The 72,089-nt window shown below is 37.2% G+C and overlaps 3 protein-coding genes and 1 long non-coding RNA gene across 4 annotated transcripts; 3 read left to right on the top strand and 1 right to left on the bottom strand.

The window, feature by feature from the left end:
* Positions 1-27,175: 27,175 nt before the first annotated feature.
* LOC145804241 (uncharacterized) lies at positions 27,176-29,901 on the bottom strand. Its single transcript, XM_082897957.1, has 2 exons — positions 28,353-29,901; positions 27,176-28,243 (listed from the first exon to the last, which is right to left on the bottom strand). Exons 1-2 carry the CDS (start codon positions 28,822-28,824, stop codon positions 27,270-27,272), a joined length of 1,446 nt encoding a protein of 481 aa, XP_082754083.1. The 5' UTR covers positions 28,825-29,901; the 3' UTR covers positions 27,176-27,269.
* A 5,141-nt stretch (positions 29,902-35,042) lies between these two features.
* LOC114290552 (small ubiquitin-related modifier 1-like) lies at positions 35,043-41,388 on the top strand. Its single transcript, XM_082897956.1, has 3 exons — positions 35,043-35,194; positions 40,903-41,052; positions 41,234-41,388. The coding sequence occupies exons 1-3, from the start codon at positions 35,090-35,092 to the stop codon at positions 41,306-41,308; spliced, it is 330 nt and encodes a 109-aa protein (XP_082754082.1). The 5' UTR covers positions 35,043-35,089; the 3' UTR covers positions 41,309-41,388.
* A 12,531-nt stretch (positions 41,389-53,919) lies between these two features.
* LOC114306474 (uncharacterized) lies at positions 53,920-61,796 on the top strand. Its single transcript, XM_028251710.2, has 3 exons — positions 53,920-54,239; positions 59,726-59,875; positions 61,516-61,796. Exons 1-3 carry the CDS (start codon positions 53,922-53,924, stop codon positions 61,576-61,578), a joined length of 531 nt encoding a protein of 176 aa, XP_028107511.2. The 5' UTR covers positions 53,920-53,921; the 3' UTR covers positions 61,579-61,796.
* Positions 61,797-64,622: 2,826 nt separating this feature from the next.
* LOC114306473 (uncharacterized) lies at positions 64,623-66,869 on the top strand. The gene is made up of 3 exons (XR_014347012.1): positions 64,623-64,849; positions 65,372-65,717; positions 66,198-66,869. It is a non-coding gene; the product is annotated as an uncharacterized LOC114306473 (long non-coding RNA).
* The last annotated feature ends 5,220 nt before the right edge of the window (positions 66,870-72,089 follow it).

Below are 72,089 nucleotides of genomic sequence, written 5' to 3'. Positions count from 1 at the left end.
TAATCGTAAGGTTGAAGTTAACATCAGCAATGGAAGTTGATGAGGTGGTAGTCTTCTGTGACTCTCAACTCATTGTGAATTAGGCAACAGACGAGTATGTAGCCTGAGATGAGAGAATGATAGCCTATGTCAAAAAAGTTGTTAGACTACTAGCATTGTTCCAAGATTGCCGACTACAATAGGTTAGCTGAGATGATAACAATCATGCCGATGCCTTGGCTAACCTGGCTAGTGCAATAAATCAGGGGAGGCAAGGACAATAATGGTTGATTATTTGTCAGGCCCAAGTGTGGAACCACTGATCATAGAGTACGAAGCAATGTGTATGGAGATCGGTCCAAGTTGGATGGATGCAATAGTGATGTTCCTTAGGGATGACAAACTACTAGACGACCGAAAAGAGGCATATAAGACCAGGTTAAAGTCAGCTAGGTTCAGCCTAACAGTAGATGGCCACCTCTATAGGAGATCCTTCACTGGTCCCCTTTTGAAGCGTGTGCATCCTTCCCAGGTTGAAGACTTCTTGTATGAAATACATAAAGACGTATGTGGAAGCCATGCTGGGGGCAGATCACTTGCTCATAGGACCATTACTCAAGGGTACTAGTGGCCCTATATATAGAAGGATGTAGAAGCCTACGTCAGAAAGTGCGAGAAGTGTCAAAGGTTTGTACCTTTGATACATCAACCAGTAGCAGATTTGAACCCAGTATTTAGCCCTTGGCTATTTGCCCAATGGGACATGGATCTTGTTGGACAACTGCCCTAAGCAGCTGGGCAAAATAAGTTTCTACTGATAGCAACTGATTACTTCACAAAGTGGGTAGAAGCTGAACCCCTTGCGAAGATTCGAGATATTGATGTGAAAAACTTCACATGAAAAAACATCATCACCACGTTTGGGATCCCAAGGGCAATAATAGCAAAAAATGGTACACAATTTGATAGTAAGCTAATCAAAAGCTTCTGTGCAAAGTACAAAATCAAGAACTACTACTCTATTCCAAGTTTCCTCAGAGCAATGGTCAGGCAGAAGCATCCAATAAGACTATCTTGGATGGGATCGAAAAGAGGCTAGAAACAGTAAAGGGAAAATAGGTAGAAGAGTTGCCCAATGTGCTCTGTGCATATCAAACTACGCTGAGAAGATCAACTGGGAAGTCTCCATTTGCCATGGCTTATGGCACTGAAGAGAATGAGACTAATGACACATTCCTGGCCTAAGATCTGGACTTGTTAGAAGAGAAAAGAAAGAGAGCAGCAATTCGGCTGGAAGCATACCAGTAATAACTTGTTAGGGCTTACAACAAGAAAGTCAACCCAAGAGAGTGTAAGGTTGGGGACCTCGTCCTAAAAAAGGTTGTCAGCAACAATAAGGATCCTAGGGAGGGAAAACTTGGCCCAAACTGGGAGGGCCTTATAGGATCATCTCGGTTGCCGGTAATGGGGCATATTGGCTTGAAGACACTGAGGGCAAAGAGTTACCAAGACCCTAGAACACTTGTAATTTGAAGTTTTTTTATCATTAGTTTTTTTGTTTTTACAAAGTTTATGTCATAATTTTATTAGCCGAAGTAATAATAAAATGTTAGTTTGATTTTTGAATTTGAAATTTGTGCGATAGGACTAACTAATCCTATGACGATGTTTCCAAATGAAATATGACGAATAACTTAGACTTAGGCCTCGTTTGACAAGTGATTTTTTTAGCCAAAAAGTCAAAAAGTTACTAAAAAAATAAAAAAGCCAACAACCTATACCAAAAAATCAAAGATTCCATTTTCTCTCTACTTTTTGCACATCTTTTCATAAAAAACCAAAAAGTCATCCAAAACATACTAGTTTTTCTTACATCATGTTTTAGCAAAAAAGCCAAAAAGTTATTAAAAAAACATGTTCCCAAACGAGGCCTTATTATACGGTAGAGTTGAATTATACTTGCATAGAGTTGAACTAAGTTGGCAATGTTTCCGAATCAAACAAGACGAATAACTTAGACTTATTACATGACAGAGTTGAATTATACTTGCATATAATAGAGTTGAACTAAGTTGGCAATGTTTCCGAATCAAACAAGACGAATAACTTAGACTTATTACATGACAGAGTTGAATTATACTTGCATATAATAGAGTTGAACTAAGTTGGCAATGTTTCCGAATCAAACAAGACAAATAACTTAGACTTATTACATGACAGAGTTGAATTATACTTGCATATAATAGAGTTGAACTAAGTTGAATTAACCGAGACTTGCCTTGTCGACAGAGTTAAACTCGGAATGGAACCAAGTTCATTTCAGACAAACCAAGGGTTAACACCTTTGTTAGTCTTTGTTTGAATCTAACTTCGGCAACAGACCATAAACGCATAATGTGAGCTTAAGTGGAACTTAGGGCAGGAAGCAGGAATGATAAATAAACTTAAGAGCTTGGGACTTGTTGAAATTTTTTAGAAAAATTTACAAGTTAAAATGGGCTTAACACTAGTTGAAATTTCAGAGAAATTTACAAGTTGGAGTTGGCCGAGGTAATCATAAAAGATGTATTTGAGATACCTATTACCCTAGGTGACCAACCAGGTTGTCAAGGTTGGAAGGATGAAGTCTTGATAGAAGACAATAAGTGGAAATGAAGGAGCAATAATTAACCAAATAAGTTTAGAGAAACAACACTTGTAAAAAATATTTATTCGAAATATTTTTTAAGTGTTAGTCGAGGTGTTTTCAAGTGTTGGCCGAGACAAATAGTCCATATTCATATCCGAGGTACTTCATCTCGAAGTGATTACATAAGTTAAGGTGTACTTTGGAGAAATACAAAAAAATATTCTAAGTATGAAAGCATGAAAGGCATAGAAGGAAAGCAGTGAAGCATATATGAAGCAAATCATTCAACACTTAGGGAAAAAGAAGGCAAACATACATTCGGGAAAAACTTATTCAAAAACAAAAAGGCACTTCGGCCTGGCAAAAGAGATTACTTGTCCAAAAGTTGCAGAAAATTACAAACTATCCAAAAGTAAAGTTCAAAGTCAAAACTCCTAAGCATTGGCATTGTGGGCATTGGTCTCAGATTGCTCAACCTCGGCTATTGGCATTGTGTCAGCCTCGGTTGGCAAGGTAGCTTCTTTCTCTGCCGCTATCTTAGTGTCAATTTCCAAAAGTGTTTGTGTGATGCCCCTGTTCCGTAGTATGCTAATTGGTTCTTAATTTGAGTATGATTATGTGTTTAATATGATTTCATGTGCCATTGTGTGAAAATATGTGGTTTTGAATTTCTACCTGTTCACCGTAGGAATATCTGTTTGATTATTTGCTTTGAAAATTAAATTGAGGGCCTTATCAGTCACAGAACCCAAAATTGATTGTGCCATTGTGATTAGCGTAATCTTTAGAGCCTACGGTGAAATTTAATTGAAAATTTATTCGGGTCGGATTAAATTGATTAAATTGATGATTTAGTGCCCAATTATTTAATGTTATTATATAATAGTTAGTGGGGTCTTATGTGTGAGGCCATATACACTCTCATTGCCTTTTTTGAACTCAAAAATCTGATTTTGGTGCCTTGAGAGAGAGAGGGAGCCGGCCATAGAGATAGAAGGGAGAGACTTGTGCAATTTTGACTCAAGCTTGTATATTTGAAGTCTAGTTCAAGAATTAACCATAGATTGGGCTTCTAGGTAAGCAATTGATTCTTGAATTCATGAGTTTAATGTGTAATCTTGTGTGTTCAAGGTTTGTTTGTAACCAAGAGCATGAGTTGAGTTGGTTTTGTTAGAATGAAAGCTTGATATGTGCATGCATGTAAAGAATACCTATGGAATCACAAAATCTAGCATATAAATTGTAAATTATGAAAGATTGGAAGTGTAATCCCACATGCAAGCATGTTTTTGTTGAGTTTCATAGGAATGAGCACCAATTGCATCATTAGAAGTGAAAATGAAAGTCAAAATGGGCATGCGTGTTGTTTATTAAAAATGGAAACCTTGAATGCATGTGTTTGAGTTAATTTAGGGCATGCATGTGATCAATTCGCGAAATTGAACTCTATTGTGTTGTAATTTGGTGTTGGTACCATGTTAGTACAAGCATATGTAAGATTTGAGCCATCATATGCAATAAATGTGGTTGAAATGTCGAATTTGAGCTCAAGAACACATTCTAGAAAACCCAGAAATTTGACGTCCGCTCGAGCGGGGAAACCGCCGCTCGAGCATGAATTTCGTGCTCCCAGTATTTTCTGCAGACCATGATGTCCGCTCGAGCAGAAAAGTCCATGCTCGAGCGGGGAGCTATGTAGGATGGACTTCCGCTCGAGCGTCCAAGTTCCACGCTCGAGCGTCCAAGTTCCACGCTCGAGCGTAAAAATGACATAACCAGTACTTTTGCAGACCTCATGGGTCCGCTCGAGTGGGGAAGTCCACGCTCGAGCGGGGACCCTGCTTTTTGAAATTTTGAAAGTGTATTCTGTGTTTCGTTTTCCATTCTCTTTCACTTGCAAACACTCTTAGGCATGTATTAAGCATTGTAATTGAGTTAAAGAGATAAGAATGGAGCCTAAAGAGGAATATGTGAATTAAAGAACGGATTGAATCGGTTGTGACCCTTATTTGCTATATGATGTGTAGGATCAAGCTCCAGGGCAAATCCACAAGCCAATCACTGTGAGTAATATCGATATTTGAAACTCGTCATTTGTCCAATTGCTTATTTCTTATAAGCCTTATAAGTTATTGGTTTGAATTATGGACAAATGTTTTATATGACATGAATGGATGAGCCGAAGGCTGTTTTGACATGAATGGATGGGCCGAAGGCCGTTTTGACATGAATGGATGGGCCAGAGGCCATTTTGACATGAATGGATGGGCCAAAGGCTGTTTTGACATGAATGGATAGGCCAGAGGCCGTTTGGACATAAATGAGTGGGCCAGAGGCCGTTTTGACATGAATGAAAGATAAATGGGCCAAAGGCCAGTATGTTTGAAACCACAGTCACTTGACTTAAATTGTGTATATAAATGTTAAATACATATGTGAATTGGGTCCAAGGCCGTTCGGAGTATGTTGTTCTACATATCGTTGTATCTTCTTATTTGATATTATTCACTGGCTATCGCTCACGCTCATTCATGTATTTGTAGGTAAGCCAAGAGAGGTCCAGACCCAGCCCCAGTGAAGTCTGTGTGGAATAACCGAGGTTTGGAGAGTTAGCCCTAGTGTCTCACGCACGAGACTCGTCTTCGCCTTTCTGCTATGCTATGTTATTTTTGTCATGTTGGTGAGGACTTTGCATATGTCTGTATATAGTTTTCATGGGTTGACTTAGTTTTTGGATGATCCTATTTGTACAGAACTTATGCTACTGCATTTCTGTTGTGAGTTATTAATGTATATGTGTTTGGTTGTTTGGATGTGCCATGTAAGCACAACTCTATGGACAAAGTTTTGAACTGCTTCCGTTTGGTCCCCATTAACTCTGTTAAAATATGTTCGGTTTGGTTTGAGGCCGTAGGTAATCTCATGATTACTGGCCGGTTATGTCCTTAACCCACAGGGGCGGGTTCGGGTCATGACAGTTTGGTATAAGCTTTTTTCGACTAGACTGACCTGGGCTTCAGAAGTTGTTTGCTTAGGAGAGGCAGCCTTGGAAACCAAGTCTTCTTCATCATGAGTCAAGTCCAGGACTTGATCATTCAATGTTGGAGACTTGGCCCCAACAGCGACCCCCTCATTTTCTTCGACATCCTCTGCGTCGGTTTCCTCCTCGTCGGCTTCCCCGTCTGACTCTTTGGAAGTCGAAGGGAAAGGCACCTAGAGTTTGCTAATATCTCGGAGGTTGGAGTTCATAGGAACAGATAATTTGTTAAGAGCCGCATTCCAACGGAGGTAGAAGCCTCGATTACAAGCTTGGTTGATTTGATCTTTGTACACATCACGGACTGCAACTTGTCCCTTTGAGAAAGCTTTCTCATCAGTCACCTTGATCTCGGCTTCCTTCATAGCCAGTACTTTTTGGAACTTTGCCTTGACCTCGGTAGTTTTGGCCTTGGCATCCTTGATCTTAGACTTTAGTACTTTAGCTACAGCCTCGGCCGCTTCAGCTTTTTCCTCGGCTTGGTCTTGGGCTCATCTGGCTGCCTTGGCCTGATCCAATAGAACTTTGATCTTGGCCTTCGCGTTATTTAAAGAGGTGAAGAAGCCAGTAGCCTCTTTGGTCTTGTGGACCAATTTTTTCTTCAAATCCTCGGCTTTCATTGCAAATGAATGAGCATGCTAGATCGCCTAGAAGAAAATGAATGAGCAAGTTAGTAAAATTTTGAAGTATGAGAACTTGAAGTAAAGAGCCAGAAAAGATAAGAGTTGAAGACTTACCAGGACAGAGTGCTGCATCATTAAAGCAAAATTTTCATACCTCATGATCTTGGCCATAAAATTTAGATCAGTTGGGAGAAAAATGGCTATGGAAAGAGCGACGCTAACCTCAATATTGTCAATGGCATTGTCGCCGGCCTTGATTGGTTGGTCCCCAATAGTGATGGCAGGAGTCCAGGGTTCATCGACTTTAAATGCACTCGAGGTTGCCGCAACTTCGGACCTCGGCTTCTTTGACTGAGCAGTATCAGTTGGATTGGCCTAAGCAGGCCTTTTTTTGATAGTGGAGGCTATTTTCTTGATTTCGACGAGTTTAGAGATTGGTATTGTATCTTTAGATTCAATTTGGGTGGCAGAGGCTTTTGCCTTAACCCTCTTTACCCTTTTTGGTTTTTGTTTAGGTTAAGATTGAGATGGTGAAGAACAGGTGACAGTGACCACTCCTGGCAAGTCGGTCAAGAGGTCCTCAACAACAGTTTTACGGCCCATGTCTTCGATAGTAGCAGTGAGGGTAACTTTGGTACCGAAATGAATTGCTGGCAAGGCTGTTGGTGGGTTCGCTGGATCGTAGGCCAATGCCTCAGAATCTTGCGGCTACGAGTTTTGCCTACTGGTACGTTTGTTGGGGCATGACGACGGCATCGGCGTTGGGATATTGGGATAAGTTGGGGGACAGAGGTTGACAGCAACTCAACTGGATCAAAAGAAGAAGCCTGATCATCTCTTGGTAAAGAAGTTCCTGGAGGGGTTGAGGCAGACGGTGGAGTTTGACTTCTCCGAGGGACGTCGGGCAAAGCCGATTTGTATGTTGGTATATAATTCAACAGAAAAGGGGATTTTCGTTTCTGCACAGGAAGATCCAAGAGTTTCTTTAGATCTTGGTTGGGAACGTATGATTGCCAAAATCCCTTGACTGGTTGATAAAAAGCTACAAAAAACAAAGAGCAAACATTAGAAGAGATGAATGAGTTGGCAAACTGTGAGGCCCCTGAAAATTTTAATTTCTTAAAAGTCCCTTACTTTTAAATTATTTCCTTGAAGTCCCTTAGTTTCTTAATTAATTGTAACCCTAGGATCAAAATACATGCGCCAACTGAAAACTCGCAAACCCTAATCGATTTCGATAACTTGGAAATCATTTCTAATACCCTAATACTGATTAATTGACTCCATAAACATAGAATTACCACTTGAAAACCCTAGGTTTTTCTGGTTTTTATCACGCTCGTCGGTTGATAGCCTTTTTATTCGAAATAAGAAATTCAAACCGAATTAGATTCTCTAACCCTAACTTAGTTAAATTCTACTCTAAAATAAATGTTCCAATTCATAAATTAAGGCTTTAGCCCTCATATTTTACTTAAATCACAAATTGACCTCGAGTTAATACCATTGTATATATATATATATATATATTTGTACCTCTTATTCATCAAATCTTTTTGTACACAATATCTATGGAATTTGTACCCAAAATAAATAATTTTATATACAAATATCTTCACATCTATATATAAAATAAAAAAAAAACCCCCAAATCTTGAGCACATGGCTAGCCATTATACCTCCTAGGCTATAATCATTGTACTTTAGAGACAAATCTCTTGAATCATGGAAATAATTATGATCTTGGTACCAATTCTATATATATACATGTATATATCTAATGTACTTGTAACTAGAATGGATTAAATTAGACTTAAGCCTAACTAGATCATAATTAAATACATAATTAAGGTCCTAATTATCCACTATTCCATTTCATTTGAACTAAATACAACTCAATTCCATTACATTTCAACCAAAGGACATTTTAGACAATTCACACCATTTTTCCTATAAATACACCACTATCCTCCATCTATTTGAACATCAAACACCACACTTACACACCCACACGCCCACATGTCATAGAGAGAGGGAGAGGAGTGGAGAGTAAGCTTGTGAGAGGGAGAAAGAAGAGAAAGAGAGCAAGTCTTGCAAAACTAGTTCCATAAGCATTTAAGTAAGCCACAACACAACTCTTTCTTTCATTTTCCTTTTTTAAATACATGTTATTAGAAGTTTAAAATGGTATTTTCAGATGTGTTCTAATGGTATTCTTGTGTTAAAAATGAAAGGAGTTGAGCCTTAATTTTACCCTTCTTCTATTTTTCTTAATCGGTATAAGACTACCTTTTTCCATATCAATCTCTCAAAATTTCCAAAGGCACACCTGCACCTTAATTTCCGAGTTTAATACATATTATTTATCATGTTTTCACCACAAGAGAAGTGGAAAATTTCCCCTAGCCAACCTCTTTTCTCACCAACTTTCTATTTTCAATAATTGTGCCAGAAAAATCTGTTTTACAGCCACCTTGCGAAAATTTTAGAAAAATGTATAAAATTCTTCCATTTTATTTCAAAATCTTCCTTAAGGAGTTATCGTTCAAGGAAAATTAGTTTAATTGAAAACGAGTGAGCGGTTTGAAAGAACATTCGATTTTCGTAACGGTCGACGAATCTGGATAGCGCTGGAGTGTTTCTTAAATAACTAAAAATCTAGAAAAGCTATTCCATTCCCGAAACATTTTCTGAAAACTAGATTAAATTCTCTACGAACCATAGGAAGGTCAGGTTTAGGAAAAATCTGAAAATGCCTTTTTGTTTACAATTTCTATGATAATGAAATCTGGAAATTTAGTTTTGCATGGGTGTTTTATGCTCTTGTGTTCATGAATATGCTTATTAGTTTATGGTCATGTCTTGGTATGATATTGAATGTGTTATGGTTATGTTCCTTATGTTCTTCATTCTAATGATGCTCATGCTTATGTGGATATTATTATCTTATTAAGTTTGTTCTAACTTGACTCAAAACATTTAACTCAATGGGAAACTTAATTGGGGTGGTATTGGGTTTTCGATCACTTGGATATTGAAGAGATGATAATTTGTTGTGTATGGATTGATGAGATGTGCTCCATAATTAAAGGTTAACTCTTGCGCAAGCGGCTGTTGCGTAAACCCTAGAATGAAACGGATATATTCGGACTCTTTGCAATGGTTTGATTGGTGAGATAAGGTTGGGTCCGGATGGGACATTCAGGAGGATAAAACTTTTTTGGAAGGATAAGGTTGGATTCTGGGTGATAAAACCTTTTTCTTTTCGCTATCCCTTTTGAGGCCCTGTGGTTGGCGCTACGCGGTATATAACCGTTAGTAGGTATCTGAGGTTAGTTCTGCAACAAAGCAGCAAAATAGGGAGTTTCGAATAGCCCGATGTCCAATTCTTGTGGTTGGGAGGATAAAATCTCTTTGGGGGATTTCTAGAATACTAACCACTAACATTATAACCTTTGTTATCTATTTGAAAGACATATTACTTTCCTCTATTATTGAAATTGTTGTTATTGACTTGAATATCATGCTTTATTACTTGCTTGCTATAAATATGATGTATTGGATTGGGAAAAATAGATGGGGTGTGTGTGCGTTTACTGGACATTCAAAGCTCATGGCGTTTCATGCTAGGTATTGAAGACTATTAAACCGGTCGAAGGCAAAGCTGAAGTATTTGAAAACGTATGGCTATCCTATGAGAGTTAGGAATTAGTTATGTTAAACGTGTTTTGAGAATTCCCATGTTGTATTTAAGACATGATTTTGTAATTTGTATATATATAACATTTGTAACCTATTCTTATACTCCATCAACTCATGTAGGCCTTGTGTTAATACCTTGTCAAGATCTGTCAAAAATGTAGCTTTGCTATTTAAGGTGGTTGGACTTAGAATGGAGCCTATTTTAACTTCTCCGACCTTCCTGAGATTTTGCTCGGTTATTAACTAAAGGACTTATTAGTGATGTTTCTTACTCTTGTAACCTTAGATAAACTCTGTATTTAATGGTTAATATATTATCTGATGTTTTCGATTTTTTGGGCGTCACACAAACCTTAACCAAAATGGAATTACAGTAGGATGACTAAGTCTTACCATCGCCCTCTTTAAAAACTGCTCGGCACAGAGGATAAAGTGAAGATCACCATTAGGAGCAAACTCCCAGTTGCCCGAGACAATGAAGTAATCATCTCCAGCACCCTTGTTGGAGTCTGAGAGGTCGGCTATTAGTTTGAAGGCGGTAGATTTGGGCTTAAAGTAGTATATGTAGCCTTTTTCAGACTTAGGGACACACATTGTGTAGCAGAATTAGATGTCGGCCAATGTAATCCTAGCTTTTTCTCAGTGTGCTAGTTCGATTATATCGTTGATAACCCTATATGAGTTTATGACAAGCTGCATGGGATTAAGTTTGTGATAATGAAGGATTTCTCGAAAGAGAGTGTCTAGTGGAAACCGAAGTTCGCATTCAATAAATGCAACAACATAAAAGGGCACGGAGTCTCTATCAGGCATGATAGAGTCCTCCTCTCCAGCTAACCTCAAATGGACGTCGGCTGGGATCGAGAACTCCTGCCTAAAATGCTCTAGCTTTTCTGGGGTATCTACCCTCCACCTAAACATATCCATTATCTCAGCAAGAAGGGGTTGGACAACAAAATGATTGATGCAGGTTTAAAGACCACTGCTAAAACCTACATGGGCACTGGTTTTAGGATTTTTGAAAATCTAAGAAGAATTCGTTTCGATTTTCCTAGAGAACGAGGTTCTAGAGCAAATCCCAAACCTAGAAACTATAGAAACAGGAATCGAAGGCAAAAATCTGGAAATACAACAAGACAAACAAAAAAAAGAGCATGATTCAGAAATCAAGAACGCAACCAAGATTCAAGAATTAAGAAAATCATAAATTCACAAAACAATAAGTGAGTGTGTGTAAGGCAGTGTGCTAGAGTCAGAAGCAATACGCACATTGTTGAATTCAGGAACAGATTGTGTTACATTAAACAGATTCAAGAAACAAGAATTGATAGCCAAGGCGTGAAGATAGCAACAGAGAATAATTACAAATGCATATATAGATTCCACAAAAAATAGGTATGAGGGGAAGCGCATAGCAAAACTCAAAAGGAAGTCATATGAGCATGACTAAGAGTAGTAAACAGCAGTGGAGAATTAAAATAAAAAGGAATCAGAAGACTTACCGATTGAAGCCGGAATAAGATACGCCGGAATTAGACAAGCTAAACGATTAAGGTCAAAATGATGAGTAGTGTGCTGGCGCTAAACGAAGAATGCAGTTGCAGATAGCTCGTGAACGCAACAATGGAAGATTTGAAAATGTTAGAGAGAGAAAGTCTAAGAGACAAGGGAAAATTTGTGAATTGCAAAAGTGAAAAGACAGAGAGAGAACGAAAAGTTTTGTCAAAAACACGAAAAGGCGACAAACCATAATGAAATGCTTTGGACGACGAGTTTGTCAGGCGGCGTGTGCAGAAGCAACGCATCTTGATAGCGCGTGTCATGTATGGACCAATGAGGAACGGACGCATGGAGGACACGGTTGAGAAAACCATGCGTGGCAGCTCATGCGCAGATAAAACGCTTGGAGTTCTCAATTTAATGATGCGAAAACCTCGGCTAGTGGAACGATCTTGGGTTAAAGAACTTGAAGAACTTGGTTCTTGGTTCTTAGTCATTGATAGAGATGGACAGTTGAGTTCTGAGTACTTGAAACTGACGAGTCATGATCTCGGTCGAAGAAAAGAGTGAATTTCATCCGACGTTCTTTAGAAAGAAACGATGTAGGTTCTCGAGGTAATAGAACCTAGGAGGCTGTTTTGGGGACATATTTTGTGAATGATAACACATGGCCAAGGTGACGCCGAAGTGTTAGCCGAGGTGCCACGTGGCTTGGTCATGACACCGAAGTGACCGTGGCTAGGCTGAGGTTATTTGTGGAGATATCGAAATCTGAGATAATCAGATGAGGGGCAGGAGTCTTAGAACAGGAGAGGATCTCAGTTTGGATAAAGATAAAACTCTTAGGGAGTTTATCCCTATCTGGCTGAGGGTCCAGGATAGGCATTGAGCTTGAGTTCACTGAAGTGAGGCTTCTACAGGGAACATGTTAGTGTTAGCTATAAAAGCAAGGCACCCTCGTGGGTCTCAGGTATGTGTAATATACTGTGAGCAATAAGTTATTTCTTGTGAGTTAAGCACAGTTTGCTATCTTTGAGAGATATTTGATTACTGACTTGATCATCGGAGTGCCCCGGGTGGACGAACCACTGCTAGATTCTTATCTTTCTGTGTCAGGTTGTTTGGGCTTAATCTATTCTGTCGGTGCTCTTCAACTGAGTTCCCCGTTTGGTTGTGTGGTCAAAAATCAACATCCATCACACTTTTTTTTTTTTTTTTGTAAAAAGTTAAAAAAAATCATTCAAAACATACTAATTTTTTGACTTCATATTTTAGTCAAAAAGTCATTAAAATAACTTATTTCCAAACCAACCTTTAATTTGTCCCTCCCTAACTCTATCAAGGTGATTTCATTTAGAAAAAAATTACCATTAGATGGGAAGTGTGATAAAATTTTATTAATAAAATTCAGGAGAGCATGTTTAGTTGTCATTAGGAGTGTAAAAATGGCCCGCGACTTGTGGGCGGCTCGAAATCCGCCCATGGCTGGGGTGGGCTGATCCGTTTGGGCCCGGGCCTGAGCCTCTGGGACTTGGTATTCATTTTGAAGCTTAGCCCACCCCATGGGCCAATCCATCGGTCCACTTACGGCCCGCTTAAAGCCTGGCCCGCTCAAGACCCAGTGTCTTTTTTAGTATAAATTAATAAAATTTTTGTAGAAAAAATTAAAAAAAACAAAAATGGTCAGGCTCACCCAAGGTCGAGAACAGGCCCAACCCACCGGTCCGCCCAAGCCCCGAATACCCCTAGGCCTAGGGATAGGCTTGGGCCTAATTTTTTTGGCCAGTGAGCCGGCCCAACCTGAATTTTGACGGGAGCTTACAAGACTCGACATCGGCTGGACTGGACCCAAATGGGCCGGACTGAGCCAAGCCGGACCAAATTTACACCCCTATTGTCATACAAAAATAGTCAATTAAGGGTTTACTCAACAAAAATAATGAGTATGTAAAGGTCGGCATTGGACGTAGGCCAAGTCAGGCGGATTGTTTTTTCTATCGTGCCGCCCAACAAACTTGGTCCAAGTAGGAATGGGTCGGTCTGCGAGTTAAGAATAATGTGCTAATAATTATAGTGTATTTTGAGTTTTTTCCTTTCCAAAAAGTTGATTACGAGATGATTTTTTGATTTTTTTTAAATATATAAAAAAAATAAAGAGGTAATATGATTTAAGAAAATAAAAAATAAAAAATAAAAATGATAGAGATCTCAAAAATTCTATCAAAAATTTTATTACATACTTATATAAGATATTTAATAAAAAAATTAATAATTTTTTTAAGATTACTAACATTACCTGGTTTGGGGTACACTATATAATTCATCTTTTTATCTTTTTTTCATCACATCACTTTTCTACTTTTCTGCACATCTTTTCGTAAAAAGACAAAAAGTATACTTTTTTATGACACCCCAATCCATTAACTTTTAATTAACTTATTAAAATAGGCCTTTATGCCGGATCAACGGACCGTCTCTCACGAGTTAACAAGGCAGACTTCAATACCTTACTCAAGATGCGTATGGTATAACCATAGCCCTATGCAACCCTTTGTTCAAATGATACCCTTGGGACATGTTGGATATGTAGGTTATTGTGTTACAAACATAATTGAATAAGAGATGATTCTCTGTTGAATCATTTATTCATTTTTCTAAAATTAATCACATTGAAACCTTTTCAATTATGGACAAATATATTTTGAAATAATTTAAATAGGTATATTTTTTAATTTTTTATAAAAAGATGTAAAAAATAATAGAGAAGTGATGTGATCTAAAAAAGATAAAAAAACGAAAAGTATACTTATATAGTGTTACCCAAACCATAATAATTTTTTCTATAATAATTTTTTTTAAAAAAAAATCCATGTTAGTATGTATTTTCTTAATTACATATATCGTTAAACACAAATCTAAACTTAATTTAAATTATACAACTTTACCTATTTTATATGAACTTTATTTGATAAATATTTTTTTTGGGAAAATTATTTATAAGTTCTGTTAGGGAGACTTATGCTACATATGGTCCTACGAAAAAACTTATGTTCCCATAAGTCTTGTGTGAAGTTTGTTAACACATTTACCCTCAATATTAGTTGTTAATATCATAAATAATGGTAAAACCATATATAGGAAATTGAATGTTACCATAGATTAAGTTTGCGAAACGTAACGTGACACCTACTTAAATGTAACGTAACGTGTCACGTTCCGTTTCGCAAACTTACTAGGTTTTTGATTTTTTAAATTGAATGTGAAATGTTATGTGTGTGTTTGGTAACGTTTACGTTTTTAGTTTATATTTATAAAAATTTTATAAACTGATTTTTGTTTATTTTTGATTTATTTTTAGAAAAACATAAACTACAAACGCGTTTGGTAATTGACAAAATGTTTAAAAAAATTTAAAAATATAAAAAAAAGTGAGAAATGGCAAGTGGTGGCGGAAGACGGTGGTGGAAAGTGGTGATGGTGGGTGGTGGGTAGCTAGTGGTGGTGGGTGGGTGGGTGCGTGACGATGGTGGGTGGTGGGTGATAGCGAGTGGGTGGTGGTGTTGGTGGCGGGTGGTGTGGTGGTGGCAGATGGGTGGCGGATGGCGGGTGTTGATGGGTGGTGACGGGTGGGTGGTAATGGTAAGTGGGTGGGTGACGGTGGCGGTGGCGGGTGGTGGGTGGTAGCAAGTGGGTGGTAGTGGCAGGTGGGTGGCGGATGACAGGTGGTAGTGGATGGTGGCTGGTGGTAATGGGTGGTGATGGTGGATGGGTGGGTGACGGTGGCAGGTTGTGGGTGGTAGTGAGTGAGTGGTGGTGGTGGTGGTGGGTAGTAGTGGCAAGTAGGTGGCGGATGGCGGGTGGTGGCGGGTAGGTGGTGGTGGTGGGTGGGTGGGTGATGGTGGCGGGTGGTAGGTGGTAGCGAGTGGGTGGTGGTGGTGGTGGTGGTGGGTAGTGAGTGGCAGGTGGGTGGCGGGTGTGTGGTGGGTGATGGTAGTGGTGGGGGATGGTGGTGAGGGGTGGTAGCTAGTGGTGACTGGTGGGTGGCAAGTGGCTGGTGGTGGTGGGTGGCTAGTGGTAGCAGGTGGGTGGTAAGTAATGGTGGCAAGTAGGTGGCGGGTGATGGTAGCGGGCGGTGGATGGTAGTGGCGGGTGGTGATGGGTGGATGGCAGGTGGATGGTGGTGGTGGTGGTGGCGAGGGGTGGGTGGTGGTGGCGAGTGGGTGGCATGTGGGTAGTGGGTGGTGGGTGGGTGGTGGTGGCGAGTGGTGGTGGCAGGTGGGTGTTGAGAGGTGGTGGCAGGTGGTGGTGGGGAGTGGGTGGTGGTGGCGGAAGATGGTGGTAGAAAATGGTGGCGGGTGGGGGCTAGTGTTTGGTGGTAAAAAAAAAAAAACTCAAAACTCAAAACGGAAACACTTTTTTTGTGTTTTTAGTTTTTGGCCAAATTTATAAACTGAGATTACTGATTTATAAATCAAAAATTTTACCAAACAAGTTTTTATTTGAGTTTTTTAAATTTTTGTAAATATAAACAGAAAACTGAAAATGTTGTTACCAAACGGCACCTATTTGTTCGTGTATTTTGAAATTCACATTCACATAGATTAAGTTTGCGAAACGTAACGTGACACCTACATAAATGTAACATATGTAACATTCAATTTCCTATATAGGAAACTGAATGTTATCATAGATTAAGTTTACGAAACGTAACGTGACACCTACATAAATGTAACGTAACGTGACCATATCAGATGAAATATTACATAAACGTAACGTAACGTGACACCTACATAAACGTAACGTAACGTGTCACGTTACGTTTCGCAAACAGGATTTTGTGAAATACATTCTTATCTAAATAGGACTTGAGACTCTATAAGAAATTACACAGGACTTAACATAGCATAAATGTCCGAAATAGGACTTATGAATAAGTCTCCCTATTTTTTTTTCATATATTTTTCATGATAAATTGAGATAATCGATAAATCTAATACCAATTTTACATTTCACATTTTTCTTCTTAATTTTTTCAAGGGTATTAGATTTTTTTTAATGCTGAATTGTCTTTTTTTTCCTTATTATTTTCCCATGCATTATTCTATACCCAATACAAATTTTATATTATTCTACATTATGGATTTATCGTTTAAATTTTATAATGATTCTATGTATGAAATTATACTTTTTTTCTTACATTATTTTATATAATCACAAGTCATAGGAGGAAAAACTTGCACGAATCTTTAAAATTTAAATTTACTGTTTGAATTTCTTTGTCAATTGTTGAACATTAAGTTTTTTTATATAATTGATATTTTAATTTAATTAAGAGTATATATTTTACAATCTTATAATTTAATATATATACATATATAATATAACGTCATTATAGAATAATCCAACCACAACATATTTATATTTAATTGTTTAAACAAATTTTATATAATTTCTATTTTTACATATCTTATTTTCCAAATGAATATAAAAGAAAATTAAATAGTTAGAATTACTTTTAATTTTATGTTACTAATTATTTTTTTAGTTTAACTATTATTTGTAATATTAAAATGAGTATTTATTTTACTATATTATAATTTAATATATATCATACAAATTTATTATATGATAATTACACTTTTATAATATAATAGAGCTAAAATTATCAAAATACATAGATAATTTAACTAAAATTAATATATATATATATATATATATATATATATATAAGATTTAAGTAATAATTTTATAAAACGATAATATCAATATTATCAAAATAAATAATTAAAATTATATTTTAATTTTAATTTTAAATTAAAATTAAAATTAAAAGTATTCTTTTATAACACATCATATTATTAAATATTTTTTAAAAAATAATAATATGTATATCATACGGTCAACTGCTACATTTAAAAGTCATACAAAATGTACCAATTTATAAAAGTCAAACTAGTTGATTTCAGTGTAATTAATTATTGGGGATGCACCAATAAATCTTAAATTAATAATTTATACACTGTTTAGTTTTTTATAGACTGAAAGGTCTCAGTACAATGTTTCAAACATCAGATTAATGTTTCAAACATTAGATTTCAAACATCTAATATTCATCAAATTTCAATAATGTTTGAAATTATGGGATGAATGTTTCAAACATTAGATTTCAAACATCTAATGTTCATCAGATTTCAATAAATTTTGAAATTATAGAATGAAACATCAGATTCATTTACATCATGAACATCATGATGATGTATAAATAGGACTAAATAGAGGATAAGAAAACTTTTAAAACTAAATGATTCAACTTTTGAGAAACTAAGATTTATGGATAAATTTGCCTTAATTATTTACTTTTATTTTGATATTATACACGTGGTGTTATAAACGGTTACTTCTTGATGATTACTTTTGTAAACCGATTATAGAATAGCCTCACCCTTCTAGAAATCCTTTTGCGTTACGTCATGGTTACACGTATATAATACTGACAGCGGCGGCTTCTTCTGCAGAATAGCCTTTTGGTTTCACTGCTGTCCATCTTGTGTTTTTAGAGTGTAAGAGGAGCTAATTTAAGCCCACTAAATTATTTAGGCCCAATAGCCCAAGATTAGTGGGCCCGAATTTATCGCAAGTCCAAGATCGGTGGGCCCAGATTTATCGCCATCAAACGGGCTGAATCGCTCTAAGCCTCGAAGGGGTTCGGATCCACGAACTTAGAGACTTAGAGACTTACTCGGGCCCGGACTCGAAAGGGTGTTGAACAAGCTTAGAGATCCGGGCACTCGAACTCGAAAGGATTCGGACCTACGAATCTAGAGATCCGAAGCACTTGGCTTCGAACGGATTCAGATGCAATCTAGAAGCCGCTCCGTTAATGAGTCCCAGAACACTTGCGGGCTCGGAGCTTTCCGGGATCTACGCACCAGAACCATGGGTGTAATGGAGTTCGAACAAAGGACCCGATCCCGAGGACGGTGAGTGGAGATAAATTCACTCTTCGGTTAAACTAGCCTATACCCGGGTCGAGGTGGCACGACCCCGGGGGGGTCCATGAGACTCAGCAATATTTTTGCGGCAGGACGTCCTCTGGGACTACCCCTGACCCTTTGGGATGATTGGGGATCATTGGTTAGGTGTGGCTAAGAAGAAGGGTTCGCCGAGGGATTGATCTCCTCTTCGGGGTTTTCTCATCCTCGGAGAAGTCACCTCCTCGGAGAGGTCACCTCCTCGGACAAGGTGGTTAGAGAGAATATCCCCCATGTGCCTTGCACATGGGCTCCATCCTACATCATGAGGTGCCTATAAATAGCATCCACCCATAGCTTTACAAGGGATGGATTTTGGAGATTTTTAACTCTTGGGAAAGAACTAATTTCCCTTCTCCATTATCAACCTTTGAGAGTGAAAGTGGGAGATCCATGGGAGAGCCTTGCCATTATTCTATTCTCTAGCCATTTTGCCTTCTTCTTCACCCAATCTCTTATCTCCATCATCTCCTTTGTTGTTGTGTTCCTAAGTTGAGATTATTGAAGAATCTAAGCCTCTCATCATATTCTAGAGAATTCGAAGTTGTTCTTCAAGGATCTTTGAAGATCTTCGAATTTTCCAACTCCTTTCTTGAACCCTCTCCTACATTTTGGCGACTCCGCTGGGGAGGCGGATTGATTAATGGTCTCAACGAGATCTGGAATCCACACAACTCCAACAAGGATGGTGGGAGAAGATGAAGTTCACCGACAAGGATCCTCTAATGGTGGTGATGATAGAACCATGGCTCCAGATCAACCACTTTTGCTTGAAGCCATTCAAGGACTTCAAAATACTCAGCAAGAGATTCTTACAACTCTTCAGAATCTCACTCACACCATGTTGGTGATGAGTTCTAACTTTGCACCGGTGCCAAACGGAAATCAAACTGGTGGTGGAGTTATTCCCGCCGGAGCGCAAAATCAAATCCAAGGAGAAGTAGGCCCCAATCAGCCTATGGCTCATGGCAACACGGCCACAGTAACACATGCTCAAACCACAGTAGGCGGCAGCAGTTTGCCCACGCCCGGGCTCCATGGCGTGCCGAGCCAAGATCCAATGGTGACTAGGGGAGTTTCTGGTGTAATGAATGGCGCTCCGACGACTGTTGGTGTCCAGGAAAACATAAGGAGCATGATGGCGCAAAAGGGAGCTCTGCCCGTACCTAATCTTGTTACGCCATCAATAAATGTTACCCAAGCACCAAGCGGGCCTCCTTTGGTGCCGACAACAAATCTGCAAGCACAACCCGATATAGCGGCGCCGTGCGGTGGACTCTATGGGCCTCAATTCAATATCCCATCACCAACTGGCTTGTCTATAGGCGCTGATGGCCAGTATCGTCAAATGTCCTCACCAATGATGAATTCGCAGCACCAGAATGGCCAAGATGCCCCTAGCTCAATCTTCGGGTACATAAGCCAAGTCCCGGGAATACCACCATCAAACTCTCTCCCTCAACAGTTTCTCACTCTCGCCGATGTGCAGGCCATGTTCGATCTCGAACGGGGCAAGAGGACCTTACCCTCTTTGCCTGATCCAGACGTCAAGCCGCCTTACCCCATTGAGATGCTGAGCTATCCATACCCTGAGGGGTATACAGTGCCGAAGTTCATCAAGTTCGACGGCAAACAAGGAAATGCCCGAGAACATGTTGTGCGATTCATCGAGACTCTAGGTATTCATGGTTCAAACCACGTCCTCCGACTGAGAGAATTCTCTAAGTCCCTCACCGACCGAGGATATAGTTGGTATGTTAATTTGGCCCCAAACTCTGTCCGAAGTTGGGAGGAAATGGTTAACAAATTCCACTCCAAGTTCTTTCAAGTGGCGGAGAAGGTGACCACACTTACATTGTGTAAAGAGAAGCAACAAGAAAGTGAAGACATCCTTAACTACGTCAAAAGGTTTCAGGACAAGGCCGTGGATTGTCATGAAGCAGTTGAGGAGAGTTATCTGGTTCAAATTTGTCTAGAAGGGGCATTGAGCAGGTACAAAATGTTTCTAGTTAACCACAAGCTACCCACCTTCTCGGCATTAATAGAAGCAGCTCGGAACATTAGCATTCCTCAGGCTCAGGAGTCCGGATTTAAAGCCAGTTACAAGACTAGTTTCAAGTCATCTCGTGGACCTACCGTTGCTGCTGCCTCTGCCCCGGATACCCGAAATTCACAAGGAGGAGGTCATAGAGGCCAGAAAAGAAAGCAATATAATGGTGAAAAGGGGAATGTTTCTTATCCATGTGGAATCGAGGAAGTGAAAGCTCTAGTTAAGGAATGGGTGGCTGACGGAGAGCTAAAATTGCCTTATGTTGAAGAAATGCCATCAAAAAAGGACCGTGAGAGCCCTGAATTTTGTGTCTACCATCGTACATTGAAACATCCGACAGAGAAGTGTTGGACTCTCAAGAAAATCTTCAGAGATAAAGTCGAGGCAGACGAATTGAGGTTCAAAAAGCGAGGGACTCAAGACATCCGAGAACAACCGTATCCTCAACACCGAGACAAGGGCAAGAATGTTGCTATGATAGCTTATGAAGGCCCAATGATCGAGGCTATCGCTAATCTTGATGACGATGACTGTTATCTGGACGACATCCTCGAGCCAGAGGATGAGCAAGTTTACTATAGAAGTGCTCTCGATCCAGAGGGCAGAACATTTATGACTCATGGCGAAGATCCCTTTGATCCAGAAGGAGGAGAAGAATACTATGGAAGAGGAGGACACCATGTTTATGTGGCATCTTATTTTGAGGAGACCGAGGAGATGGTTAACTACAAGCCTCCAAGAGTGGAAAAAGATCCGGATCACTATGCCAAAACCCTGCAAGACTGTGTAAAGTTCAAACAGTTCTTTGACCAGCTTGGACTTTCCAGGGAGGCAAGAACGGAAATCACCAAGTCTATCATTAATATAGCCGAGGCACACCATGAGGAATGCATGTCGACTGAGGGGTCTATTCCGAGGAAGGCAAAAGAGCAATCTAGTGCCATTACTTTCTCCGAGGCTGATCGAAAGTATCCTTTTTCTCACAATCGCCCGCTTTATGTGACTGTTTTTATTAACGGGGTTGAGTTCAAAAGGGCCTTTCTAGATAGTGGAGCCTCTATCAACATTATGACTCGCGCTACTCTAGAAAAAGCCGGAATCTCTGAAGAACGCATTGTGAAGCAGCCGATAGTCATCACTGGCTTCGGTGGAGAAAGGAGAGTTACTATCGGATGTGTAACAGTTGATTTAGCCGTTGGAGAGATTCGCTCGGCCACCAAGTTCCATATTATCGATTCTGAAGCAAATTATCACATCATTCTAGGGAGGACCTGGATGCATAGATATGGGGCTGTACCATCAAGTTATCATCAGTGTGTTAAGGCTAAATGGGGAAAGAAGACGGTGACAATTCAGGCTACAGAAAGGCCGTTCGAGATCCATGAAGCTCATTATTCTGATGCCATCTACTTCACCGAACTGGCTGTCGAAGAAGTTCCCACCACCTCTAAGCCTCGAGGGGTCAAAATTCCTCGTTGGGAGGATATCAAAGATGACAAGGAGCCGATGACAGAATCAAGTAAGCGGGCGATGTCTAGACCAGAAAGTCCGCCTATTCCTCGGAAGGTGATGAAAGTTCGAGAAGGAGGCAAGATGGTGTATTATTTATGAAGGTGCGGGGAGTCGGTTTCTTCAGTCACCGACTCCGAGTCAAAAGAAGAGCCTCCTGACAATGATATAGTAATAAAGCCTGAAGTGGCTCCAGAATGTATGCAAGATGGGCCGAAGCCTCAGCCTGAACAACTTATCGAAATAGATCTGAGTGATGGACAAGATGCACCGAGGCCGGTATTCGTAAGTTCGAGCCTTAGCCCAGAAAAGCGGGAACAGTTGTTAAAGTTGATAATCCGATACTCAGATGTGTTTGCTTGGTCATATAAGGAAATGCCCGGACTAGATCCTGACCTAGTCTCCCACTATCTTGATGTGTTCCCAAACTCCAAGCCAATTAAGCAAGCTGCTCGAAAATATCATCCAGATCTCGAAGAGAAGATTAAGGAGGAGATTGAAAAACTTCAACAGGCTGGTTTCATCCGGCCAATACAGTACCCCACGTGGTTAGCAAACATCGTGCCAGTAAAGAAGAAGAATGACCAAATCAGAGTATGTGTAGACTTTCGAGATTTGAACAAGTCTTGCCCGAAGGATGAATTCCCTCTTCCTCACATCGACACCCTCGTGGACACTACCTCGGGACACCAGATGTTCTCATTCATGGATGGATTCAGTGGATACAATCAGATTAAGATGGCTGAAGAGGACGCAGAAAAGACTGCTTTTAGAACACCTCTCGGAAACTTCTTCTATACAGTCATGCCTTTCGGACTCAAGAATGCCGGTGCAACTTACCAAAGGGCTATGACTGCAATCTTTCATGACATGATCCATCATGAGATGGAAGATTATGTTGATGATCTAGTGGTGAAATCCAAGAAAGAAGAAGACCATCTCCGAGACCTTGAGAAGGTATTCAAGAGGTGCCAGAAATTCAAAATGAGGATGAACCCTCTCAAATGTGCTTTCGGGGTGACGGCCGGGAAGTTCCTCGGGTTTCTTGTACATAGGCATGGTATCGAGGCAGATGAAGACAAGATCAAATCTATCAGAGCAATGCCTCCCCCGCATTCTCAGAAGGAGTTAAAGAAGTTCCTCGGGAAGGTGTCTTATATTCGGAGGTTTATCCCAGCATTGGCAGAGATCTCTGCGCCTTTCGGCTCTTTGTTAAAAGGAGATGCCAAGTTCGAGTGGAACCAAGAGCACCAAAAGGCCTTTGAGAGAATCAAGGCGGCCTTGACCTCGCCTCAGACCATGATAGCCCCGCAGCCCGGGGTGCCTCTAATGTTGTACCTAACTTCAACCCCCAAGTCCATAGGGGCATTATTGGTCCAAGATGTAGATGGAGTAGAACGCCCGGTGTATTACATCAGTTGGAAGATTCGAGGAGCAGAAGTCCGATATACTCCAGTAGAGAGACATTGTTTAGCTTTGGTATTCACTGCCCAAAAGCTCAGACATTACTTCCTAGCACATCAGATTCAGATTGTTACTAGAAGTGATCCAATCCGATACCTCCTCAGCAAGCCTGCTCTAACCGGGAAGGTGGCAAGATGGTTGTTAGCACTGGGTGAATTCGAGATCACATGTGTAGCCCCCAAGGCGATCAAAAGCCAAGCCTTAGCTGATCTCCTTGCCCAATTTCCAAGTGGTGACTATGAACCAGTGAATGAAGAATTAAGAGGAGAGGTGCACGCAGCTATGGCTTCCGAGGAAAGCTTCTGGACATTGAGCTTTGACGGAGCAGCAGCCGGAGGGAAGGGAGGAACCGGGATAGTCCTTACAAGCAAAAGTGGGGAAAAGTTATATTTGTCTTATAAACTGGATTTCCATTGTTCGAATAACGAAGCCGAGTATGAGGCTCTTATTTTAGGCTTGATAGCAGCTGAGAAGCACAGTATCAAGAAGATTCGGATCTGGGGGGACTCAAAGCTGATAGTGAAGCAAGTTTCAGGACAGTTCGTCTTAAAGGAGCCTGCCTTGGCCACATATCGAACAACAGTCCAAAGGCTTCTTGACAAATTTCAGAAGGTCGAAATAGAGCATGTGCCTCGCTCCGACAACAAGTTTTCAGATGCCCTCGCAACATTAGGGGCAAGAGTTGACATTCCAGAGGAAGAGGCAACAATTGTTATCAAGAAGAGAACAGAACCTTCAATAATACCCGAAGACAAAGGCCTTCCAGAGGACTGGAGAGGAGAAGTCCTCGAGCAACTCAGAAGCAAAGTTGGAAAACTGACTATGGCCAAGCTTGCCTAATTCACAATTATTCAAGGTGAACTTTACTTCCGAGGAGGTACTGGATTCCTAGCCCGGTGTATTGGCCAACAAGAAGCAAGCTTCCGAATACAACAGATCCGTGAAAAGTCTTGCGGGGATGGGGATATCAGTCTGTATAGAAGAATCCAAAGACAAGGTTATTATTGGCCCGAGATGGAGAAGGACTCAAATCAATTACAGAAGGAATGCCCCAAGTGTCAGTCATACATCCGGGAGGATGAGAGTTGCTTTGAAATTGATACCCCTGACTGGAGGCAAGTCTACGTTGACTATCTCAAAGAGGGAACACTACCTGAGAGCCCGAGGGACATTGCACACCTCAAGAGGAGAGCGAGGCGGTACTTTCTTGATCAGGACAAGCTGTATAGAAGAAGTATTGAGGGCACTCCCCTGAGATGTCTCTCCAAGGAGGAGTCAGATCTAGTCCTCGGAAGAGCCCACGAGATTGAACATCAAGGAGGGGCTCGGCTGTTCGAGCAACTTATACACCTTGGGTATTACTGGCCGACCATGGAGTCAGATGCATCCCATCACGTGAAGAGGTGCCAGACTTGTCAGAAACACGGAAATTTGATCCACGCTCCAGCTGTAGACCTGCATAGTATCCGAACGCCATGGCCGTTCCATACCTGGGCTTTTGATCTGATAGGGCCCATCTCCACATCTTCTAAGGGGTACAAGTGGATTCTCGCAGCCACAGAATTGAGTACAAAGTGGGTCGAAGCAATTCCTCTAAAGAACGCTACGGGGCCTGCAGTCGCGAACTTCATCAAGGAGAATATCATTTGCCGATTTGGGGTACCAAACACCATCCTCTCGGATAACGGCACTCCCTTCATAAACAAATATGTGAAGAGCCTCCTAGAGACTTACCAAGTGAAGCATCACAAATCCACACCCTACTATCCAAAAGGGAACGGGCAGGCGGAAGCCACAAACAAGACACTGATAAGGATTCTGAGCAAGATGATGGATGAGTTTGGGGGGACTTGGTCCGAACAGTTGATAGTAGCCCTATGGGCGTATCGCACTTCGAAGAGAAAGCCAACTCAAGCAACTCCTTACTCCCTTGTGTATGGGTCCAAGGCAGTGTTACCTATAGAGTTGGAAACGCCATCTGCTCGAATGGCTCTCGCCTCGGGGATGGTATTGGAGCCTCGAACCACCAGATTGGAAGCATTAGAGGAAAAGCATGACAGAGCTGCAAAAGTCATGGAAAGGTATCATGAGTCCATCGCCCGAGCCTATAACCAGACTGTGATACCAAGTGTAAGAGGGGCTAATTTTAGCCCACTAAATTATTTAGGCCCAATAGCCCAAGATTAGTGGGCCCGAATTTATCGCAAGTCCAAGAATCGGTGGGCCTAGATTTATCGCCATCAAACGGATTGAATCGCTCTAAGCCTCGAAAGGGTTCGGATCCACGAATCTAGAGACTTACTCGGGCCCGGACTCGAAAGGGTATTAAGCAAGCCTAGAGATCCGAGGCACTCGGACTCGAAAGGATTCGGATCCACGAATCTAGAGATCCGAAGTACTTGGCTTCGAACGGATTCAGACGCAATCTAGAAGTCGCTCCGTTAATGAGTCCCAGAACACTTGCGGGCTCGGAGCTTTCCGGGGTCTACGTACCAGAACCATGGGCGTAATGGAGTCCGAACAAAGGACCCGATCCCGAGGACGGTGAGTGGAGATAAATTCACTCTTCGGTTAAACTAGCCTATACCCGAGTCGAGGTGGCACGACCCCGGGGGGTCCATGAGACTCGGCAATATTTTGCGGCAGGACGTCCTCTGGGACTACCCTTGACCCTTTGGGATGATTGGGGATCATTGGTTAGGTGTGGCTAAGAAGAAGGGTTCGCCGAGGGATTGATCTCCTCTTCGGGGTTTTCTCATCCTCGGAGAAGTCACCTCCTCGGAGAGGTCACCTCCTCGGACAAGGTGGTTAGAGAGAATATCCCCCATGTGCCTTGCACATGGGCTCCATTCTACATCATGAGGTGCCTATAAATAGCACCCACCCATAGCTTTACAAGGGATGGATTTTGGAGATTTTTTAACTCTTGGGAAAGAACTAATTTCCCTTCTCCATTATCAACCTTGAGAGTGAAAGTGGGAGATCCATGGGAGAGCCTTGCCATTATTCTATTCTCTAGCCATTTTGCCTTCTTCTTCACCCAATCTCTTATCTCCATCATCTCCTTTGTTGTTGTGTTCCTAAGTTGAGATTATTGAAGAATCTAAGCCTCTCATCATATTCTAGAGAATTCGATCTTCGAATTTTCCAACTCCTTTCTTGAACCCTCTCCTACACCAAGGAAGTTTGAAGAAGGTGATCTAGTATGGAAGATTGTAGACCCAATCATGCGAGGACAGCCTTTGCCCAAGTTTTCTCCAAAATGGGAAGGGCCCTACAAGGTGGTTCAGGCAAGCTCAAGCGGGTACTACAAACTTGTAAGGGTTGAAGACGGCTTCCGAACTGGCCCGCTCAATGCAAAGTTTATCAAGCATTACTACCCATAGTTGGACTCATCTATGATGAAATTCATTTTCACTTTCTTACTTTGTCTAAAAGTTGTATTTCCCTTACGTTATGAAGAAGCTGGTTTTCTCTATGGTGCATGTTTTATCCCATCACTTACAGTGAATCTATTATACTTTTGTCAAGAAAGTTGAAGAACTAATGAGAATATTTCAGCTTTTATAAACATGTGCATATGATTGTTCTTTCCATTGTATCATTCGAAATAAATATTTTATCAAGTAGAATGAGAAAACAATTTGAAAATATCCAAACAACAAAAATTTTGTCATTTCATTGCATTGTCCTAGATAAAACATTTTTATCGAAAGGGGCAAGAAAGTAATGATAAAAAAAAAACTCAATCTTTCCTAAAGACACCCTCGAAGAAGCTGCCCGTCATATCTACATCTGGAGGACAAACAGTAGAGTGTGCCTCTAAAGTCTCCAAGGCCCGAGCATAACCCGACTCAAGTTCACGAAGAGTTGCCTTTATCTCATCTATAGAGGTGCGATAAGAGGCAAGCACAGACATAAGTTCCAGCTGATGACTGGCGTTCGAAGCTATATCCAGGCGCTTCCGAAGCCATGATAAGTCCACTTGGTGACGCTCCATGTCAGAGATCCCCTGATACGCCGTCTCGACTACTTTCCCATTAAGGTCACACAACCGTTGCCTGTCCAAGCTATATAAGATAGTGGCAAAAGACTCGAGAAGAGCAGTCTGAATGAGTGGACACTGGCAAGCAAATGAAGCAAAGGTCTCCGGGTAACTTGAATGCACAAGCTGTAGAACTGAAGCAAACTCAGGAGCTACCCAATAATGGAGAAATGATACTTTGCCAGAAGCTGAAGGAGGAATTGGGGCCGGAAAGCTGCTAGTCTCAGGAATCTCCCCAATGTCTATCGGGTTAGATGAACCACCCGGAGGGGTAACTCCCGGCAGAGGTCCCGAGCCTGAGAATGCCGAACGATAAGGGGAAAGACCAAAAGCATCACTATCAATGTGGAAATCACTAAGATTCAGATCCAAAATATTCGAAGGCACTGGCGATGAAGAACCTCTGGCAGTCGTCTCAAAGGCAGGTGTCCCCCCTTGAGAAGGAGAACCGTGAGGAGTTACAAAGAGAGTCGGAGTAGAGCCTGAGGCAGGTGAAGGCAGGACCCCGGTAGCAGCTAACACTGGAGCAGAGTCCGAGGCAGGTGAAGGCAGGACCCCGGTAGCAGCTAACACTGGAGCAGAGTCCGAGGCAGGTGAAGGCAGGACCCCGGTAGCAGCTAACACTGGAGCAGAGTCTGAGGTAGGTGAAGGCAAGACCCCGTTAGCAGCTAACACTGAAGAAAAGATAAGAAGGCCTTATTAGAGGTAGGGGACAGGAAAGTCATTTAAGTAAAGATTTCTTACAGATATAAGTAAATGACAAACTTCAGAAAGAAAGATTACCAGAGGGAGAATCAATATGCAAAGCAGGGGCAACTGAAGGACTCCTAGCATCAACAAAGTCACTTGGTCGTGTAGAGACCACTTGATCGATCTCAATGTCTGATGAAGCCTGAACAGTAGCAGTCATCCCTGAAGAAGGAAGGAGGGCCGGAGGATGAGAATCACCATAAGTGCCAGAGCGAGTCTCAGAGATTTCTAGCACATCCACCTCCACACCATTCCCAGAGGCGCACCTCGCCTCTACATTGCTTCTAGAAGCATGGCCTACGGCATCAATTTCTGAGGCATCAGTCCCTCCAGTAATCTCAACATCAGAACGGTGAGCCCCAATAACCTCGTCACCAAGATAGCGCTCCTCCTCAGCTACGGTAGGGCGGTGACGACGCATACGTGGAATAAGGTCACAAAAATGGTCGGAGGACTCAGCCTCATCATCGTCATCATCTATAACTGCTATACGAGAGGTGCGCATCTGCACAAGTCTTGCAGACAAAGGGAGGGTGTCGTCCAAGTCTGAGTCCGGCCTGGGGGAGGCAGCATGGCCAGGAGCCACGGTACTGAGAACGTCAACAACCGCAGGATCCTACACAACATGGGCAAATAAAAGTTTTCATTTTTAGAAGGTATAGTCGCAAAAAGGAAAGTAGCTTCAAATCAAAAATTTCGGGTACCTCATGAAGCCTTTTGGAAAGGCGAGGAGCGGAAGGACTGGCATCAGAAGTCCTCTTGTGAGCCATCTTTTTAAGGCGGGTCGTCCGAGGACCAGAGGCCTTATTCAAAGGGACTGGCTCCGGAGAAGTAATTGCCAAGCTAGAAGCAGATGCCCGAGCAGAAGGGTCAGTTGGAGCAGATGAGGTGAAGAAACTCTCGTACATGTGGTCAGATTTTCGGCTCTCGGGTAGCCGAAGAGAAGAATCCTTCTTATAAATCGGCGGAGGCAAACATACGGTCGGTCTGCTCTGGACAAATGCAATAAACGCATCGATATTCTTCTGCCAATACCGCCTGAAGATGGGGTGAAACCCCCTACTCGGCTCAAGCCTGGCATCGTCAAAGAGCCGGATATGGGAAGCACGGTGTGTACAAGCCCGCGACTGAAGCGCCCGTAGCTCGCTGAAAATGATAATAAAGGAGGTGCTGGCCCCGGGGTACATTGATCAAACCCGAATTGACATGCTACGCGGTCAGGCCTATAAACGGCACTATCAACGCCTTCCTCATGCCACACCGGTAATGAACTCGGACGAATCATAATCAGCATATCAACAAAAGGTGCAGGGATGTTCTTCGGCAAAGGAAAGGACACCGAGCGGGAGGAACCATGATAGATAAGCGGTGTGGCCACACCCACAGGTGGGCATACATACGGCTGTGCCACAAAGCGTTGGGGATCATCCACCAGAGTATTCAAGGATAAGGTGGAAATGGTATGTGACCACCGTGTAATCAACGGCTGGCAAGACTTCGCTTTGTCAAATGTCCGAGATCCATCAGTATCGAGCACGGGGATGCCATCTTTATCCACTATCTCCCGAAGAACTTCCGCCTCAAATACAGTCGGAGCAGGGGCAAATTTTGGGAACCTCTCGAAGAAGAAACATAGTAGGAACTGGCTGTGAATAAAGGAGACAGGCTCATATCGACCCACGGAGCGAACCATATCTCGATGTAGTAGATCCAGCCGATAGTAGAGATTCCCAAGAAATAGTGGAGCCAAAGGGATCCGATCTCCTCTGAAGAGCCTGACTGCCAAGGGGAAGACGAAAGGATTGAGGGAATCCGGAGGCGTGCTCGGAAGAATGAAGAATGAAAGGAAGCAAGCCAGAAATCCCAAGAAATAGAGCCTGGAGTCATACATCGGACCGACCTCATACTCCCGAGAGTTAGGGTCAGCATCTCTGGCCATGGGCTGAAGATCTTTGAAGAAGTGGCGGATCCATGCAGTATAGGAGGCACGGTCCGTCCTTACTCGACTAGTCCTCCTCGCTGAACCATCAAAAACGGAACTCCACCGACCACAAGTTTGAAGATTTAGCTTCAGAGATTGGATCAAAGAATCATCTTCGGGGGGTGTCTGCTCAGGGTCGAAGGCATCAGGGCCGGTTACTTCCAGACGCAGCAACATGAACACATCCTCAAGGGTGGGCCCCATCTCTGCTGGCCAAGTATAAAGGTGTGTGTCTCGGTGCTCCACCGAAGAGCCATGGCTTCCAGGCTAGCATTGTTGCGACGGATGGATAGGGATCGAGATATTTTCACTGGGATCAATAGTCGGGCCTCTTGAAGCCGCTGACAGAAGCTTTTGTCCGAGAGGACATCATCGACCCACTCCCGCCAACCAAAAGGAGGGTTTGAGAAGGCCTTGAACTGAGGATAACAATACGGAAAGTCCCCCCGCTCAATCCGAAAGCGTAGCACCGAGGAAGGAGAAATGAGGGCCTCATGTCCAGAGTCAGTGTCCTCAGTGAGACATAATGGAGCCGCCTTCGGAGATAGAAGAGAAGTGGTGGAGGTAGCCGCCCGCCAGAAGGGATCCTTCCGACCAAAATAAGGAGATTTCCTCCACTCAGATGCCGGAGGTACATCCCTTTCTTTCATGAGAGCCGGTTCCGATGACCCCGAGACAACGGGTTTCTTTTGAAAAGACATATGGCTGAAATAACCAGTATAAATATTAAAGAGTTGACCGTATTAAAATTCAGAATATTGTTACATGCAACATGATGGGTTTATCAACAAATTCAACTTCGGACGTCATCAACAATTCATTTTCTCGGATATTCTTCAAGCTCAACAAATTTTAATACCAATGGGTGCATCATTAACATATAGATTTTTGTCTTCTATCATCAATAAGAGGTGCAATGTCATGGGTCGCTTCATGATGAAGTTCAAACGGGTCAATTTCTTAAAGTCACTATGTTCCATATTAAAGGTCCAATTTATACGGGGCTCAAATTTGGACAGAGTGAAGTTCAATAATAAATTTCAGGCCCGAAATCCGAAGTATATTACATTGCTTATCAGTAGCAAGATTCAATGGATCATTATGCAAATTACAAGAATGTCCTTTCCAAAGTCCATATTCATAAGTCCAGGGTTTTCTCTCTCCATGTCAAAAATGGAGCTCAAATACTAGTCAACAAGTTATATTCGGCCTTTCCTCGGTGATAAAGTTCAACAAATTATGTTCAAGCCAAACACCTCAATAAGGTTTCAAGTGCTAGTGCATGTTTCCATATGGCCAAAATCACGGTGTTTGAGCTAAAAAAATATCATTGGGATTGCCACAAAAAATTGAGTCCATATTCAGATTCAGTTTTTATTTATTTATTTTATTTCTATTTTCATCAGATTGCTCGAGCCCTCTACATTGCCACAAAAATATATTTATATATATTTAAATATATTTATATTCGAAAGAGGGGGTCGAATGTCATACTTACAAATTTGGGCAGTTAGAGAGGTGAAGTCCGAAGCCGATACTGGAAATTTAAGCTGAAATCAGAGAGGCTTTACAGACTGTAATCAACAAGACTGGGCTAGGCTTGGGCAAGACCACAAACGTTGCGTTGAGAGGGCGAACGTGCGTGGTCAACGTCGGATAAGCTGAAGCCGGAAGCGGCGATGTGGAGCTAGGTTGGGCAAGACCACACACGTTGCGTTGAGAGGGCGAACGTGCGTGGTCGACGTCGGATAAGCTGAAGCCGGAAGCAGCGATTGATTGTGCACAAGCCAAGGCTAATGTGGGTAATCCGAGCTCTAAACAAAAAAAAATATATATATGATAATCAATATATATATATATATATATTTGCCCAAAGTTTGTCAAGCAGCAAAAAAAAAAAAAAGAAAAAAAAGAAAAAAAAACGAAGCACCAGCAGATTCGAAGCAAAAAAATAAAATAAAATAAAATAACATATATATATAATAAAATAAAATATTATATATATATATATATACATCATAAGCCATCTATATATATATATATATATATTCGAAATGCACCTCATGGTGGTTTAGACCACCCCTTCTGACCTTTGACACTAGAATGTCTCTGATGACTGCAAATTGGAACTTGAAGGTTTAACCTTCATCTATTTCTGCATGACTCCACCATGGCACCCCACACCTGACTAGTATTGATTCTCTTTCCCTCAAAAGCGTCTAGCACAATGGTATTTCCACATCCCTCATAAAATAGTAGTCGCAAGAGCTAAGCACCAATTTGTGTCTGTCACACCCTTCCAGTGGCCTGTCTCATCATGGTCTACCGCTCTTAAAAGGAATCTGAATGATAACCAGATGTATCTAGCCGCAGAGGAAACAAATATCACACCTGAAACACGAAAGAACACTGAATAAGCTGAAGCAAACTGGTTTCATGGTGACTAGAGCATTAGGAACACACTGGATGGACATCAATTCACCTTTTAAAATTGAAATTTTGACTGGCACCATGTTCCATGCACACTTACGTTGTACTTTCAAGTGCTATAGTAAACTTTACCTCTGATATTTGGATGAAGATTAGTGTGCAAATGGCAGAGCCTTCTTGAAGAAGAAGAACAGCTGGGTTGATCTCTGTGTAAAGGGGGGGAGCCGAAGTGGCTGTGCAACAAAGAAAAAGGAAGAGGGCTTTGAGCAAAGATTCAACTAGATCTTGAAGTCCAAAGATCAATAAATCTGAAACAGTGAAGGGAATGAAATTAGTTGAGTAAAAAAAAAAAAAATCAAAACCCATTTATATATATATATATATATATAAAGAACTCACTCACAGATCTGAAGCAGTGTGGAAGAAATAAAAGAAATGGGCAGAGTAAGCACTGTGGAAGGAAGAATTAGACCAAAGCTCATCAAAATGAAGAGCTGGCTTGGGTCCAAGAACAACTAGGACAGGTTGGCAGCAGCGTGAGCACTGGTATTCCGAGAGCCAAATCAGTCCGAGAAATTTCTGGCTAGACCGACTAACGACGCGTTGAGAGGGCGGCGTGGTCGGCGTCAACAGTGACCTCACGAAGGTCGACGACAATGGCTTGTGTGGCCTTTGGTCCAGCAACTACGGAGCTCCAATCGAAGAAGAGGACATCTGGGTTTGTCTTGGAGAAAGAGAGTCAGCCGCATGGATTTCAAAAAAAAAAAAGAAAAAGAAAAGAAAGCTGGTGGTGTCGGCAGCAAGAGAGCGCCGCTGTGCAACAAAGAAGAAAAGAGAAGGTGTGCAGAATAGGGTTTTCAAGCCTTTCTTTAAATAGAATAATAGGGGAGCATTATCCTTGAATATACTGATTAGAGTATTCTAAATATATGTATACCGTGTTTGCCAAACAACGAAGAAAAAAAAATGTCCGTGAATCTTGAGCCAAAAAAAAAAAAATTTTTGCTTGTCAATTTTTTTTGTAAATCGAAGTGCGTCATCAACTTTATCCATAGGCTCTGTCGTGACAACATGTTTTTTTTTTGGGAAACGTGATGCGAAGCAGGGTCGAAGAAATGACAGTATGCATGTCCGAGAAAATTACAATTTCTCGCACACGCAAGGGGCAAATGTAAGAGGAGCTAATTTAAGCCCACTAAATTATTTAGGCCCAATAGCCCAAGATTAGTGGGCCCGAATTTATCGCAAGTCCAAGATCGGTGGGCCCAGATTTATCACCATCAAACGGGCTGAATCGCTCTAAGCCTCGAAGGGGTTCGGATCCATGAACTTAGAGACTTAGAGACTTACTCGGGCCCGGACTCGAAAGGGTGTTGAACAAGCCTAGAGATCCGGGCACTCGGACTCGAAAGGATTCGGACCTACGAATCTAGAGATCCGAAGCACTTGGCTTCGAACGGATTCAGATGCAATCTAGAAGCCGCTCCGTTAATGAGTCCCAGAACACTTGCGGGCTCGGAGCTTTCCGGGATCTACGCACCAGAACCATGGGCGTAATGGAGTTTGAACAAAGGACCCGATCCCGAGGACGGTGAGTGGAGATAAATTCACTCTTCGGTTAAACTAGCCTATACCCGGGTCGAGGTGGCACGACCCCGGGGGGGTCCATGAGACTCGGCAATATTTTTGCGGCAGGACGTCCTCTGGGACTACCCCTGACCCTTTGGGATGATTGGGGATCATTGGTTAGGTGTGGCTAAGAAGAAGGGTTCGCCGAGGGATTGATCTCCTCTTCGGGGTTTTCTCATCCTCGGAGAAGTCACCTCCTCGGAGAGGTCACCTCCTCGGAGAAGTCACCTCCTCGGAGAGGTCACCCCCTCGGACAAGGTGGTTAGAGAGAATATCCCCCATGTGCCTTGCACATGGGCTCCATCCTACATCATGAGGTGCCTATAAATAGCACCCACCCATAGCTTTACAGGGGATGGATTTTGGAGATTTTTAACTCTTGGGAAAGAACTAATTTCCCTTCTCCATTATCAACCTTTGAGAGTGAAAGTGGGAGATCCATGGGAGAGCCTTGCCATTATTCTATTCTCTAGCCATTTTGCCTTCTTCTTCACCCAATCTCTTATCTCCATCATCTCCTTTGTTGTTGTGTTCCTAAGTTGAGATTATTGAAGAATCTAAGCCTCTCATCATATTCTAGAGAATTCGAAGTTGTTCTTCAAGGATCTTTGAAGATCTTCGAATTTTCCAACTCCTTTCTTGAACCCTCTCCTACATAGAGAGAGAAAAGCTATTTGGAGAGAGAGAGAGAGAGAGAGAAACCCTAGTCTTCTGTGGGCCAACTACAACAATGTCTGGAATGGGAGCAGGTAATGGTCCTCAATCTGAAGATCAGAAACCCAACATGGCTGATCAGTCTCAATCAAACCAACTCAATATCAAGGTCAAGAACCAGGTATCATTTATTCTTGTTTTTTGTTCTTTTTTTTTTTTTTCTTCCAGGGTTTCTGTTTTAGATTGATTGATTTTGGTGCATTCACTGTTACTTTGATTCTCCTGTGTTTGTTTGTTTGGCTGGCATTGGTTTCTGATTTCGACATGCATGCGTTGATTTCAATGTCTACATGAAGGAGTGCTTGATAAGTTTTCACAAGATTCAGTTTTTTTATTATAATTTTTTAATTTTTGTAGTCTGTGTGCTTGTGTTTATGTCTATATGGGCTTGTGTTATTGTTTTAATTTTCTTGATTGCACATTCTGTATAACTTTCCTTACTACCTAAAAAAAAATAAAAAAAAAGTTTGCACATTCTGTATATGTATGTTTATTGTTTACATGAAGAAGTGCTTGATAAGTTTTCACAAGATTCAATTTTTTTTTTTAATTTTTAATTTTTATAGTCTGCGTGATTGTGTTTATGTCTGGATGGGCTTGTGTTATTGTTTTAGTTTTCGTGATTGCACATTCTGTATATGTATGTTTATCTATCATCGGTTGTATCGTCAATACATATATCGGTTACTGTTTGATATTGACCAATCCATGACACTTTCATTGATATTGGTATAAATCTCATCTCATGTTTATTTAAAACATAATGGGCAATTTATGAAACCAATGTACACAACCAAATTACAATCTAATAAAAAAGCTAAATTATGTTTGGTTCTCCTACATCTACACAAATAGCCATTGGGCTTGGGAAAGCAGAACCTCAGTTGCCCCAAAAGTACATTTGTTTCGGGCACGAACACTAAAGTCTTGTTTGGCATAAACTAAAAAATTTTAATAAATCACTATCCTATTTAAGTCATATCATCCTATTTAAGTCACATCATCTCTCTATCACATCACTTCAAACCCAACCCATACCCAACCCATATTTCATAAAAAGTCAAAAAGTGCACTTATTTAAGACATTCCAAATCACCCCTAAATTACAAACACAAAACAACCCCTCTCTCTCTCTCAAACAGCAACACTCTCACTCTCACCGACACCCACTGAATCACTCTCTCACGGATTCCCACCACCGACTACCACCGACAAACCCACCACTCATTCACTTCTCTTTCTCCTCTCGACTCGAATCTCTTTTTCTTGGAGGATTTCTTCGAGGGTTTCTTAAAACGATCTCGATTCTTAACGAATAGGTCACCGAGAGATGTCGACAAACTAGTCTCCACCACCAAAGATCCTCCACACTTCGACGACTGGATGTGATCCGCCACCAACTGAGTGATTCGATTCCCCTTCGCTTTCTTCCACACAAGCATGATTCTTGGTTGTTCTTTTTCATTCTCACACTCTCAATTCAACAAAAACCAAAATGGTTTTCTTTAATTGTAAAGAATCTCAAGAAAAACAAATAGATACCGATAATCCAGAAAAAATTTGTATGAAAAAAGAGAATTTTGGAAAGAATGTATGAAAGAATTAAAAAGATCAATGTAAAGATTTATGGGTTCACTGTGAAACTTGAAATCTGAGAAAGAGAAAGAAGAGAGAGTGAGCGAGAGAGGATGGGTTAAATTATATGATTTTTCAGACTCGTGAATTGGAATTGTACAAGAATTTCATTTTTATATGTAAGGTTGTGAAAGAGATAGAGATAGAAGACGAAGGCTGTGAGAGAGAGAAAGCGCCGTGTGAGATAAAAATCATTTATTTACAGTTTGAGGGGAAACAAATGTTTTTTCTCAAATGGTAATCAGATGCTTTTCTCCCTCTTTCACAGGTCTCTCTCTGTCATAGCCTTCTTCTTCTCTCTCTATCTCTCTAGCGACCTTATATATAAAAATGAATTTCTTATACAACTCCAATTCACGAGTCTAAAAAATCATATAATTTAACCTATCTTCTCTTGCTCACTCTCTCTTCTTTCTCTTTCTCGGATTTCAGGTTTCACAGTAAACCCATATATCTTTACATTGATCCTTTCAATTCTTTCATACTCTCTTTACAAAATTCTTTTTTTTCACACAAATTTTTTCTTGATTTTTTGTATTTATATGTTTTTCTTGAGATTCTTTATAATTAAAGAAAACCATTTTGGTTTTTGTTGAATTGCGAGTGTGAGAAAGAAGAAGAACAACAAAGAATCTTGCTTGTGTGGAAGAAAACGAAGGGAAGTCGATCACCTAGTTGGTTGGCAGATCACATCCAGTCGTCGAAGCATGGCAGATCTTTGGTGGTGGAGACTAGTTTTTTGACCTCTCTCAGCAATCTATTCGACAAGAATCGAGATCGTTTGAAGAAACTCTCGAAGAAATCCTCCAAGAAGAAGAGATTCGAATCGAGAGGAGAGAGAGAAGTGAATGAGTGGTGAGTTTGTCGGTGGTGGTTTGTGGGCATCGGTGAGAGAGTGATCCCGGTGGGTCTCGGTGAGAGAGAGGGTGTAGCTGTTTGAGAGAGAGAGAGGTTGTTTTGTGTTTGTGATTTGGGTTTTGTGTTAGCGTGTGAAACAAACGCACTATTCGGGCAACATCATTCTGGTGCTTATATTTGTGTGGATGTAGCAGAACCGTATTGATTTTTTGGAAAAATTTTGATGTTACATATTTATTATAATATATTGTTTTGATAAAAATAGTGCTCACCTGTTTATTTATTATAAATTGGTCAAGCCAAGCTTTTCACATGCCACTCTGGTGACTATAATTCAATCACACATTATTTGGAATTCATTATTATTCCTCGTTGGAGTGGTATAGAGAAATAGATTTGCTCTTATCAAGATATATGCTGACTTGCCCATGCTATGTAACATTTTTGTTTGAGAAAATGGAGCCAAAATTGATGGACTTGGAAAGAATTTCACTAAAGCAATCTAGCTATCCCTATCTTATATTTTATTTTTGAAAACAATTTTGAGAGCTTTTTTTGTTAGTACTTCAAATTTGGTTGAAGTCATCCGATCAAGTTGATTTTTGCATCTTTTATCTTCAGTGGTTCCATTTGGTAAAAAGCTTTGAATCTGATTTATAAAAACATGTTGCTCCTGTAAGCTAAATCTGCAGTCATATATGCTTGAAGCTTTAACCAATGTTATTATTGGCCAGCTTGTATTGTGTCCACTTAATAAAATCCGCATTTTTTTTATATTTTTTTAAACATTTTGTTGATATGATTCATTGAATAGCACTATGCATCATTGCCTTGTGTTTGATCCCTTACACTAAATTTGTATAGTAGAATAGTGCTTCTAATTTTTTGGTCGTCTACCATCCACAAACCTTTTTAGCTGTTTTGTTGGCTTTTTGAATTTTGACTACGACAATGCATTTTCATACAATGTGCCTTTGGGGGTGCACAGACTCAACTAACTTAATAAGAATTCATATCTCATCTCATCATTGTCTTTTTATGGAGAGATGCAAGGTTGGAGGGATTAGGATGAAGTGATGTTTAAATTAGAGATGAGGCATTATTTTGTTTATCGCCATGGATTAGTTAGCAACCAAGCTCCTTTCTTTGCAATTCTACAATTCCCAATCCTAACTGGCTGGCCCAATCAGTAGCTGTGTCCTTTTACAAACCGCTTGTCCCTATCGGAATAGAAGAAACTTTGGCAGGCCTAGCATAATCAGCTGGTTGGTACCTGTTTGGAGTCTTTAGGAAATTCAAATTTACCTTCACAAAACAAGTTGGATGATAGGAGTAGGAGAGTAATGGATTTGGATTGATTGGTAAGTAAGTGTGTCCTACTGAATGGCATATGGGGGTTGCTGAAAATGAAGAAGATCAAAGCAAGTAAAGCAGCAGGGCCCAGTGGTGAAATGGTAGTAATGGTCAAATTTTTGGTAACGTTTTCATTTGAGGTTTCAGTTTGGTTGTTCACTGAAAATTGATGATGTGGTCATACAAAATCCAAGAGAGAGATAACTATTATGACTTATAAATTGTTATGATTGGTATCAGATGGACAAATTTCAAAGTGATGGCTTTTACCACAATAACTGAAGCTTATGGTATCTTTTCATACACAAACACTATACATAAGAAATTATGTCAAATAAAACATCTACAGGTGGAAATCTGTTAACACTATTCAGTTTCTTTTCTCCCTAACATGGGTACTTAAAGATTAATGATTGACCATAAAGATTGCCTTCTATGAGAACATTAGGGTTCTCTTAGTATAATATCTACATCATTTTCTAATGTTCACCAAACACTTGTTGCCTAGGTGTCTGTGACTTTGGAACATATCGAAAGGAATTGGTTATTTATTTATCAGCAATGCTAGGTATCATGAAAAAACTTTCATGAAAATGATCATGAAAGATTTATGACCCTTTGATTACATTTAAAATAAAGTACCACACACTAATCAAGGTAATCCAAGAGTCACAAATCTTTCATAATCATTTTCATGAAAAAAATTTCATGATCCCTAACTTTTCTCTTTATTTATTTATTTGTCGTGCCCCTAGTTCACTGCATGGTTCCGTGCTTGTGGATTGCACATTTTATGTGAGTTTAGACTTCATCAGGAACTAGGTAATATAGCCTTGCTATTGTGTGAATCAATTCAATTTCTCTTGTTTGTGTTGTGTTAATTTTTTGCACCTGATTAATTAATTTAAATTATGCTTCCACGAAATCATTTATTTTTGTGATTCATTAAATAATGTTCCCTTCTTTTGTCTGTGATAATAGTATTTACTGTTATGTCTGAATGCTTTATTCTATAACTATTTTCAGATTCAAAGCTTACGAGTTATTATGAACGAGTATGACTTGGTGTGAAGAGTTCTCACTTAGAATTACTTGATGTGTTTGAATGGATGCAATCTGTCATCTGCTTGTACAGGCCACAGCATTTAAACCTCTCTATTTGTTGTGTGCATGAAGCAATGGAATTTTAAACAAAGGGATACAACCATCCATTTAAGTAAGCCATGAAGAAAGCAATTAAGGTATCAAATACCATAGATATGGAACAGGGGACAAATTTATTAATACTTACCAATTTCTCTGGAAGATGTTGATTTAAGCCACAACCTAAATTCATATTTCAATGGAACCGTGACTTGTCTGTGTGCAGATGCACGTGCACGGTTTTGAGTTGAAGAAAATGTAGTATTGGAATGCTTAGTGGATTGAATAAGGCTTTATTGTCAATGTTGTTTGTATTTGATTAGTTGGGTTTTGGGTCAAAAACCATGTTTATCACCTTCAATTTCTCTCTTTTGCTTACTGACTTTAATGTTGTGGATCTTCATATACATTGTCCATCTTGTGTTTTTTAAATATGCCTCTGATTATATGCTTTTTTGTTTATCAGTGTCACCATAATCTTGTCCAATTGGTAAGAAATTTGATAAATTTAGTATCAATGTTCCACAGTTTTGTGTGCCGTAAGCTACTTGCTAGCTGCTAGTTATTAGGCTATGTTGCTTCATTATTTTAAGCTTTGGATCCCAGTTATGCTGGACAATATGTAGGTTATATAGAAGTCTATATCAATTTCTCTTTCTCCCTTGCCTTTTTGGTGGTTAAAATACATATTCCACAGAGATTTGCTATCTGATGGTAAGCACGGGTCTTACTTGTCAAATATACTTGGCATCTTGTTCATGACCTTTTTTCCCCCCCCCCCCCCCCCCCCCCCCCCCCCCCCCCTCTCTCCGTTACCTTTTTGGTGGTGGTCTGATTCAGGAAGGGAATGAGGTGTATTTCAGGATTAAACGTAATACCCAGCTCCGCAAGCTCATGACAGCTTATTGTGACCGACAGTCGTTGGACCCCAAGTCCATCGTGTTCTTGTTCGATGGACGCCGTATTCACGCGGAACAAACCCCAGATCAAGTAAAATTATTTCACTTTCTTCTTTTCTCTTTTTCCCTAAAGTTTGTTATATGGTATGTTTATTTTCATTTCATATTTGTAACAAATAAAACATATTCGTAACAAATAAAACATATTCAACCTTATAGTTTAACATATCTTAAATTTAAGCTAGATTGTTCGTATTTGATTTTTTTGATAGCTTGGCATGGAGGATTGTGATGAAGTTGATGCCATGCTGCATCAGACTGGTGGTGGTGGCTTTGGAGACATATGACTTGGAATAACTTGGAAGCTTAGAACAGTTAATAGCTTGAAATGCTTTAGGTTTGGTATGCATGCATGCAACACCTTCGAAGAGGGCATCTATCGTAAACTCTGGCCAACTCTAAAAACTTCGAACTTCAATGTAAGTTTTCAACATGTTATTGACTATAAATATGCTCAAGTGATGGTGTGTTTTGTTTTAAATTCGTTTTGTAGGCTGGTGGTTTTTTTCTTCTTCTTCTTCTTCTTCTTCAGTTCAGTGTCATTTTTATAAGCTTTTTATTTTATTTTATTTTTTATGAAACTTCCCTAAGGATAGGATCCCCATCTCTTTAACAAGATCGTTTCGATCTTGGTCATTAGTTTCTTGTTTGAGTTTGTCTTGACCATCGCTATGCTAATCATACCATGCCTTGTGGCTATAATCTGCCAAATCCTATCACAGGCTGCCAACTTGGCCGAACAGGGCCCTACGTCACTGCGGATCATATTTTTCCTCCTTAAGATTGTTTGCATAAAAAAATTTGAACCCCCTAAAACAAAATTATACAGGTAGTACTTGGATTGTTAATTGTCAATTCTAAAAATTTTGCTGGTTAGCATCAAATATTTGAACACCCCTTCTATTACAAGATCACATCACACCAAAAGAATTTGATCAATGTGTTTTTTTAACTGGTTTTTGATGCGATAAAACATGTTTTAAAGGGTTTTTGATATTTTAGAGACTTTTCACGTGAGTTTGCCTATTTAAAATGTTTTTGTTTTGCTATTGACAAATTATTACAATTGTGTGGCATGTGTTTTGAAAGTATTCATTTTCAACCAAGAAAAATTTTATTTATAAAACGAAATATTTATCTGTACCAAGTATCCGTCAAAATTTTTAATTTCTTTTAGTTAGTGTGATTTTTTTTATATAATTTGTGATATTTAAAATTTTAAATGTCTATTCTAAGAAAAATGTATAGAGCCTTGCATTCCAAAGGTGAATGGTGGGCAAGTATTCTTCCATTTTTATTACCACTACAACAATTGTCATTTTGGTGACTAAATTTTTAGTCGCCAAAAGTTAATTTTCAATTTCCAAAATTTTTTAGCGATAGATTAGTCGTTGAATAATTGTCGGGAAAGGTTTTGGCAACCAAAAAAAATTTACTCGCTGAAAGTTATTAATTGCTGACTAATTTTTTAGTCGCCAAAACCTTTCAAAAAAATTAATATCGCATTTTTAGCGACTAAAAAAATTTTGTCGCCAAAAACTAAATTATTTACGGTGACTAAAGTTTTAGTCGCCAAAAAAGTTTTTGTTGTTTATCTTATTTTTTTTAACTACTAAATATTTTAGTCGCCCAAAGTTTGATTTTGTTTTTAGCTACTAAGGTTTTAGTCGCTAAACTTTTTTTTTTCATTTTATTTTTTTTTAACTACTAAAGTCTTAGTCGCCTAAAGTCTGATTTTTTTTATGGCTACTAAATATTTAGTAGCCAAAAAGGTTTTTTCATTTTATTTTTATTTTTTAGCTGCTAACTATTTAGTCATTAAAAATATTTATTTCTTTTTTTGGCTACCAATTGTTTAGTCGCCAAAAACATGATTTTATTTTTTTTATAATTATTTTGTCCACAACCTGTATGTATTCCGTGCAACCTGTACCATGTATATAAATAAACCAATACATATATTATCAATCATTCCACAATTTTCAACCATTTCACTTCCAGCCATCCAAAAAGGAATCACTTTAATGTCAACTAAATATATTCCAACCTAAAATAATAATTCCATACAAAACATGTCCTCCGTACACAAAAAAAAAAAAAAAAAATATTAGCAACCAGTTGCACCAGCTACAACAGCAGCAACCAATTGCACAACTCCAGTAGGATTTACAATTCTAGCAATGCAGACAGTAGCATCAGATGCAGCAGTCACAAATAGCTCCTTGCAACAGTCCTACATTTCAGGCCATAACACAACTACATCATGGCCAATTTAATGATATCTGAGAATAGAAGATCTGAACACCTAAAGAGAATCAACAGAAGAGAGAACCAATCAAACATTTTAGATTCTTATTTGTTCTTTTCTGGCAATGTTAGAATAAATAGTTATGCTATAAAAAAAAATATGCATTCTAATTTATCAAGCGGATGTTATTCCTAACATTATTTGATGTTTTGTCTTATAAAAGAACCTTAATAAGAAAAAAAAAAATCCAAGTTTCCAAATTTAGTGTTCTTGGCTGTTCAAAACAAAAAATAAGAAATTAGTGATTGAGGGAAAGTTTTCCATTCAAAAACACATGTACCAAAATGTGGATTTCTAGAAGACTTCTATTTTATTTGTTTAGCTTCAAGACATCTATTATCTTTAGAACAACACCAAAACTCTGCATGACAACAATTAAAAAAAAAAAATCCTTAGCTATCAAGTTGCCATTTTGCTCACCTAGTATTTCAACATCAAAACCAACATCTAACTGTGATAATATACATGAATATGAGGCAAATATATGGGATGAAATATAACAAATTAATACATACAAGTATGGTAAGGCAAGTAAACAACGTTTGGCATGCTTTTTAGCACTCAGGAACATTTAACACAAAAAAGTAACACATTTTTAGCAGATTTTAGATTAGTAGGAGCCAAAGGATTGGGTCGGTAAAAATAATTTTGGACCTTTTTAGGTTTTGAAAATTAACAGAAACATAGAATAATAAGTTTACTTTCATTCCCAATTTCAGAATTTGCATAACCTTAACCAGATTTTTTAGCTATAGGCCATAAGCCATATTCTGTCCAGATTTGACACAGTTTTAGGAAAATGAGCATTTCTCTCAATCTATCCAATAACTTTTGTTCAAATAAATTTTCTTGGAAAGAGGGCTAAAAATGATAAGTTTTGACATAAGAACCAACCTAAGATGATTTTTCTAGAATTGTTTTTTTTTTTTTTTAAATACACGAAATGGTCTGTTTTCTAGAAACACAGGGCTGGATTGTTTAAGAAAATGTTGTAGACTATAAAAACGTCTAATTAGGGGCTACCAAAAATGTCACATGCTCTAAACACCTCAAAGATCATCCCCTACATTCAGTTTTGAAAAAGAAGTAAGTTTGATATTTTTCCAAGAGTGATAGTCATGAAATCAGCAGAAAATACAAGGTAGCATCACTTATTCATACTAACACCTAAACTTACACCCCATTTCCAAGCACACCAACATTTCATACATACATAGGACATGTAAATTAACATAGCACTCGGGAAAATTTTATGAAGTTGAAAGTAGAATATTAATTCTCTTTTAGCCTACTGCTCCCTAAATCTTGGAACCCCACACCTCCAAAACACTTATGCTCTTTTATTTCACTTTCTACTTTTGTTTGATGAGAAGTTCTTCACAATAAACTTGTATGTATAGTGTTGGAAAAATCTTCTGTGTAAAATAAATAAATTGAAACAAATCAAACAAATAAATAAATTACGTACCGAATTTATTTTGTCAAACCGAATAAATATTTAAAGATCAAGTCGAGTGTGTGATACTCTGTCCTTAAGACAGATTCGCCACGCTACGGTGCTTACGGAAAAATGATGTCTATCTTCCAAGATACAATGATCTTCACAAATTGTAGTAGCACTTCAAACAATTTGTTTGGCGAATAAAAACCTTGTGTTCTATACTCTCTTTAATTTTTTCTTAAAAACTAATATGAAGAGTATTTATGCAAAGGAGCAAAACTGGACAGCAAAATGAAACTTTCAGATTATTTCCGGATGTCCAAATTGTTGGAATAATGCTGGTATTTATTTATAAGCAAAATAATCTGCCCGAATAGGTTCAATTGAACCGAACAAGTGCAGATTTTGAATGAACAAATGCAGTCCAAAATTCAACAGATCTGTCCAAATTGTGCAGTTTCTATCTGTGTAACTGTAGCAGTTATGAGCAGATTCAAGCAGTTAACTTGTTGGAAATTTCGGACTGAAGGAGATAAAAATGGACAGAAAATTAATTCAATTTTTGGAACAAAATTTGAATTTGATTTCATTAAAAATTCAAATAAATTTTGTCCAAAAAATTAATATTAGAACCGACCCGACCCACATTCGCGCCTATCCGGTCGGACGGCGCACGTGTGGTGGTTTGGGCTAAGGTTCACTTTGTCCATAACTCTTCCCTTCTACAAACTTGAGGTGCCCTTTGGGGCCCAGCCCAAGTTAGTACACTAAGAGCTTATATACTCATAAAAGCTCTCTTAACGTTTCAATGTAGGATAATCGATTTCAAGGAAACCCACATTTAATTCTTAAAATGTCCATTCCATGAACCTGAAAACAACGTCAAGTTCTCATTCACTCATAAATGGTTTTGATGAACCGTCTTCACTGTGTGACTTGCTATGAGGCAAGGAACACGTCATCTCTTTGGATCCACCTCAAAAACCGTGTGGACCCCACTCAATTTTGGGCCAGTTGGCCAAAAATAAGCCTATAAAAACCAAATTTTCCAATAATCCCTCACATGAATGGAATTTGATGAAGAGAAAATGCAACAACATGGTCTAATTACAGAGAGTACAAAAATTGGAAATATTATGCAAAGGATTGGTAGCTTTTGGCTTTGAACCTTTCATTGTGAGGCACTATCGGATTTACTAGCTAATTAGTGAACATGATGTCTTAAACTATTCAACTGTTTGTGTAAACCAAGACAATAGAACTCACACAGTATATTACCAGACACAGTTTAGTTTTCACTATTGTGTTCATTTTGGGCCCTGAACAACTTGGTTTTTCATGAGTGTTCTACAGAATTTAACCTTTCACAAATCTCATAGAACCGGCTCAGTTTATACTCATATAGGTGATTCTTATGAAGAGTATCTTGTCATACTCCACTAGGTATACCTAGATAAAAAAATCATTAAAAGCATTACTTAACCTAAAATGCTACAGACATCACTATTTCATCATAGAAATGGATAGGAGCTTGACTCTCCAGTGATCCTTATGAGTCATACATAACTTGGTTGTCCCTCTGAACCTAGATCTTGGGATCTCTAGTCAACTAGGTTGGGTTTCCGTTGTGGTAACTCTTATTTAATAGGCTTAAGTCCCATTCCCCTCGATGAATTCTCAACTAATTCTCTTGCTAACCCTTTGGTTAGTGGATTCGCTATGTTGTCTTTAGACTTTACATATTTAATGAAAATAATTCCATTAGAGAGTAGTTTTCTTACGGTGTTATGTCGACGACGAATGTGTGGTGATTTACTATTATACATATGACTCTGTGCTCTACCTATTGCTGATTGACTATCACAATGTATGCATATAGCAGGCACCGGTTTTGGCCACATTGGAATATCTTCAAGGAAGTGGCGAAGTCATTCTGCCTCTTCTCAAGCTTTATCTAAAGTTATGAATTCTGATTCCATAGTAGACCTAGCAATGCAAGTCAATTTGGAAGATTTCCAAGATACAGCCGCACCACCAAGACCAAAGACATACCCACTGGTGGATTTTGAGTCTTTAGTATCCGATATCCAGTTTGCATCACAGTACCCTTCAAGTACTGCTGGATATCTAGTATAATTCAGCCCAATGTTACGAGTAAATCTAAGGTATTTTAAAACCCTTATAATTGTTTTCCAATGTTTTACTCCTGGATTACTCATATATCTACTTAATTTACTTACTGCATAAGCTATATCTGGGTGAGTGCAGTTCATCAAGTACATTAAGCTTCCAATAATTTGGGCATACTCTAATTGAGAAATACTCTCTTGTACATTCTTAGAAAGAAACAAATTAACATCCACAGGTGTTCTAGCAAGATGATCATCATCTTTGCTGAATTTGTCAAGTATTTTCTCAATGTAATGAGATTATGATTAAGTATAACCTTCTGATGTTTTGGTAATTTTCATACCAATAATTTCATCAGCAATCCCCATGCCCTTCATGTCAAAATGTTTATTCAACATTTTCTTGGTAGTTTTAATCATGTCATTATTACTACCTATGATGAGCATATCATTCACATAAAGACATACAATGACATAACTTTTGTCTATGTTTTTAATATAAATACATTTGTCACACTTATTAATTTGAATCTATTTGACATCATTGTTTTGTCAAATTTCTCATGCCATTACTTTGGCGCTTGTTTTAAACTATATAATGATTTAACTAATTTACACATTTTCTTTTCTTTTCCTGGAACAGAAAATCCTTCTGGTTGTTCCATGTAAATTTCTTCATCTAACTCACCATTTAAGAAAGTGGTTTTCGCATCCATTTGATAAATTTCTAGATTGTACAACGATGCAATAACAATTAATATTCTAATGGATGTTATTCTAGTAACCGGTGAGTATGTGTCAAAATAATCAAGACCTTCTTTTTATCTAAAACCTTTGACCACAAGTCTTGCCGTGTATTTGTCAATTGATCCATCCGCTTTCATTTTTCTTTTGAAAATCCAATTGTACCCAAGAGGTTTACAACCTAGTGGCAAATCCACCAATTCCCAAGTGTGATTTTGCAAGATGGATTCAACTTTGCTGTTTACAGCTTCTTTCCATAAAGGAGCCTTGGGACTGGACATAGCCTCTTTAAAAGTTAAGGGCTTATTTTCTAACAAAAATGTTAGAAAATTTGGACCAAAAGATTTTGAGGTTCTAGCACATTTACTACACCTAAGTTCCTCTTCCTCATTTTGATCTATCTCATGCTCTTGTTCTTGATCATGTTCTTGATCCTGGCTAGTAATAGCATCAAAAGATATTTTCTTAGTCTCTTGTCCAATCTTATTCGGAAATACATGTTCAAAGAAAGATGCATTCCGAGATTCAATAATAGTATTTACATACATTTCAGAATGTTCTAATTTATGAATCAAAAACCGATATGCACTACTGTTCATGGCATAACCAATGAAAATGCAATCAATTGTTTTAGGACCTATCTTAGCCTTTTTAGGACTGGGAATAGCCACTTTAGCCAAATACTCCCACACTTTTAAGTATTTTTAGGATAGTACTCTCCCATACCACAATTCATAAGGTGTTTGATCTACTTTCTTTCGGAATACTTTATTAAGTATATAATTAGCAGAAAATATTGTTTCCCCCCATAAGTTCTGAGGTAATCCAGAATTGATTAACATGGCATTCATCATTTCTTTTAAAGTCCTATTTTTCATTTTAGCAATTCCATTTTGCTGAGGTGAGTAAGGAGCAATGGTTTGATAAATTATTCCATGTTCTTTACAAAATTCACCAAAAGGTGATTCATATTCACCACCTCTATCACTTCTAAGTTTCTTAATTTTTTTACTAAGTTGATTTTCAACATCATTCTTATATTGAATGAAAGTTTCCAAAGTTTCATCATTGGTTCGAATTAAATAAACATAACTATATCTAGTATAGTCATCTATAAAAGTGATAAAATACTTTTTCCCACCTCTAGTTTGAATTGATTTAAAATCACAATTGTCACTATGAATTAATTCAAGTGGTTCTGTACTTCTTTCAAATGAGTTTTGGATAATTTTGGCTCAACGCATATTTCACATTTATGATTTGAATCAATGTCAAATTTAGGTAAACATTCCATATTAATTAATATACACAAAGATCCATAATTAACATGTCCAAGTTTACCATGCCATAAATTTGAAGACTCAAGCAAGAAAGAAGAAGATGTATTATTATTAATAACAGAGGGTAGAACAGTCATTACATCCATTTTGAAAAGGCCATCAGACATGTAACATTTTCCTACATATATCTCGTTTTTGGTAAGTACAAACTTGTCACTTTCAAAAACTAGCCTAAACCTATTTTTACTCAATAAAGATCCGGAAACAAGATTCTTGCGAATGTCCAGTACATGCAGCACATTGTTGATAGTGAGTTCCTTTCCAGATGTCATCTTCAGAATAATCTTTCCTTGTCCTTCAACTTTAGAAGTTTGGGAGTTGCCTATAAAAAGTTGTTCACCGTTGTCCACTGTAGAATAAGATGTGAACATTTTTTTGTTGACACAGATATGGCGAGTAGCACCAGTGTCCACCCACCATTCTTTAGGATTTTTGACAAGATTTGCCTCGGAAACTACTGCAAAAATTTTATGTCATCAACACCATTGGAAATTTTGTCCACTTCGTTATATTGGCTTGAGTAGGCTTCTTGCTTGTTCTTCTTTTGCTTTTGCCTTTGCTACAGCAATCTTTGGCCCGATGTTCCTCTTTGTCACAAATGTAACATTTGCCATTAAAATTGTACTTTTTAGTTTCCCCCTTTTAGAGCCTTGTGATGAACTTTCTCTAGAAAATTTCTGTTTCTTTTTGGAGCATGTTTCACCACATTTGCCTTAGACTCCATTGGATGCTTACCAGCCCGCTTTTCAGAATTGCGGTTGTCCTCTTCAATCCTCAAATGCATAATCAATTCTTCTAAAGATATTTCTTTGTGCTTGTGTTTGAGGTAGTTCTTGAATTCCTTCCAGCCTTGTGGTAATTTTTTAATTAAGGCTGCAACTTGGAAGGATTCACTTAGAGACATGCCTTTTGCGCGAATGTTATGCAGAATGAGTTGGAGATCTTGAACTTGGCTGATCACAGTCTTAGAATCAACCATCACAAAGTCCAGGAATTTGCCAACCACAAATTTCTTTGAGTCAGCATCTTCTGTTTGGTACTTTTTCTCCAAAGACTCCCAAAGTTCCTTTGCTGTCTTGATAGGATTGTAGACGATGTATAATGTGTTGTCAAGTCCGTTTAAAATGTAGTTCTGGCAAAGGAAATCAGCATGTTTCCAGGCATCAACCGCAGCAACCACTTGCCAGTCAGTTTCATTCTCTTTCAAAATAGGAGCATCCTCTCGGAGAAAACGAACCAGGTTAAGAGTTGTAAGATAAAACAACATTTTCTGTTGCCATCTTTTAAAATCAGTTCCTGAGAAAATCTCTGGCTTCTCACCGTGATTGACTAGCACAGTCATAACAGGAGGAGGGGTTGGAGCAATTGCAGCCACCACACTAGTACTTGTTTGAGCATTAGTTTGACCAGTTTTAGTAGTTATGAATTCTAAATTATAAAACAAAGTTATAATTAGAATTATATATTACACAGAAAATTTAAACCAAAATCACAGAATTAAATTCTGTAAAATAAAAGAAACAATAATTGTAACTTATATTTTCAATTAATTTGGAAATAAAATAAAATTTTATTTAACCAAATTAATTCCACATAGAAAATTAAATTTTTGTAACACTTTAATAATTAAAATACTGAAACAAAATTTTAATTAACGAACACTCAGAAATAATTTTAGAAAATCAAAATTAATTTCTACCAAAATTCTACAAATAAATATTCTGAATTGTTAATGACACTAGTATATTACTACTAATTGTCAAAGAAAATAGACAATATATTACTACTATCTGTCAAACAATATATTACTACTATTTGTTTTTCTAACCAAAATATTATTTTGTAAAATCACAGAAATGACATCTATCTTCCAGGATACAATGATTTTTACAAATTGTAGTAGCACTTCAAACAATTTGTACGGCGAACAAAAACCTTGTGTTCTATACTCACTTTAATTTTTTCCTAAAAACTAATATGAAGAGTATTTATGCAAAGGAGCAAAACTAGACAGCAAAATAAAACTTTCAGATTGTTTTCGGATGTCCAAACTATTGGAATAATATGCTGGTATTTATAGGCAAAATAATCTGCCCGAACAGGTTTAATTGAACCGAACAGGTGTAGATTTTGAATGAACGGATGCAGTCCAAAATTCAACAGATCTGTCTGAACTGTGCAGTTTATATCTATGTAACTGCAACAGTTATGAGCAGATTCCAATAGTTAACCAGTTGGAAATTTCGGACTGAAGGATATAAAAATGGACAGAAAATTAATTCAATTTTTGGCACAAAATTTGAATTTGATTTCATTAAAAATTTAAATAAATTTTGTCCAAAAAATTAATATTAGAACCGACTCGACCCACAACCTCGCCCAACCGGTCGGACGACGCGCGTGTGGTGGTTTGGGCTAAGGTTCACTTTGTCCATAATTTTTTCCTTCTACAAACTTGGGATGCTCCTTGGAGCCCAACCCAAGTTAGTACACTAAGAGCTTATATACTCACAAAAGCTCTCTTAAAGTTTCAACGTAGGACAACACATTTCAAAGAAATCTACATTTTAATTTTTTAAATGTCAATTACACGAACCTGAAAACGACGTCAAGTTACCATTTACTCATAAATGGTTTTGACGAACCGTCTTCACCGTGTGACTTGTTATGAGATAAGGAACACGTCACCTCTCTAGACTTACCTCAAAAGACATGTGGACTCCACTCAATTTTGGGTTCAAAATTGACCCAAAATAAGCATATAAAAACTAAAATTTCCAACATATAGTTATAGACCTCTAGTCAATAGACTAACATCAGAAATATGATCTTGCATATGCTTATTAAATCTCCAGTGGCACTTGTAAATGTATATATATATATATACACACACGATATTAATATCAATTTGTGTGATTTTATTAACTTAACAATCTATTTAAAAAAATATTTATGCCAATTATCCATCATAAAAGTCCGTGAAAACATATATTCCCAACATTATTACCACCACCCTTTCTATTTTTGCTAGCTGCGTGGATCATGGCAATTAGAAATAATTTGAAGTAATCAATGATTATAACTTAATGATGGATTCACAAAATCCAGTCACATACACATTTGATGATTTAAATGTATCTCTTTAAGGATAGGACAAGTTTGGTGATTATTACGGTGGAAAATGTTATACAAATAAAAAAAATTATAAATTTTTCTTATAAATTAATATGGCATGGAGTGATATAACCTTGGAATGCCAAATAAGCTCCAATTCATTAATATTCTAGGTGATACATCAATTTATAAGAAAAGTTTGTTTGTATTACACTACCCCCATTGCGTTAGAGTGGCTTAATATCTTTTTGACGGAAACGAGATATTTGTACCTATAAGTCACGTTTGGTAATTGTTGCACTAGAATGACTTTATATCTCTTTAAAAAAAAGTGAGATATTTGTGCCTCTCATATCTCATTTTTTAAAAGATAATTTTATTAATAAGATATCTTTTATGATATTTTCACCAAAATTCTGTTTGTAAAAATTTGTAAAAATACAACTACTCTTTAGCAGTAAAATTGATGCAATTATTTAAAAATATATTAAAATAGTCACTAAAACTATGATTTGTATTGGAAAATATATATTAAAATTATAAATATTTTGATATTTTTTGAAAAAGTTTTTAAAAAAAATTAGAATTCTAAATACTCCTCACCTCTTTACTTTTTTATACGTTTTTTTCGTAAAAAGTCCAAAAATATATTTAGGCTCCGTTTGGGAAGAGTTAGATTGAGTTTTTTTTGGTTATTTTAGCCACAAAAGACAAAATATGCTATTTTAATCACAAAAAACAAAACAATACATCCAATCCATAATCATTACACTCTTCTCTCACAAAAAAAGTTAAAAAAGCCAAAAAGTCAAAAAGTCCTTCCCAAACCAAGCTTTTTAGCTCAGACTAAAATAACCAAAAAGCCAAAAAACCAACCCACTTCCCAAACCAACCCTTAGCTTAGTTCAGAAAGTGGGTTGACTTTTTAGTTTTTTAGCTATTTATTCGTTTGTCAAGTGACTTTTTTAGCTAAAAAGTCAAAAAGTCATTAAAAAAAATTAAAAAGCCAAAAATTTATAGCAAAAAGTCAAAGATTTCTTTTTTCCTTTACTTTTTATACATCTTTTCGTAAAAATCTAAAAAGTTATCCCAAACATACTAGTTTTTTACATCATAATTTAGCCAAAAAGTAAAAAAGTTACTAAAAAAATTTGTTCCCAAACGAGGCTTAGTCTGGGGTTAAAAAACCTTGTTTGGGTTGAGCTTTTTAGATTTTTGTGAGATATAAAATGAAATGATTATGATTTGAACGTAATATTTTATCTTATTGATTTTTTATTCTATTTTTTCTTTTTGTGACTATTTTAACCTAATAATCCCATGCTAAACGATGATTTATTTAGATCATTTCAAACACCCTATTAATATAATTTATAATAAAAATCACTTAAAAAATAAATAAAACTAAAGAGTTTCCAAAGAGCCACTAAGGTCTTGTTTGGCAACTCAATATTTTAGTGTAAAATTCAAAAGTCAAATATTTTATTTTTCTCTACTTTTTGCATATCTTTTCTTAAAAAAATAAAAAATTATTTCAAATATATTAATTTTTCGTACTTCATATTTAACCAAAAAATCAAAAAATCACTCAAATAAGTTATTCCCAAACGGAGCATAAAAATTCATTTGGTAAGTGAACTGACATTTTAATTTTTTAATTATTTTATTTTGAGATTAAAAATTTCGTTTGAATTGAATTTTTTATTTATTTTTAAAAATAATTATAATTTAAGTATAATATTTTATTTTATTAATTTTTTAATATATTTTAACCCCAAACCTTATTTTAGTTCTCTGCCAAAAGATGACAAAAAGCGAGGCAAAATGCAAACAAAACGCTATCATCATTTCATATGTCCAAGACCCAGGTGTGAAAGTGACAGCCGCAGCCAAATTGGCAAATCATCATTTCATAGGACCCTGCCTTTTTTTGAACTCTCTACTCTTTTTCGGAAGCGTTTCTATCTCTTTCATCTTTCTTTTTCTCGGGAAAATCCCTCCGAGAAAATGTCTTGTGGGTCTGGTATGCTGCAAGAAAAGGAAAAGATGTTCGAAGTTGATGGTCATCCCCAGCAAGAAAAAAGCAGGAAGAGGTCCATAGACCAGTCATCTTCAGTCATCGATATCAAGATCAAGGGTCAGGTGCGTGTTCATTTCTTTTTCTCTTCTTCTCTATCTTGTTTCTTTCTTCAACTCTCTCTTACTCTTTCTTCTTCTTCTTCTTCTTCTTCTTCTTATTATTATTTTAAATTATTAAAATCATTAACTTTTCCGTGTGAAGTTATTTTTGAAAAGTTTATTTGATTTGTAAATTCTCCATAATTGTACTTGAATCGTGTCGGAAATGTATTTATGTTGATTATATTGGATGTTTAATCACAAAAAGAAGAAGAAAAGATTAAATCCATTGTTTGGGTGTGATATAGCCAAATTTCCTTTTGTGCTCATGCCATGGTGGTGTGCCGGAATATAAACTATTAATTTTTGTTGGGTCTAGCGTTCGTTTGGGTAGAACTCGGTTAAAGAATTGGATCCGGGGTTGCTGCTGCGAGGGGCTCACAGCAGTTACTGCTGTGAGCCGAAACGACGTCGTTTCATGCATATTTAACCCAAAAAAAAAAAAAAAAAAAAAAAGGGAAGGAAAGTTTGGTTTTTTGGAAGCTTGAACCCGGACAAGTTGAAAAAGCAACAGAGACCTCAACAACTATACTATTTAGGCACCGTTTGGGAAGCCAAAGCTGGGCTGTTAAAAAAAAAAATTAAAAATATTTTTTTGGTTTTTGTTAAAATATTTTATAAAAATAAATTCAAACTCTATTTATAAAAATATTTTTAAAAATTTTAATATTTTTGTTATGTATTTAGTTATGATTTGAGTGTAGAATTTTAAAAGTAGTATGGAGTTTCAAGTTATATATTTGGTTATGAATTGTAAAAATAATTTACTAATAAAATTTTATTTTATGTATGGTTGCGATTTGAGTGTAGAGTTGTTTTTAAATTAAAAATATTAACATTTTAAATTATTTAAAATTTTTGAATATTTAAATTATTTAAATCTTTTTGTTAAAATAATTTTTTGAATATTTAAATTTTTTGCAAAATAAATTTGTTAGATTATTTACATTATTTAAATATTTAAAATAACATTAAAATTAAAATTAAAATAAAATTCAAATTAAATTAAATTAAATTAATTTAAATTAAATATTTAAAAGTAAATTAAAATTAAATTATTTAAAATACACATCCTAATAAAATAAAACCTCACTTTTTATCATTTCACCGAAAATTAAAATAAAAATAAAAACACATGAAAAAATATTTGCAAAAAAAAAAAAAAAGAACTTAAAATACATAAATTATTAACAATAATTTATTAATTGAGTTTTATTTTACGTGTTTGTTTACGATTTGAGTGTAAAGTTGTTTTTAAATTTAAAATATTAACATTTTAAATTATTTTTATTTTTTGAATATTTAAATTATTTAAATTTGTTTGTTAAAATAATTTTTTGAATATTTAAATTAAACAAAATAAATCTTTTCCACTGTTATTATGTTTTATTTTATTTGTGTTTGATACAATAGAGCATCAAATTATACAAATTGGATATCAATTCAAGATTTATTTAAGGAGAAATCACTGTTATTATGTTTCATTGTATTTGTGTTTTATTTTATAAGCTTTATTATGGCTGCAGAATGTAATTTATTTTTTTTTTGCAAGAATACAGATTGTAATAATAGCAAATTGTAAATATTTTTTTAATGCTGAAACACAGATTGGAGTAATAGCAGATTGTAATTTTTTTTTTTTTATGCTGGAATAGAGATGGTAGTAATAGCAGGTTGTCAATTTTTTTTTCTGTTGGAATAAACATTGTAATAAATATAATATATATCCACAATATCAAAGAGGAGAGTACGTCGCACAGTGGTTGAGGTCTCTTTTGCTTTCCAACTTGTCTGGGTTCAAGCCTCTTAAAACCCAAACTCTCCTTCCTTTTTTTTTTTTTTTTTTTTGGGTTGAATATGAATGAAACGACGTCGTTTCGGCTCACAGCAGTAACTGCTGTGAGCCCCTCGCAGCAGCAACCCCGGATCCTAAAGAATTTTTGATATTTTTATTTATAATTTTATAAATAATAATAATAATAATAATAATTATAATTTATATGTTATATTTTATCTTATTATTTTTTTAATTTATATTGTTTTTCTAGTGAGTTAAATTATTCTCACCCGATTTTCCAAAGGAGAGTCATTTGGAAATTGGGTATCGTGAAATCAAGCAATAGATTAATTAAATCATAATTAGATACGAGTAATATGGTTATTAATTTTAACCAAGACTATATAAACTTTAGAAAGAAAAATTGGTCTTGTATATATTGACAAACATGAGCCTTTTGAATTGATTTGAATCGTAATCAAATCTATATCCATAACCATTTATTTATGCAATGCTCAAAGGAGTTTGGTAAGGGTGGGATTGTGGTGTCCCATCCCCACCTCATTTCTTGTTGAGGTGGGGATGGGGTTGTTGGATACACGAGCAAAATCATTTGGTGTGAACGGTGTCAGCTTGTTTTTTCTTCTTTCAAAAATGGGCTTCAATTATCGTATCTATTAATTGCTAAAGGGTTATCTCATTCATCAAACTACCTAAAATTGTTAAATGGTTTTCTTCTAATCATACCTCAATCATCAAACCATTAAAAAAAATAAAAAAATCAAGTGTAACGTTGCATACACACTGCGATGCATCTGCCGCTAGTAAACTACATACATACAAAAGGTATTTATTAATGTAATCGGGTGCGGGTGGGCAGTGGCAGATCTAGGAGTTTGATATAGGAGGGGCACTTTTTAACTCTCATAATGGGAGCGAAATAAATCAAATACGATAAATGGTATCAAACTATTTCTCATATAAGTTGAACCCAAGATCTCATACTGTTACACAACCACTAGGCTAAATGCCCTAGTTAAAATTCATATAAAAAAATTTAACAGAACGATGTGTCAATGACATTTGTGAAATTATAAAGATAATAGTAAATGTTTTGATTGAAAATGAAGGAATCACAAAATCTCAACTCATTATGTATACAATTTTTGTACAAGCATTATGTTTGTATATTATTACACTCTTTTTAAAACATCATATAAGGGGTTCTTTTAGAAAAACAAAAATTATTGGGTACCTTAAAATAATTTAGAAGAGACACTAATATAATTTTACAAGAGATATATTAGAGATGCTTTTCGTATTCATGGGTCCCTTAGAGCATCTCCAACGGTCAACTATTTTTTTGATCAAATCTGATGAAAAAAAAGGCTCTTTCTTCAATTTGATACGAGTTGCTCCAACGGTGAACACTGTTGCTTGCATCAAATGCCTAGGGACTTCCGGTGGGATGACCGGCCGGACGACCGGTTATGCCACTGAATTTTTTTTTCCCCTTCCATTTCTGTTCCGATTTTGTTTCCCTTCAAGAGCTTCCCTGAGCTTGTGCTCTTGCAATTTCCTCAAAAATGATGGGTTTCTCTTGATTTCTTCTGTTGAATGGTTAGACCCATCTCTTTCTCTGGTCTTCTTGTCCATGATTAGAGCAGCACAATGACAAATTGGCTTCCATTGTGAAAGATGCATTGAAAGACCCATCTCTTCTTCTGCTCTTCTCAATTCTCATTGATCTTTAACTAGATCAAATAGAAACCCTAGATTTGACTACATTGAAAATCCAGTAACTAAGGGTTCAAGCCAGATTAAGACAGCAAATTTGGAAGCCAGAAATGTAGGAAGAAAAACAAGTTAAAAAAAGAAAAAGAAGAAGAGGATAAAATCTACCCACAGATTTTAGGGTTCAATCAGTGAACTGGTGGACCAATTCAACATTTTGGGAAAGTGAAAAAAAAAAGAAAAAAAGAGGATTAGGAGAAAAGTAAAAAAGAAAAAAAGAAAAAAAAAGAGAGACTCAAAACACAGAGAAATTCAAGACCCAAGATTCAAAAGATTCATGGAATTACAAAACCCCAAACCCATTGAAATTCGAAAGTCAAAACATTACCATCGAATTGGGAAAAAACCCAATATAGAGACAAAATCAAAGCCTCAAACCCTGGAACCCAAAACCCAGATCTCAAAAAGATTGGGAAAGAAAATACAATAGAAAATTGATTCAGCGAAATGTAGCAAAAAAAGAGTTCAGAAAAACAAGAAACCGATTTGAATCCCCTGTTCAGAAAGAGCTCCAATCTCTCTCTTTCTTTTATCTAACTTTTCTGCAACCCAATTAAATGTAAAGCCTTCACATACAATGCCTCAGTTCTGTGTGTGTCCATCAGAGAGAGGGAGAGAGGAGTCAAAACTTGAAAGTAGACAATGGCTATGTTCTGAGAATTGTTCAGTTAGCCGGACGATCGGTGGGACAACCGGCTAGTTGTCCGGTGGGGCCACCTCCAACGTAAACGCACAGTATTTTGGTGAAATCTGCTCCAGGTTTTCATTTTGGTGAAAGGTTTGGTTGATTCTTAATTTGATATTATATTGGTGAAACCATTGGAGAGATAAAAGTGTTATTTTTTTATCAAATTCAAATCTGGTGATGAATCTGATTCACCGTTGGAGATGGTCTTAGGCCTTCATTGGTTCTACCCCTGGGGTGGGAAAAACAGCCCGGGAAAGGCAAATGCCTTGCCCTCCTTGTTTTCTTATCAGGTCAGGAAAATCCACATGGGATGGGCAAGGGAACGGGATCAGGGCCAAGCTGGGGCAAATTTTCATCAATAATCAAAAATTTTTTGGATAAAACCAGTAACCATATTTTACAAGAGACTAACCTAGCTACCACACGGGGTCACAAATATTATAAAATATTCAAATTTGGCTAATTAAAATGTTTTGTCTAAATAAGTGACTTTCACGAGCATTGACCATGGTTCAAAGTTGCGGTATCATTGAGGTGCGGAATAAATAGAAAGCGGCATAAAAATAGTCACACTACTTTTTGTCTGTTGATGAAAAATTCATTTATTTAATTACACATTTAACTCGAGAAGACTCTTGTGCAAGGAATCAAGTTAAAATATCAAAGTTTCCTCAACCACTTTAACATGTTTGCATTATAATGCTTAATTATGCTTATCATCTTTTTCAAAATATGTGTTGTTTACTGCTATACCACAACAAAGAATCATATGCTTTATATGCAAAGAATTGTTTACAGATGTTGTGATTTCAGTAGCGCCACCCCCCCCCCCCCCCCCAAAAAAAAAATAAATAAAAAAATAAAATCTATGATGACACATTTTCTTGTGACCTCAAGGAAATAAAATATATTTTTTTCAATCCATGATCTTTCTCTTAGAAAAATGATTTGCAAGCTGAAATTCAATCCAGTCAGACAGACGTGTTCGGCTGCCACACTGCTCAATTTAAGTTGAACTAGCCTGTCAAAGCTTGGATTCAGGCTTTTAAATCACCGCTCTACTAAATGTTTTTAGACTACCTTTAGATTGGCTTCAGATTCACTCCTCAAATGTGCTGTAATACTCTATTTTCTCATCTCCTTTGCCCTTTCCTTTGGTATTTATGTTTTCATTTGCCCACATGATTGTAGGATGGCGTTGAGGTGTTTTTCAGGATCCAAACTAACACCATGCTGCTGAAGGTCTTACGGGCTTACTGCCAAAAGCGACACTTGGCGTACAAGACTGTGGAGTTCCTCTATGAAGGCGATCGCTTTCCTATAAAACGAACTCCCCATGATGTAAAACACATATCTCTCTCTCTCTCTCTCTCTCTCTCTCGTGCGCTCATACGCACACACATTCACTCCTGCACGTGCATATCCCAAAACACAGACAAGTACAATGTACTGGTTTTACTATCCTATTGTTAGTGTTTCATGTGAATACCCTATTTGGCTGTAAAAATTAATTTGTGCAGTGCATCCATGGAGAATAAACTAATTTGGACATTAATTAGTTATCCATCTGTTTATAATTCTGTTTTACACTAATATAATCTAAGTGCTTATATTCTTAAGCTGAACTACTGCTGCTGTTCTGTTCCTATATTGCTCATATTGTATATGATTTTCCTGTCCATTCTCTCAAAAGTTCACAATGGTGATGGGTAGCCCTGTGTCAACCTATATATAACCCTCCCAACCTAAAACCAAGGGCAAGACTTGACTACTAAAACCTTACAGTCACCAGCTAAACTAATTGGCATCTTAGGGTTTCTTTACTTTCTATGTCTACTACTTTGCCACATTAGAAACAACGACTTGTATACCACAAAACTAAACACACTCATGTAAATGTTGATATTTGGTTTTGTTGAATATCTTGATAGACGTTGTTGGACTTATTTCCTAACAGCTTAAGCTTTCAAGACAATTGGTGACTTTACATAGTATAAAAACTCAGGTTGGGGGAGGTTTGTGGGTTCAAGGCTCTCCATTTGCATTTGGTTTTCATTTGCATTCTTTCTTCCCTTTATATGACTACAACATATGGGGGCAAAAGTGAAACTTCTGTTGCAAAAAACATTAGGAGACCATTTTTGGGACACTTTTCAATATTGCACGAGTTGACCTAGCTTGACCCTAGATTAGTTTACATGTTGAACTTTAGTGTAAAATTGGCAAAAATGACCAAGGTAAACATTGGCCACTTTTGAGACACATTGTTTTTATCATATTTCTGAAAAAGTCATTGAAACCCATGCTTATCAATTTTTGGACTTGATCTTCATTCATTATACATCTTATTAAAAATTACTACACTGAATTTTTGGCACAATAATCCATGCACACGCTTGCTTGACATTTTCACCCTCGGCAATTTGTGTAATGGTGCCAAAAGGAATGAAGATCATGGCAAGGAGTTCCATGGAGCTATCAGATCAAGAGTGTATAAGGAGTTTAGAGCCATGAAAGTGAGGAGATTCGAGAAAAACTGCAAGATAGGGGGGGGGGGGGGGTTCTTTGGTTTTGAATCTTATAAACTTTTTTTATTGATTGTGGATTTGTTTTCTGTTGGGTGTGACCGTGGTTTTTACTTTTTCTCTTGTGCACGAGGAAGGTTTTCCGCGTAAATGGTTGTTTGCCTACTATATCATTGCTATTTATGTCGTGGTTGCCATTGATTTGGCATAATTTGAAATTGGTACTTGTTGGTTATTCACTGAATGTTGAATATAATTCTTAGTAGTTAAAATTTCTTCTAAGAGTTTGGCCTATTCACAGTCTCTAGGCACAAACTACCTGTCTCCGCAATTTCATAAAATTTAGTCGACTTCAAGGTGACATGTTATTAATGGCGGTTCTTAGAAAGTAGATAAAGTTTGTTTTATGTCATGCTTGTAGCCTTGTGTGGATTAACTCTTGATTTGATTGAGCAGCTTAACATGAGGGACGGTGATCAAATTGATGCCATGATGCACCAAGATGGAGGTGGGCTGTAAGGCAAATGACTGCGTCCCAGAAGGAATCTACATAGCAATTTAAAACAAAAATAAAACCCTTGCAGATATATACTTTATTGGATCTGTGTAATGCAAAGGCGAGAGAAAAAGCATGGAAAGATTGTAATGTTAGCTTCCATTTAAACGATTAACTTTTCTATTTGGTGTTCCTTTCTGGTTGATATGAATATGATACAAACTTTGGATATTGTTCTTCACATGTCTTCTATTTACTTTTTTTTTGTTTGGTTCATGTTAGAATTCATTTGATCATTGCATGGTAGAGAATCTATTTGTTTACGGAAGCATTAGAAATTGGATCAGAGAAAAAAGAAGAAGTAAGCACTAGAAAAGTGGTATTCTCTCTGTTAAATCATTTCTGCAATTTCATTGAATAACATGATTCCAATTTTGTAAATATATGTTCTTGAATTTGTGCTTTTTATAAGCTATATCAAGAACAATTTGAAATGTTTTCTATTCCATGGCTTTCTTGTGGAAGGATGGGTGAAAATATTTTCATATTTTGCTCAAGCTTTATGTTATCATTTCATTGATTTAATGGGATAACGATCATTGAATTTTAACTGTTGTTAATCATGCCACCTAATGGAGAGGGAGATTTTATAGGTGATTTTGGGAGCAAATATGGTTGTATATCTACAATATATCTACTCAATTGTGAAATTTGGTTATTTTTTCTCTGCAATAATCTTCTTGTAATTTTCATTATAACAACACAAGTCAGGGAAAGATAATCCAACAATTTAAGTTTAAAAGTAAATCAAATTATTATTAAAACAATGCCTTTTTATTTTATTTTAATGAAAAAAAAAAAAACAAGGAACTTAGCATTGTAGAAAGGAAAAGAGAACAAAAAATGTGAAAGTAAAAGAAAGATGAAAGACTTCCAAGTCTCTCACAAAATGATACCTTTCATTTCTTCATCTTTTGACTATAACTTTCACTAAGAAATGGGGTAATCAAAATCAGGGGTAGTGTCTCTGTCATGTGTGTGTGTGTGTGTGTTTTTTTTTTTCAAACACTTCTTTTGTAAAATAATGAAAATAGAAGAGACACAGAAGAGATTGACAAACTCATGGGTTTCACATTTTATATCAGTTACACACATGTAGATGTTAGGGATTATAAAAAATAGCACCATATTTTCCAAAATAGAAAAAAGAGAGATGATTTTTACAAATTATGACCTCCCAAATAATCAAGAAACAAAACATCCATAACTTAATTGACAACCCTTTTCTGTGAAAAAAAAAATATAAATTTAACAAACAAACGTGATGTTAATCAAAGTCTTAATAAATAGTTAGTAAGCATAGAAAAGATTATTTTCACTTTGATCTCTTAAATTATCACTAATTTTTTTGGTTTCATATCAAAATTGTCAAATTTATCTACTTAGTGATAGTTATTTATTTTAGTTCATGTAGTCCAATTGAAAAAAGATTGTATGAAACTTAATTTGATGGTTAAAAGATTATTTCAAAAATTGAACAATTTAATTATATAAGCAAGTATTTATCAAATTAGATGTGAGGTTGTAGTTTGTTCAAAATAATAAAAAACATAATTTCTAAAATCCTTTCATATGGCATCAAATATATGTATACCTTAAGGGTAATGATTGAGACCCCCTCCAATCACCCTCCCTCCTCCCCCCCCCAACAGACACATGGCGGGTGGTGATTGAAGGAGAAGGAATAAAAAAAAAAAGAAAAAGAAAAAGTAGCCAATCAGGTGAAGAGGAGGTCAATGGGGTGGGAAAAAAAGGGGGTCCAAGTCATTATCGATACTTTAATATATTTGTAATAACATTCCAATGCACATTTTTGTCATTACCATTTTTTGTTTTAACAGCAAAAAATAATTTGAAATATATATATATATATATATTAGCGTATGCCCGTGCTTGAAGGCACAGTGTAAATAATGTTATGATTAGAATATAATTGTAATCACAACACTATTTAAATTTTTTTTTAATTTGATAAAATCACAAATTTATTATAAAATTTTGGATTTCTCACAAAACTCCTCACGAAAACTCGCTTTTGCTTATATAATATATAGATAGATGTGCCTAGTATACATACAATTTTCACGGGCATATATATAATATTGCTTTTTCTTATATAATTATATGAAAATTATATGTATGCTTGTAATGTCCTAGTGTATTGCAGGTATACATATATTGTATGGAAATATGTGTAAAATATATTGAACAAAAATGAGAAAAAAAAAAACAAATAGAGATAAAAATAAAAAAAAGAGAAAATAAAAAAATAAAAAGAAAAGAGGGGGAAAGGTGGGATCATGGGATCATAGAAGGATGAGTAATAAAAGGAAAAAGTAAGAGAGAGAAGTGGGAAAGTAGAAATTTATATATAAGACATTTTTTGAAAAATATATCTCAACCATTATTTTATAATTTGAACAAATATGAACTATCCAAATGTCCTAGTAGAATAAAAATATGTTAAAGATTCAAAAATTGTCTTGCTTTATTAAAATGTGTTGAAGATTTATATGAGATCTAAATTTATGAAGTCTATCAGGTATTTAATATATTTAAAAATAATAATTAATTATTAATTTGTAGATTATAAAATTTATTAATTTAATTTCCACTACACAGTAAAATCTGGTTCCTAATTCTAGGATTGTAGACTTTTCCATATAATATGAATAAGAATAAGTGAACAAAAAATAAAAAAATAATAAAAAAATAAACAAATAGAGAGAAAAATAAAAATGGGAGAAAATAAAAAGAAAAGAGAGAGAAAAGTGGAATCATGAGATTATGGAAGGATGTGTGAGAAAAGAAAAAAAGTAAGAGAGAGAAGCGGGAAAATAGGAAATATACCTGTAGGATATTTTTTGAAAAACATATCTCAGCTATTGTTTTATAATTTGAATAAATCTGAACCATCCAAATATCCTAATAAGACAAAATATATTAAAGATTCAAAAACCGTCCTGCATTATATATCTATATATATATATATATATATATATATGGAGGGAAAAGGGTAGAAAAGAAAAAGAAAAGAAAAAAAGCAAAAGAAAGACCCCAACAAGGTGATACCTTTCCTCCATCCAGCTCTCAAATTGCTGTTTCTTCATCAATAAAAGTACATCTATGCATTGCTGTTTGTAAATGGACTTCTTCATATCCTGCATTTGCTAGCACCCGGAGTGATCAAAATCAGAGCAGACTGTGTTGTTACTCATCTTCATCATGTCAGAGGTAGGTATTCTTCATCAATTTAGAACAACATTAATTTATAAATCTGTGTTTTTTCTTCCACACTTCTTTCAGAGGTGCTTGGGTTACCTCATGATTGCATTGTTAATCCCTCTTTTTGGATTTCCCTTGATTTTCTGATTCTATGTCTGCCTGTTGTGCTTGTAGTTGAATTGGGTTTTTTTGTTATGTGGTAGTTTATACAAGCCAATTAGAGATTACCCACTTTTTGTTTTGGGAATGTTCTTTATTTGTTTTTGGTTTTGTGTGATCTAACTTTTTCACTGTATAGTTTGATTTCTCTTTTAATCGTAATTTAAACTCAGAAATTAGCCCTTCCAATCTTTCCACACATACAAAAATATTGTAAAATGGGCTTTCTTCGACTCACTTTGTAGTTCTGTTATCTATGAAGTTGTGTTTTTCAAGACCTCATGATATAACCCTTGCCATAATTTTTTCATCTCTCTCTATATTTTGAGAAATATAATATTTATACTTACCCTTTATTTGACATTGATGTAGATAGAAGGAGGGAAATGGGAGGATTTGAATATGGATTGCTTGGTGAATGTGTTTGGGAGAGTTGGAATTGAGTCACTGCTATTGGATGTTCCCTTCATGTGCAAGTCATGGTACAAAGCCACACTCAGTCCTCTGTGCTGGCGCCTACTTGATTTTCTAAAATCTCACTTGATTCATGGTCTTATGATGAATCCATATAAAGATTGCTAAATAAATATCAATTATATGATAAATTGTCTGTCACTGCATTCATCAAGTTTGTAGTTAAGCGTAGTGCTAGATCTGCCACTTTTCTGTCGCTTTCGGACTGTTGCACAGAGGAAGCATTGCTTTATGTTGCAGATGAGTAAGTTCTACAAACTAACAAGTAACTACATTAAGTTGATTTTATTACATTAAAAAAATAAAAGAGCACCATTTTTGTTCTATGTTTTGATTTACTGACAATATGCCACTGTGGCTCTTTTTGTCTATATCCCAAACTCGAAAGGTAAAAACTCAGCAAATGAAATTGCATGAATTGGCTGAAGGGACAGCTAAAATGGGAGTAGGATCCTCTGCAGTGGTGGTTTAAGAGCCAAAAAATAAGATCATTGAGTGGTTTAAGGGTGGTTTTACCTTGCAATTGTTTTTGGCTCTTAACCCATCATTGCAAGATTATTGCAAAGGTGGATTATTGTAGTGGATCCAAGTCCGTTAAATGACTCTGATTTAAAATTACTTTCTAGTTTCATCGGAAGATGAGGGATTACTTTGTATTAGTCTTTTTTGGTAACCTTTGCTCTGTTTTTTATTCACCATGTGTCCTGACTTGAGGGATTTGCAGCTGCCTCAGTATCTACCTGATGATCATATGTTATAGATACCAATACTTATCAGCAAGTGGAAAAATTTGGAGATTTTAAGGCTTGGAGGCACCTTTCAAATGCAAGAAGTCCTTGCCCAAATCAACATTCACTGCAAGAACTTTATTGGATTGGCTATTGCAAGAACCCACGTTGAGCAAGATGAAACATCAGCTATTGTCACCCTACTCCCAAACATAAAGCAATTGTTTCTAAGGCATGCATACATGGAAAAGGAGAACCTAGTGATGATTTTGCAGGGTTGCAAAGAACTTGAGTATTTTGATGTTAGGCACTGCATAGGTTTCGACGAGGGTGATGATGAGATATTGAAGCTTGCTTCTCGCATCCGAACATTCAAGGATGAGGGTTCGATGTTGTATGATTATGATGATGACTACTGCCCTACGTATCGTGTAGACGGCTTCCATGATGGAGACTTCTCTGACTAAAGTGTATTGTATAATGTGTTTGCTTGGGATTGTCAACCTAGACTCAGATTTAGAAACTCTCCATTGTGTTGTCTGTAATGGATTGTTATGTAATGGGTGAAATATCAAGGCACTAGCTTGTGCCGCTCTTGAACTGCTTGATTTTACTTTTGGCTTTTGTTTTCAACTGCTTCGTTTAATAGCTAACAAATACTTTGTTGATTTGCTTGTCAAACAACCTGAAATAAATTGGTACTCACTTGTCTAATGCTGTAGCTGGGTTGGTTTGTGTAAAGCTTATATCAATTTTCTTAATGGATTCAAATTGTTTCCCACTTTGAAAACTCAATGAAAGAAGAATTCATCCATCTCTGGGCACGCCCCTATGCATTCTTGACTTGGAGGTGCGATGTCAGGCATGACTTTTTTAAGTAGCTGCTACTAGGAATGATGAAATTAAAATTAATTTGGTTTAGAAATCTTGACAATTGAAATTTGTAGTATATCCCCAATTTTTTTCCACTTATTAGATGAATATTGTATATCTTTCTCATAGGTTGAGAGATTTTTTTTTTTTTTTTGGGACATAATTTCCATTACAATTGTTTTTAGTAGCCTTTATCAAAATTAGTTTAATTGGCACCAAATTCAAGCGCATGAATTAAACTCATATTCAAATCTTCTTCAATTCTGTTATTGTTGACTGATAAAGAGGTAATTAATCATTTTACAGAGATTTACATGTAAGTCATAATGAATTGACTTATTGTTCAATAGGTTCTATGATAATTAATGATATTTTTTTTATCAAATATTATTAAAAAAAGTCACTAATTGTTAATTTTCAATGACAGGTTGAAAATTGACACAAAAAATGTCACTAATTATAAGTTTTAGTGACAATTTAAAAAAACCGTCACAAAAAAATCGTTAATTTTCAATTTTTAACGATAGTTTGAAAAATTCGTCACAGAAAAACGTCATTAATTGTAAGTTTTAACGACATTTTATAAAAACAGTAACAAAAAAGTCACAAATTATCAATTTTTAATGACATGCAAAAAATGTCAAAAAAAATTATTTTTAGCGACGATTTTATTATGACTTATTTTCAATCGGACTTGATGACTATTAAATCTAACTATTAGGACCTATTGGTAGTTTACCTTTATTTTCCAGACTTTTCAACTTTCAGATAATACTTGACGCAGCGGAATACACAGGGACTAGATATTGTTCTAGTAGACGAAAGAGGCTCTCGAATCCATGAGAAAAAATAGAACCATGAATCCACAAGGAATAGAAAATATCTTAATATTGAATGAAAAAATTCTCTTTGCCATGAGGCTTACATAGTTATTTATAATAAACCAAACCTAATACTTGTAGGAAAAATAATTCTAAAATAAACTAGAAAACTTAAATCAATACAAATTAGAAAACCTGGGACACTAAAATTCTAAACTATTCAAAATCCTAGTCAAAATCTAAGGTCACCTTTAAAGCCCCGTCCTCGATGCCAAGCATCTCGAACGTCTTCTCCATCTATTCCAACCACTCGTTAGCCTTAAGTGGCTCCTTCGGATCCCCAACAAACTCGTCCGGATTGGACCGGAAGAATTCCCTCTTCAAGAAGGAAGGCCCTGCCTCAACAACCTGGGCCTGAACTGAAGCTTGAACTGGATTCTCAGCTTGGAAAATACCCACAGACTCCCTCAAAGCATTGGCTATTCCTCGGGCTAAAGCGCCCATAGCCTCCTGACCTGCTGGCTCGACCACATTGGCCTGGCCAACTCCCTCCTGCTGTGCCGGAATATCATCCGGTAAAGGCATCTCCTGCCTACCACGTCTGTCTCGTCTACCATGTCCTCGTCCTGACATCCTAATAAAGGTAACGAAAAACGTTAGCACATTCATAAATGTGTCAAAAGTAAACACTCGCGTCATAAAACATGGACAACTGTAATTCACTCCACGTAAGCACATAAACACACAAGCACTTACGAATTTCATTTCCGGATAATGATAGTCCCGAGGCGTTACTAGAGTTCCGGTTAGAAACAGCATTGATCAAGTGCTTTTCCAACAAGACTCACAGAAACCCAAGGATCCAATCAACATCCTAGAAACTAAATCCCATACCCACATAGTCACATAAGCATGTTATCAATTAAGAACATAGCATATGACACTACATCTAAGTCTCTATCAAGCGAGACAAACCCATTGTGATCCTAATCACTTCCTATGTATCCAAAGTATTCGAACCCGGTACGCTCTGATACCAAGTTGTAACGCCCTCAAAATAATACATAAAACCCATCACTTTAGACATGCATTGATATAAAAGAAACCAACCATTTCTATTCATCAAAGCAATTCTTACAACTGTATTACATGTTAACAACAAAAGCAAATGCCCCAAGGGCTTACAGCTTTCTAAGTCAACACCTGGTTACACAAAAGAAGAGTACTAACTCTATACAAAATAGCCCTTGGCTTGATATACATGTAACACAAACAAAAAAAACAAAAAAAGAGTCTTCAACTCTCATCATCATCCAAGCTATGTCCTTGGAGGTGACATACTACCTGTACCTAAAAATAATGTCCCATAAAGGGTGAGCCAACGCCCAGTAGAGATATGCTAAACACAGTATGAGCAATGACTAAGACATTAGCAATTGATAAATGTTCAATTTCCATAAACCAATTCATAACCCTTTTCCATTTCATGACCACTATGTTCATGTTTCATTTCAATTTCCATTTCTTATTAGTTTGACAATTTACATCAACGGCTCAGAACCTGGCCAACCACTGATACGAGATAGTGATTTATATTAAACATTTCTCATTTTTATAATAGATAAACATACTAGTTGTATCAACATCTCAGCGGATAAGCATACAAGCTGTATCCACATTTCAACAAATATGCCTATTAGCTATATCAACACTTCCAAAGATAAGCATATGAGCTATATCAACACATTATCTGACAAGCATATGAGCTGTATCAGTGGAGTCCATCCCTTATCTCCTCCCAAACAACATCCGGTTTAGAGGTCCATCCCCTATCTTCTCCTAAACCGTGGAGTACATCCCCTATCTTCTCCCACACACACAACATATATACACAAAGGTCATATACACAATCAATCAATACATAACGTTAATGTATTCTATCAACCATCATACTCTATGACATATCCAATTGATTAGTTTTAGTTTGCCTAATCATCATGCATTGTCTACAACAATCAAAACTACCCTCCACCGGTAGCCCAAGCAATTATTTCTAAACAGATAATAAAAGCTCCAACAGATAAAATATCAATGTTTTCAAAAGTAAGCGATTAATAAATCTAACTCCACTATTCAACCATATAATGAACCAATTCCATTATTTCCAACTCAATTCCATATAACCACCATTTTCTCAAATTAATTATACCAATTAATTTATACAACCAATTAGGGTTTTCTACCCCATTTCCCAATATTGACCCAATTGTCTAAATATCAACAACCAACATCAATAACACCATTTGAAAACCCAAAATACATATTATGAGCCCAAAATCACAAAACCCTCTTTAACACATTTTGAAACCCTAAGTCCCAAAATCAACCATTTAAACAATAAGCTCAAAATCTAGGTTAAAACCCATAAGAGTGAGTAGGAATCCCTACCTCAAATTTGGAGCTCAAGGAAAGAAGGTGAAGAAACTCAGCGTGCTCCAAAACTCAATATACTCGGATCAAAACGTAGCCCTCGACGATCAACCCAACTCTTACAAAGGCCGAAGGGAAGGGAAGCACTCTAACTAGATCAAACCCTAGAGAGAAGGGAGTTTCTAGAGAGAGGAACTCTCAAAATGTCTTTTTAGAAAGTAAGAGAGAGAGAGAGAATGTAAAAAGTGATTTTAAAATGCCCAGCTGCCAACTGATATACGACATTCCCGCTCGAGCGGAAAACACAACGCTCGAGCGTCAAGAACAAAAAACCAGGTCCGCTCGAGCGCAATAAGGCCCGCTCGAGTGCCAAGACACAAGAATAAAGTACATCCACTCGAGCGCGAAAAACCAGTCCGCTTGAGCGTATATTTCCCCCTCCCAGAACTTACACCAAAAAGTACTACCCGCTCGAGTGTCAGAGCACCCGCTCGAGCGCTACCGCTCGAGCGTAAATAAACCCGCTCGAGCGTAAAAATCACACCTGCAGAAGTTTTGCAGGGACACGAAAAACTGGGAGCGTGCAATCTCCGCTCGAGTGCAAGAAGACCCGCTCGAGCGGACCTCCTAAAAACTGGGCAACAAAGAATTGAAACCAAAGCCCAACCAACCTGTAACAACTCTGCCCAATACATCCTAAAACTCAATCAAACGGAATTAAAGGATGACAACAAGGTATACCACCACCAACATCACGGGACCGAGTCCGGAATACAACAGAACAGTAAAGGGACAACCGGGATTGCTATACCATGGAAGTATCTTGATTTGTATATGACAATATATCTTCATGATCATGAAAGTAAAATTTTGATGCTAAAAACTTTTTCATTGTTAACCATGAATGAAATTTGTCTTTACCTTTGCAAACTCGATAATCTTGTAATCCATTCCACCACTTCAATGCAATTTTATCAAGTTTGTAGGATGCAAATATAACTTTCTTTTCATGAGGAATCTTCATGAATTCAAAGAAATTTTCAAGATCAAGCAACCAATCAAGAAAATCTTCTTTCTGAAACTTACTTGAACCGTTAAAATATGAAATTTCTACAAAATAACGTAAGCTAACAGGTTGGCCTCGGGTGAATCCTCCGGCGCAATTGCTGTCAACTGTTTGTTGCCTCTGGTTGACGATTAGTCCCAAATCGGCAAGTAGATTAAAAATCTCATTGCGAAGTTTGTGCACCTCTAGTCGATGTTCCTCAATCGCATCCCATATGGCTTTCACCCTATGATCAACGTCAATAGGGATTGTGTGTGCTCCATTGTCTTGTGTAATTGAGTTAGGCGAATCCATGCTCTGATACCACTTGACGCAGCGGAATACACAGGGATTAGGTATCGTTCTAGTAGATGAAAGGGGCTCTCGAATCCACGAGAAAAAATAAAACCTTGAATCCACAAGGAATAGAAAATATCTTAATATTGAATGAAAAAATTCTCTTTGCCATGAGGCTTACATAGTTATTTATAATAAACCAAACCTAATACTTGTAGGAAAAGTAATTCTAAAATAAACTAGGGAACTTAAATCAATACAAATTAGGAAACTTAGAAAACTAAAATTCTAAACTATTCAAAATCCTAGTCAAAATCTAATTCTAAAATAATAAAATTATGAAACCTAATAATTCTAAATTATTTATACTAAATTACAAGATTCCTAATAAAATAATTTATCAAAAATATTAAAACTAAAAA

This window comes from Camellia sinensis, chromosome 12 (genome assembly GCF_055761805.1).
Source record: "Camellia sinensis isolate YWXY chromosome 12, ASM5576180v1, whole genome shotgun sequence".
Classification (NCBI taxonomy): Eukaryota; Viridiplantae; Streptophyta; class Magnoliopsida; order Ericales; family Theaceae; genus Camellia; species Camellia sinensis.
This window is presented reverse-complemented; position numbering and strand designations above follow the sequence as displayed.

What these genes read in the sequence shown, in the direction of transcription:
- LOC145804241 (XM_082897957.1), bottom strand. Translation starts at nt 28,824, where the DNA reads ATGCGCACCTCTCGTATAGCAGTTATAGATGATGACGATGATGAGGCT. An exon ending in GCATATTGATTCTCCCTCTG is followed by an intron (nt 28,244 to 28,352) that starts GTAATCTTTCTT and finishes TCTTTTCTTCAG; the next exon opens with TGTTAGCTGCTAACGGGGTC.
- LOC114306474 (XM_028251710.2), top strand. Translation starts at nt 53,922, where the DNA reads ATGCAAACAAAACGCTATCATCATTTCATATGTCCAAGACCCAGGTGT. An exon ending in ATATCAAGATCAAGGGTCAG is followed by an intron (nt 54,240 to 59,725) that starts GTGCGTGTTCAT and finishes ACATGATTGTAG; the next exon opens with GATGGCGTTGAGGTGTTTTT. An exon ending in TAAAACGAACTCCCCATGAT is followed by an intron (nt 59,876 to 61,515) that starts GTAAAACACATA and finishes TTGATTGAGCAG; the next exon opens with CTTAACATGAGGGACGGTGA.
- LOC114290552 (XM_082897956.1), top strand. Translation starts at nt 35,090, where the DNA reads ATGTCTGGAATGGGAGCAGGTAATGGTCCTCAATCTGAAGATCAGAAA. An exon ending in ATATCAAGGTCAAGAACCAG is followed by an intron (nt 35,195 to 40,902) that starts GTATCATTTATT and finishes GGTCTGATTCAG; the next exon opens with GAAGGGAATGAGGTGTATTT. An exon ending in CGGAACAAACCCCAGATCAA is followed by an intron (nt 41,053 to 41,233) that starts GTAAAATTATTT and finishes TTTTTTTGATAG; the next exon opens with CTTGGCATGGAGGATTGTGA.